The sequence below is a fragment of the Oncorhynchus masou genome, chromosome 28 (assembly GCF_036934945.1).
Source record: "Oncorhynchus masou masou isolate Uvic2021 chromosome 28, UVic_Omas_1.1, whole genome shotgun sequence".
In the NCBI taxonomy this organism is placed as follows: domain Eukaryota; kingdom Metazoa; phylum Chordata; class Actinopteri; order Salmoniformes; family Salmonidae; genus Oncorhynchus; species Oncorhynchus masou.
The window spans coordinates 13576961-13649049 of record NC_088239.1 but is presented as its reverse complement, the minus strand read 5'-3'; the positions used below and the strand labels follow the sequence as shown (position 1 = coordinate 13649049).

The window sequence follows — 72089 nt, the reverse complement described above, 5'->3', positions numbered from 1 at the left end:
ACAGGCTACATGGACGTCTGTAATTGAATTAACCCACGTTAAGTGGGTATCTGGACAAGAGAGGATTCAAGCACAGACTCCTACACTCCCCAATAGTCAGATACCCTGGGAAAGTGAGGAGGCCCTTTGTTAATATCAGAGTGTTATTAACCTGTTATTATTGTTAATATTAACCTGAGTCTATTCTGTCAGCGGTCTTCCTCGGTCCTCCACTAGCCCCCCTCCATACCCACATCACCTAACCTCTAACTAAAATCACAATCTAAAATAAAGACTCCAGTCACACCTGAATGACCACACTCCCTTCATGCCTCTAATCATACCACACCCATTCAGCAATCATTTACATTGATAAACCAGCTTAGCCTGTCTTGTCTGTTATGTTGAATCACTGATTCCTCTTATAAAATGGTTCAAAAAACCACAGAGACTTTGTTGAGACCTAATAGTCCCTAACATGATCACATGATGATTCATACACACTGAGTTTAGAAAACATTAAAGACACCTCTTTCCATGACAGACTGACCAGGCGAAATATAGGAAAAAGCTTATTGTTTGAAGTTTATTGATCAATTATTGATGTCCATATTAAACCCACTTCAATCGGTGCAGATAAAAGAGAGGAGACAGTTTAAAGAAGGACTGTTTAGGCCTTGAGACATTTGAGACATGGATTGTGTATGTGTGCCATTCGGAAGGTGAATGGGCAACACAAAAGACGGAAGTGCCTTTGAACAGGATACGATAGTAGGTGCCAGGTGCACCAGTTTATGTCAAGAACTGCAACGCTGCTGGGTTTTTCATGCTCAACAGTTTCCCGTGTGTATCAAGAACTGTCCACCGCCCAAAGGACATCCAGTCAACTTGACACAACTGTGGGAAGCATTGGAGTCAACAATGTACAGCCTCCCTTTGGAATGCTGTCGACACCTTGTAGAGTCCATGCCCCGATGAATTGAGGCTGTTCTAAGGGCAAAATGGGGGTTTACTGCCCAAATTGGTATAATCAGTGTATAACACTTTGCCTTAGGGTGGAAGTGGCCAAAGATCACTACACGCAACAGGAAAACTCTGCTCTTGAATGAATTTGTCAGTCTTCTGTAATGACCAACATAAAATATGCCTTTTCAACATCCTGTAAAATATGTATTTTTAAAAATACTTAAAATACCTTTTAACATTTTCCATACTTGCAGTATGTGTAGGCATAGGTAGTAATGCAATTTGGATGATGCATTGTAAGTGTGGACTATAATTTTTTCCTCATAGTGTAGGCCTAAAATATGTGTATCTTTTCATTGGCCAATGGTATTGTATTGGTTGCATTTAAGACATGGGTCATTTGTTTTATTCTATGTCCGTGGACGTTGAAAGAAAAGCCGATCTGGACCTCACCGAATCTGAACCAAACATCTACCATCAAGACGTCTATGATTGGTTCAGAGTGGGTCCGGACCAGAACGAAAAGAAATGTCAGTGGAAATCAAGGTCGGTCAAAAAAAACCTCCCACTTCCAAAAGACATCAGCTCGTGCTTACTGGGGAGTAGCCTACCATGTCGGCCCCAATGGGATGTTATGAATGCCCATCCATGTGGTAGGCCACCGTTTGTAAAACAGTCCGTTGCATTGGCTTTAGTATTCCTAATTCCTGTGACGAATCAATTTGGTTTTTAAGCTCTAAATATCAACTACCCAACTTTATCAGGAGTTATCACAAGCCTATTTAGAATGTGTTGACACAGTACGAAATGCAGAAGTAAGGGAGACCGTGGATGGTTGTAACACTTTTAGCATTTTTTACAATTTCTCTGAGATTTTTTGAGCTACTGTCAGGGTTCACCTAGGGGTCATGATACGGGCTGTACCAAATGTTTGATGTATTATAATAATTGATTATGCTTATGCTGTATTAATAGAAGGGGAGGGGTTCTAAGACCCCACCCTCCTTACATGTATAGGGTCCTAGACTACAGATAAACAATATATATATTCATTATAGAGGTTTTGTATTGTTCCACAGTTGTTTTCTAGTCTCTCTGCCTCTTATAAAGAGACACCTCTGAGAAATGTGTGACTGACCTTTTATATTTTGCAGAACTTACTCGGAAACATGCGTGCTATGTTCCTGGTGTCAACTTCTGTCTGCAATTGCATTTATAAAGGTCTTTGAATGATTTAATTAAAGATATTGTCATGAATGCTACTTTCACCAACGAGCCAATGATTGACAAGGAACAAGGAAACGAACCCCATCATTACTACATTCAACATGTGATAGCAACAGTTTCCATCTGTCTACTACAAATAGATATAGGTATTACCACTCAAAATCAAACACACAAGTTGTGACTTTGTCTCAAATACAAGGAGTGAAATGTTACAATTTACCCCACTTCCTGGGTCAGTTGTAACAGGGCTTGGGGTGAAATGTAAGAGTTTACCCCACTTCCTGGGTCAGTTGTAACAGGGCTTGGGGTGAAATGTAAGAGTTTACCCCACTTCCTGGGTCAGTTGTAACAGGGCTTGGGGTGAAATGTAAGAGTTTACCCCACTTCCTGGATCAGTTGTAACAGGGCTTGGGGTGAAATGTAACAGTTTGAAAAAATACACAGATCATGATATGTAGCGAAATATTGAAAGCCTTTATTGAGAACATGAGAACAACATTGCCATGTTTCAACATTTTGTGCATCAGAAATAATAACATTATCATACAAATCATTAAATGTTTTATTTTATTTTTTACGTTCCATTAAATATAAATAAAAAACAACCACCCTCCTACTCTTCATTACATCATCCACAGCTACTGTCGCTGTCATGTTGTCAATATCTGCTAAGAACGTTTTTTTGCTCTATCATACTGGGCACATAATATGTGACATACACAGATGAACTAAAAACACTGCAAACACTCAGAACAAAGAGAGCATCAGCGCCTGTTCTCTCTCTTCAAGTCCCCCTTCTGAGGCTGGCTGCCTGTTGAGAACAAGTGACAGTCTGAACCTCCTACCCACACAGCATCCACCTCTTCTATATTCAACATACCAGAATTCACTATTTTGTCTATGATTAACATGTTAGTCTAGAAAAATCTGTGAAAATAAATTAATGACACAACTTTACCAAAAACAATCAAAGTTTATGTATTAAAATCTTAAATATTGCCAGATTGGTTTTCACATCTATTTTACAAGGTGTTCATTATTGTAAATTGAAAGGTGTCCTTTGGTAGTATTTATTTGTTCCACATTATTCATTGTTGTATGCTAGAACCTACAATATGTACATATACATTTACATTACATTTACGTCATTTAGCAGACGCTCTTATCCAGAGCGACTTACAAATTGGTGAATTCACCTTCTGACATCAGTGGAACAGCCACTTTACAATAGTGCATCTAAATCATTTAAGGGGGGGGTGAGAAGGATTGCTTTATCCTATCCTAGGTATTCCTTGAAGAGGTGGGGTTTCAGGTGTCTCCGGAAGGTGGTGATTGACTCCGCTGTCCTGGCGTCGTGAGGGAGTTTGTTCCACCATTGGGGGGCCAGAGCAGCGAACAGTTTTGACTGGGCTGAGCGGGAACTGTACTTCCTCAGTGGTAGGGAGGCGAGCAGGCCAGAGGTGGATGAACGCAGTGCCCTTGTTTGGGTGTAGGGCCTGATCAGAGCCTGGAGGTACTGCGGTGCCGTTCCCCTCACTTCTCCGTAGGCAAGCACCATGGTCTTGTAGCGGATGCGAGCTTCAACTGGTAGCCAGTGGAGAGAGCGGAGGAGCGGGGTGACGTGAGAGAACTTGGGAAGGTTGAACACCAGACGGGCTGCGGCGTTCTGGATGAGTTGTAGGGGTTTAATGGCACAGGCAGGGAGCCCAGCCAACAGCGAGTTGCAGTAATCCAGACGGGAGATGACAAGTGCCTGGATTAGGACCTGCGCCGCTTCCTGTATACACTGCTCAAAAAAATAAAGGGAACACTTAAACAACACAATGTAACTCCAAGTCAATCACACTTCTGCGAAATCAAACTGTCCACTTAGGAAGCAACACTGATTGACAATAAATGTCACATGCTGTTGTGCAAATGGAATAGACAACAGGCGGAAATTATAGGCATTTAGCAAGACACCCCCAATAAAAGGAGTGGTTCTGTTGGTGGGGACCACAGACCACTTCTCAGTTCCTATGCTTCCTGGTGGATGTTTTGGTCACTTTTGAATGCTGGCGATGCTTTCACTCTAGTGGTAGCATGAGACAGAGTCTACAACCCACACAAGTGGCTCAGGTAGTGCAGCTTATCCAGGATGGCACATCAATGCGAGATGTGGCAAGAAGGTTTGCTGTGTCTGTCAGTGTAGTGTCCAGAGCATGGATGCGCTACAGGCCAGTACATCAGGAGCCGTAGGAGGGCAACAACCCAGCAGCAGGACCGCTACTTCCGCCTTTGTGCAAGGAGGAGCAGGAGGAGCACTGCCAGAGGCCTGAAAAATGACCTCCAGCAGGCCACAAATGTGCATGTGTCTGCTCAAACGGTCAGAAACAGACTCCATGAGGGTGGTATGAGGGCCCGACGTCCACAGGTGGGGGTTGTGCTTACAGCCCAACACCGTGCAGGACGTTTGGCATTTGCCAGAGAACACCAAGATTGGCAAATTCGCCACTGCCCCCTGTGCTCTTCACAGATGAAAGCAGGTTCACACTGAGCACGTGACAGACGTGACAGAGTCTGGAGACGCCGTGGAGAACGTTCTGCTGCCTGCAACATCCTCCAGCATGACCGGTTTGGCGGTGGGTCAGTCATGGTGTGGGGTGACATTTCTTTGGGGGGCCGCACAGCCCTCCATGTGCTCGCCAGAGGTAACCTGACTGCCATTAGGTACCGAGATGAGATCCTCAGACTCCTTGTGAGACCATATGCTGGTGCAGTTGGCCCTGGGTTCCTCCTAATGCAAGACAATGCTAGACCTCATGTGGCTGGAGTGTGTCAGCAGTTCCTGCAGGAGGAAGGCATTGATGCTATGGACTGGCCCACCCAGGGTCCCCAGACCTGAATCCAATTGAGCACATCTGGGACATCATGTCTCGCTCCATCCACCAACGCCACGTTGCACCACAGACTGTCCAGGAGTTGGCGGATGCTTTAGTCCAGGTCTGGGAGGAGACCCCTTACACCTTTTCTTTGACATTTCCGAAATGTAGCACTGTTTTAAGACATGGATTTCATGTTGTAATGTTAACAGGGTACCCAAAAGTAGTTCAAACAAATGTTTTCATTTTATTAGCTAAACAAAACTTGTTTAAACATCAACATTGTTGCGGAACTCAGCCTTGTTTGCATAGAGATGATGAAAAGAACGTAATTTAGGCTGTAATGATCTACAAAATTCTAGTCATTAGGTAATCACACCGTTTATATAGAAACGGACGCTAATATTTTATCGAATCCCATTGTGACACAGTGGGGGACACTATTTGGCTGGGGGGATATTATTTTTCGTATCGTCTGAGATCCCTAAAGATTGGAAAGCTGCCGCGGTCATCCCCCTCTTCAAAGGGGGAGACACTCAAGACCCAAACTGTTAGACCTATATCTATCCTACCCTGCCTTTCTAAAGTCTTCAAAAGCCCAGTTAACAAACAGATCACCAACCATTTCGAATCCCACCATACCTTCTCCGCTATGCAATCTGGTTTCCGAGCTGGTCATGGGTGCACCTCAGCCACGTTCAAGGTCCTAAATGATACCATAACCGCCATCGATAATAAACAGTGCTGTGCAGCCATCTTCATCGACCTGGCCAAGGCTTTCGACTCTGTCAATCACCGCATTCTTATCGGCAGACTCAGCAGCCTTAGTTTCTCAAATGACTGCCTCGCCTGGTTCACCAACTACTTCTCAGATAGAGTTTAGTGTGTCAAATTGAAGGGCCTGTTGTCCGGACCTCTGGCAGTCTCTATGGGGGTGCCACAGGGTTCAATTCTCGGCCGACTCTTTTCTCGGTATATATCAATAATGTCGCTCTTGCTGCTGGTGATTCTCTGATCCACCTCTACGCAGACGACACCATTCTGTATACTTCTGGCCCTTTGGACACTGTGTTAAAATCATTGACCCATAAGAGAAGACATGACCAAAGCAAGGCACCCATATAGAATTAAAACAACATGATTCTTAATGAGAAATATAATCTAATTAACAAATGTTTGCATAACCAATGACATGAAAACTGGCTCCAAAGGTGAAGGTTCATGAATCTTACAAAGATTTGTTCACAGTGGTAATTTTGAAAGAGGGGGATTAGAACCCCAAAATAAAAGTGTTAAGAAAGGTTTAGGGGGTAAAACTTGTTAAGGATAGGGGGCGGTATTTCCCCTTTGGATGAATTGCGTGCCCATAGTGAACTGCATAAAAATCTGTCCTAAATTGCTAATATATGCATATTATTATTATTATTATTGGATAGAAAACACTCTGAAGCTTCTAAAACCGTTTGAATTATGTCTGTGAGTATAACAGAACTCACAGGGCAGGCAATCTTCCAAACTAGTTTTGGATTCCTGAAAGTTGGGGCAACTTTGACGTCATCGCCCCCTCCCTTCCCAACAAGTTATGGATCTGGAAACAATTCCTATGTCTTCCACTAGATGTCCTCATTCAGTAGAACGTTGAATGGTGCATATGCTGTGAACTTTGACCTAATGGGGTGAGTAGTTGTAAGTGTCGCAAAGATTATCGTGTGCGTGAAAGGCGCGCTTGGGAAAGAGTGCTTCTTTTGTTCCAATCAGCCTCAGACAAACATGGATGTCCCGGTTGGAATGCCATTCGTTTTGAACGTTTATAACATCCTGAAGATTGATTCTGCACTTAGTTTGACCAGTTTCGTTGACCTGTAATATGTAATTTGGAAGTTTTGATGCAATTATTCTGGACCAGAAGTCATTTTTTGGGCATTTGAGCTGAAAGTGTTAGCAGATGCTACTACATGGACACTAGAATTGAACATTATGAAACAAAACGATGTATTGTGCAAGTATGACTCCTTCCACTACATTCTGATCGAAGACCATCAAAGGTAAGGGAATATTTATGTTGTAATTTTGTATTTCTTTTGACTCAAACATAGCGGAGAAATATTGTTACGTCTGAGCGCCGTCTCAGATTATTGCATAGTAAACTAATTCCTTAACGTTAAAAAAAAAATGTGACACAGCGATTGCATTAAGAACCAGTGTATCTTTCTAACTATATGTAGAACATGTATCTTTAGTCAAAGTTTATGATGAGTATTTCTGTTATCTGGCGTAGCTTTCTATAATTTCTCCGGACATTTTGGAGAATGTTCTGAACATGGCGTCAATGTAAACCGAGATTTATGGATATAAAATGCATATTATTGAACAAAACATAAATGTACTGTGTAACATGTTATATTACTGTCATCTGATGAAGATTTTCAAAAGGTTGGTGAATGATTTTTCTTTTAATCCTGCGTTTGTGATTGTATCTTTTGTTCGACAAAATGGCTGCATATTGTCTGTGTGTTTGTGGTGGTTTAACATAAATATGTGCTATGTTGTGCTAAAAATCTGACACGCTGGGTAGATGAACAAGGTGTTTATCTTTCATTTGAGGTATTGGACTTGTTAATGTGTGGTTAAATATTTCTAAGAATATTTTTGCATTCCCTGCGTCACCGTTTGAGCTGAACGGGGGGGGTGTAGTTCCCGCATGGGAACCAATAGGCACAACAGGTTTTAATAACTTTTTGGAAACCACTATTCACAGTATGGGGTTTATAAACATGTACAGACATAGAGAACCATCACATCAAGGAGGTGTAACAGTGATGAAAGGCAATTCAATGTACAACAGTGGTCTTCTGTAGCAAGCAATATGTGGTAAATAAGTTTACACTGAATGGTTTCATTAACTTCTTTAAATGTTTTAGAAGTAAGTTGTAACAGGCCTCATTCAGCAGTCTGAATTAACGTATAGGTCAATTCATTCCTCTCTTTGCCTTATAAAGCTCTTTGACATACTGGAACCCCCCTCTGTAGCTAACATCTACAATAACCATTAGACGTAGGAGTCAGAGTTATCATAAACAGTCTCAGGGATTGCTATCTCTGGAAATTCCTTTGGTCTGCAAAAGAGTTCGGTAAATCAGCTCTTTGTGCCTTACTTGTGGAAAAATCTCCAAGCTTCTCTAAACGTTGACATTTTGGGGCCTCTAGATTCATTTTTTTTGTTAGTTTGTCAAGTTTCTAATTATAGTTTATAATCATAGTTTGAACATAGTTGGCCATAGTTTCTAATCATGGTTTCTAGTCTGAGAGGTTTTGAAATAATAAGATGGTCAAATAGAGCATAAGAGGGCATAAGGTACATGAATGAACAGTATGAATGAAAACAAACAGTATGAATGAAAGAAATGGCTACTGCTCAATGGATAAATAGCCATTTTTTTAACATAGATGTCACTGAAAACAATGAATACATATCAGTTGTCATGACGTTGCCCTGTTGGATGAGGTTTCTGACCTCCCCCATAAATACCTTTCCCCCAGAGAAAGTATGGTAGCATCAAAAGGTTGGAGAATGGAACAATATTTCCCTTTCTCAACCAGTTGAAAGTGTTCGTTGGTACTTAAAGAATATGATGTCAGATCAGATGTTGTCTGGGATGTTATATCTGATGATAGGATGACATAAATTGTATCTTGGAAAGTCTACACATTCTAGTTATCAGATTCACATGGAATTGTTGTGCATTTTAATGTTTAAATAGGAAACTATTTGTGAAAAGATTAACTCTTGGAACTCCCCATCCCGGATCCGGGATCGTGACTAAAGCCTCAGGCTCATTAGCATAACGCAACGTTAATGATTTCTGAAAATCGCAAATAAAATGAAAATAATGCGTCTGCTCTCAAGCTTAGCCTTTTCTTAACAACACTGTCATCTCAGATTTTCAAAATATGCTTTTGAACCATAGAAATTGACTAATTTGTGTAAGAGTATGCAAAGCTAGCATAGCATTTTGAGTAGCATTTAGCACGCAACATTTTCACAAAAACCAAATAAATAAAATCATTTACCTTTGAAGAGCTTCTGATGTTTTCAATGAGGAGACTCTCAGTTACATACCAAATGCGCAGTTTTTCCTGAAAGCGTCTGTGTGTAGGAGAAATCGTTCCGTTTTCTACATTGCGTCTGGCTACCGAAACAAACCGAAAATTCAGTCACCTACAACGTCAAACTTTTTCCGAATTAACTACATAATATCGACCGAAACATGGCAAACGTTGTTTGGAATCAATCCTCAAGGTGTTTTTTCACATATCTCTTCATTGATATATCGTTCGTGGAAGCTTGCTTTCCTCTCTGAATCCCATGGAAAAATACTGGCAGCTGACTTTTGCGCACCAATTTCGGCGCAGGACACCGGGCGGACACCTGGTAAATGTGGTCTCTTATGGTCAATCTTCCAATGATCTGCCTACAAATACGTCACAATGCTGCAGACACCTTGGGGAAACGACAGAAAGGGTTGACTCACTCCTCTCGCATTCACAGCCATATAAGGAGACAATGGAAAACAGAGCCTCAAAAATCCTGCTCATTTCCTGGATGCCGTCTCATCTTGGTTTTGCCTGAAGCTCACGTTCTAGGGCACGCACAGAAAATATCTTGGTAGTTCTGGACACGTCAGAGTGTTTTCTTTCGAAAGCTATCAATTATATGCATAGTCGAGCATCTTTTTGTGACAAAATATCTTGTTTAAAACGGGAACGTTTTTCATCCAAAAATGAAATAGCGCCCCCCATAGCATCAAGAGGTTAAATGTAATTTTAGCCTCCAAAATAAGATAATTATTTGGCCACGCCCAAGTGAACAGACTTTGGTTGGAGAGGGATGAAACACTTCCTTCTCTTCTCTAGTACAAAAGCCCCTGTGACCCAATTCACATCAGACTAAGCAAACCCCGGCGTGAGCCAGATCACGTGGAGGTGACAATCACCACGCTGGAATGGTGAATTTCAACTAGACCTGTCAGAGCTGAGTCGAGTCACGAGCTGATTATGGTAACTTGGTTTGAACTTTGAACTATTCTTCACTAAAGAAGAAGTGATACATCCTGATGTCGAGTTATCAGCTGCAACTGTAAACATATGTGGCCTAGGAAAGAACAGACAATCTCCTAAGAACGACAGGGTACTTCCACCACAAAGATTCTTCAAAGGACAATGGCGATCTCTGCTGGGCAAACCAGTCTTCCATCTTCAACCCATCTTTCGAAATGCAGCTCAGAGTAAATGTTTATCTCGAATTTTCCTTTTCCAAATGGGTGGTTGTTAAAATGCATAAGATTCTGTATTTAAGGTGGCATAGCTTCTCGAGGTCCGATAGAGACCAAATTCCTTTGTCCCTCAGTCTTCCCGCTCTTTCATTCAACCCCACCAACCCCCTTCCTTTGTGTAACCAGTCGTCATATCGGGTTAGCCCATTAGGGACTTTTCGTGACATGATTAGTAATCAATGTATGATCTATCTTGTGTATATACATTTAATTCTTTGTGATTATTTAGGTATTTAGTAAATACATGATTAAGACAATTTGTGAATTGCTGATTCAACTTGTTAGCCAGGGTTCGAAGAATTTTACGACATTCAGATGAGCCCGATAGAAGGTAAAGAATAATTAATGACTGATTGATGACTGAAATGTAAGAGATTTTTAGATCTCTTAGAGTTAATTCAGAAGATGAAACTCCTTAAATAAACTTCTCTGTGGTGCCCCAGGTTATAAATGAGTTACAGTGCCTTGCAAAAGTTTTCACCCCCCTTGGCATTTTTCCTATTTTGTTCCATTACAACCTGTAATTTAAATGGATTTTAATTTGGATTTCATGTAATGGACATAGGAGGGCCAGTAGGAGGCACCCTTTCATTAGGAAAAAAAATATTATAAGAAAATTATAATACGGTCCCACGGCAGTGATTGGGGACATTGCCATGTGTTGTCTTTTGGATGGGGTGTTAAACGGGTGTCCTGTCTCTCGGTGGTCACTAAAGATCCCATGGCACTTTTTGTAAGAGTAGGGGTGTTAACCCTGGTGTCCTGGCTAAATTCTCATACCATCATTGACATCTAATCATCCCCAGCTTACAATTAGCTCATTCCTCTCCCCTGTAACTATTCCCCAGTTCATTGCTGTAAATGTTCATGTGTTCTCAGTCAACTTACCTGGTTAAATAAGGGTTAAATCAAAAAAGTAAATTACATTTTCTTTTTAAATACCTTTATTTTATTCTAAATCTTTTTATAAATCATTCACTGTATTATTAAACAATAATACATATTACTACACAATACATGTTTATATGCATACTTCTTTTTTTATTCCTTTGTTAGAGAAAAAGAAGATCTTGGGAAGGGCCTATTGTAACCCAACACCCCCATCAGTCTCCAAATCCCTGTCTTCAAGCTGTGAGTGGCTCAAACAATGTCTCTTCCACGCTGGATCTCCGGGGCCTTCCAGGTTTCGTATGTTTTCTTTTCCGTGATAGATCAACCTTCTCGCCGTTAAGCCCAAGTTTGTCTTGAGGATAGAAGGGACCATCTTCGTAAATATTAACGAAAGAGAAAAACTCCCGTTTTTTGGCTGAAAAAGAGTTTTGAGGCAGCTCTGTGTGAAAATGTTCACTGTTGAATCGTCCGGTTGGAAATGTAACCCATATGGCTGTCACTCGTATCAATCACACCATTAAAACAATCATGTACATCACAAAGAATGGAATCAATGGTTTTGTCATTGTGGCCCAGACATGAAGGACACAAAACACATAGAATTGGTCTAGGAGACATGTTTTCTGTAAGTTTCTATGGTTTATCTGTGTTACACTTTTCACAGAACAAGTCTAACACTTACCTATACTCAGGCAGACCTACCCTGGAAATTACTTTTTCATTCTACAAGGGGTCATAAGCTCACTACCCAGCAGCTCCATAAGTTCACTACAAAAATGACCAACTGTTTCACATTTTTCAAACACATTTTCTTTCAGTTCAAAAAGGTCAGTACACATCAATCATCAGGCCATTACTTTTTATTGCAAACATTTGCTTTACTTCGAAGAAACAGCTGCACTATCAAGCGTTACATAAGCACACTCTAAATAGCATGAGGACATCCGGACAGGATGTCCTTAAAAGGACATAAACACAGGACACAGGGACAGCTCATCACGTTTTAACACATACCCATGCTCTATTCTCTCTGCCTGGGTTCAGTATGTGAGACATTCAGTTAGCTAGCTAGACTGTTCTTACTTTGAAATTTCCCTAGGTTGTGTGTGCGTGCTTGCTTGATTGTTTCTGACATATGTACATATTTAATTATGTGCTTTTATTAAATATGTATAACTGACACACTGTTGTGTTTATAGAAAAAGAGATGTACTTGTATCTGTGGTCAGTGTGAACTCTAAGTACATATGGAAATTAATTTGCAAACACATCATTTTTTTATTGTGGCATGGTGTCAGTGTGATTCAAACATATGATCTTCTGGTCTCTATCCATGGAATTTGTCCACTGAGCCACCAGGATGGAGCTATCTTGCCATGTTTGTATCTAAACTCATACAAAGCTGTTCATTTTAGTCTATTCAAACAGACCCTATTTCAAAAGAAACAAACACTAATTAAGATCAGGAGTGGCCACTTAACAAGATAGAGGATATACAGAGTTTTGTTGATGCTGAGAACGGAATGTATATGTTTTTAAATAACATTCTTTGAATGTTGTTCAAATCAAATTAAATGTTATTGGTCACATACACATATTTAGCAGATATACATTTGGGTGTAGCGTAATGCTTGTGTTCCTAGTTCCAACAGTGCAGTAGTATCTAACAATTCACAACAGTACACACACATTTAAAGTAGAAGAATGGAATCAAAAACTTCTTCAGGCTAGGGGCATTTTTTCTCAATTTCCGCCTGATTGACGTGCCCAAAGTAGACTGCCTGTTGCTCAGGCCCTGAAGCCAGGATATGCATATAATTGGTACCATTGGAAAGGAAACACTTTGAAGTTTGTAGAAATGTTAAAATAATGTAGGAGACTATAACACAATAGATATGGTAGGAGAAAATCCAAAGAAAAACCAACCAGAATTTTGCAATGCCTATGGCTTCCACTGGGTGTCAGCACTCAATGTTCAAGGTTTCAGGCTTGTTTCTTCCAAAACGAGTAAGAATAATGAGTTTTACTACAGGGACACAGTCTTGGAATTTCGTGTATGGGCACGCGATGAAGAGGAGACGCACCTGCTAATATCGCTTTCCTATTGAACATACTTCTTCCCGTATGAAATATTAGAGTTTGATTACATTTTGGGATATCTGAGGAGTCAATAGAAATGTATTTTGACTTGTTTTAACAAAGTTTAGCGGTAGATTTTTGGATTCCTTTCTCTGCTGTTGAACGAGTGGATTGCTCAAATTGATGACGCAATCTAAACTGATTTTTGGGATTTTATCTAACAAAACGACACTATATGTTATAGCTGGGACCCTTTGGATGACAAATCAGAGGAAGATTTTCAAAAAGTAAGTGAATTTTTATCCGCTATTTGTGAATTTATGAAACCTGTGCCAGTGGAAAAACATTTTGATGTTGGGCGCCGTCCTCAAACAATCGCATGGCATGCTATCGCTGTAATGGCTACTGTAAATTGGACAGTGTAGTTAGATTAACAAGAACTTAAGCTTTCAACCAATAGAAGACAATTGTGTATGTACATAAATGTTTAGTATCCATACTTTTTATGATCATTTATTTGAAATTGCGCTCCCTCCAGTTTCACCAGGAATGTTCCCGCTAGCGGGACGATTAGCCCATTAGCCCGCTAGCGGGACGATTAGCCCGATTAGCTATTTAACAGTCTGATTGCCTTGAGATAGAAGCTGTTTTTCAATCTCTCAGTCCGAGCTTTGATGACACTCTTGCGGATCTTCTTGGCCTTACTCTGATATCGGGTGCTGTAGGTGTCCTGGAGAGCCCTGCGGTTGAGGGAGGTGCAGTTGTAGTCTTTGAACGTTACTAATGTTTTGTGTTTTTTATGGAAAGTTTTCTACATGTTGATTGAAGGCATAACTATGTCTGCTGTGGATGAACCCCCTTCTCCTTTACCTTATTCTTGTTGTCTTTCTATGTCTTCCACTCTTTCTTCTCCATTCTGAAGTGGTTTTCCACTCTGACTGTTTTCATTTGGACCATTTGTATTTGCTGGAGGGGGATAAGTGAGTTTAGGGTGAGTTAGCAGGATTCAGACACACAAACAGCTAGTATGAGTAAATGCATTTAACCATAAGGACATGACAATTCCATGGACGTCTACCTGTAGCAGAGAGTGACTCTCCCTCTTCAGATGCCCATGTTACTTTTGTATTTGGCCAGAAAACCTTGAGTTGGGAGACTTCAAAATATCAGAAACTGAAAGCTGTTCATCAAAAGCCACCAATGTAACCCTCCTCTCTGTTCATCAGGAGGTGGTTGTGTTAAATGGTTCAACAGATCATGATGTCATCATCATCTTAACTTACCTCTCAGCAGGTAACATATCACTGCTGCTATAATCACTGCTGCTATTATTATACCAGTGATTGAACCTGGACTCAGTCCATCTGAAACTGAAGGAGAAAATACAGAGTATCAGTTGTATTGTTTAATGTGATCCTGTGACTTACAGTGAGGGGAAACAGTAAAAGTAAACTTTATACCATCAGATAGTTTATCAGGTGTGATCTGCAGGTAGGTGAGGATCAGGTGTGTGTCTCTGGCAGTAGAGAGTTCACAGCTGTAGGTCCCCTGGTGGACCATGGTTAACTTGTGGAGCTGAAGGCTGCCAGAGTCAGACAAATTCTGAACCTGCTCCTTCCACTTGTCAACAACATACATCTGAGCTGTACCATTGGTGGAGGTGGAGGTAAGGATGGTGACTATCTGGTTGAACGTCCAGGTGAGGTCAAAGGTCAGGAGGTCAGACTGAGAGACACTGCAGGGGATGGACACCTCACTGCTTGGAGATCCTTGGACCGGATCTGAAATTATGTCACGAGAAAGTGCCTTTTTAGCCTAATCTTTGCATTCTGTCTCAAAAGGTTGTGTTGTTTTTGTATAGTTTGCAGCCAGATAAATATATAGATTAATTTGTTCATTGATTTATGGATTGTTTTATTAAGAAGTTGATCACTTGATAACCTTGCTGTTTCAGGGTTGCTGTCCTTTCTATTGTCCCAGAGGTCACGGTACAGATGTTGGTTCGGTCTCTGCTAAACTGTTTTGTGCTGGTGATGTCATAGAGTCCCTGGTCATCCAACTTGATGCTGGTGGAGTTCTGGATGGTTCCAGGGTCAAATGAAAGGTCAGAGGGGGGGTCAGTGGACCAGGTGAGTTTAAGCTCAGGGTAGATACCTGTAGACCTGCAGGTGATGATGTCATCTGATAACTGTATGTCCACCAAGCGGATTGGAGCTGCAACAAAGTAGACATTACACATGGAGCAGCATGAAGTGATCATCATAGACAGACAGAAAAACATTCTGTACCTTCCACTGATATGTTAATGAAGGACTCCATGTTGCCTTTAATAGTGCTGGTGTAACACTTGTATCTGCCCTGGTCCTGGAGTGTGATCCTCTCAGCAGTAGTGAAGCGTTTCCTTTAGGGATCTGGTCATTGAACAGGGCTGTTCTCCTCTGAAACGCTGGCTCTGCTGTTCGAGCTGATCTGTACTGTAGTAGTAGGAGTGGACGGTCAGGACCTTGTCTTCTGGTTTCAGCCAGTGGATGACTTCCTCACTGCCAGGCAGGAAGCTGCAGGGCAGGCCACAATCCTCTGAGAACACACAGGCTACATGGACGTCTGTAATTGAATTAACCCACGTTAAGTGGGTATCTGGACAAGAGAGGATTCAAACACAGACTCCTACACTCCCCAATAGTCAGATACCCTGGGAAAGTGAGGAGGCCCTTTGTTAATATCAGAGTGTTATTAACCTGTTATTATTGTTAATATTAACCTGAGTCTATTCTGTTATTGTGGTCTTCCTCGGTCCTCCACTAGCCCCCCTCCACACCCACAGCACCTAACCTCTAACTAAGATCACAATCTCAAGTAAAGACTCCAGTCAGACCTGAATGACTACACTTCCTTCATGCCTCTAATCATACCACACCCAGTCAGCAATCATTTACATTGATAAGACAATTTAGCCTGTCCCGTTTGGTATGTTGAATCACTGATCTTCCATTAGTTGTTCAAACATAACCACAGAGAGACTTCCTTGAGACCTCATTGTCATTCACATGATCACATGATGATGAATCTACACTGAACAAAGATATGAATGCAACATGTAAAGTGTTGGTCCTATGTTTCATAAGCTGAAATAAAAGATCCCAGAAATGTTCCACACACAAACCAAACAATTTGGGGGCAGAAATTTGTTTAAATCCTTGTTAGTGACCATTTCTCCTTTGTCAAGATATTCCATCCATGTGACAGGTGTGGCTTATCAAGAAGCTGATTAAACTGCATGCTCATTTCACAGTTGCACCTTGAGCTGGGGACAATAAAAGGTCACTCTAAAATGTGCAGATTTGTCACACAACACAATTCCACAGATGTGTCAAGTTTGGAAGGAGCATGCAAATGGCATTGGTATGAGCAGGCATAAGCTACGGACAATGAAACAATTACATTTTATCAATGTCAATTTTAATGCACAGAAATACCGTGACGAGATGCTGAGACCCATTGTCGTGTCATTCATCCACTACTATCACCTCATGTTTCAGCATGATAATGCACAGCCCCATGTAGCAAGGATCTGTTCATAATTCCTGAAAGCTGAAAATGTCCCAGTTCTTCCATGGCCTGCATACCCACAAGTCATGCCACCCATTGAGCATGTTTTGGATGCTCTGGAACAGGTATTCCCAAACTGGGGTACGCGCAATGCCGTCGGGGGTACGCCAAATAAAAATGTGTTTCACATTTCTTTTTTTTATAGAAAATTATTCAAATTTTCAAGCAGGTAGCCTCGTCAAATAATTAACATCCAATCGCACGTTACTCTCTTGCGGGAATCTTTCACTCTTGCGCAGACATTTAGAAACGTAACATGACATTTTGAAAAATAAGCCCCCGATATGGCTTAAAAAAACAACAACCTTTATTTAACCAGGTAGGCCAGTTGAGAACACCTTTATTTAACCAGGTAGGCCAGTTGAGAACACCTTTATTTAACCAGGTAGGCCAGTTGAGAACACCTTTATTTAACCAGGTAGGCCAGTTGAGAACAAGTTCTCATATACAACTGCGACCTGGCCAAGATAAAGCAAAGCAGTGCGACAGAAACAACAACACAGAATTACACATATGATAAACGAACATACAGTCAATAACACAATAGAAAAATATATGTACAGTGTGTGCAACTGTAGAAGAGTAGGGAAGTAAGGCAATAAATAGGCCATAAAGGAGAAATAATTACAATTTAGCATTAAAACTGGAGTGGTAGATGTGCAGATGATGATGTTCAAGTAGAGATACTGGGGTGCTAAAGAGCAAGAGGGTAAATAACAATATGGGGATGAGGTAGTAGGGTGTGTTATTTACAGATTGGCTGTGTACAGGTACAGTGATCGGTAAGCTGCTCGGACAGCTGATGCTTAAAGTTAGAGAGGGAGATATAAGACTCCAGCTTCAGTGATTTTTGCAATTAGTTCCAGTCATTGGCAGCAGATAACTGGAAGGAAAGGCGGCCAAAGCAAGTGTTGGCTTTGGGGATGACCAGTGAAATATACCTCCTGGAGCGTGTGCTATGGGTGGGTGTTGCTATGGTGACCAGTGAGCAGAGATAAGACGGGGCTTTATCGAGCAAAGACTTATAGATGACCTGGAGCCAGTGGGTTTGGCGACGAATATGTAGTAAGGGCCAGCGAACGAAAGCATACAGATCGCAGTGGTGGGTAGTATATGAGGCTTTGGTGACAAACCAGATGGCACTGTGATAGACTACATTCATTTTCCTTAGTAGCCACTGCCTGTTCACCCCGCTATCATCCAGAAGGCGAGGTCAGTACAGGTGCATCAAAGCTGGGACTGAGAGACTGAAAAACAGCTTCTATCTCAAGGCCATCAGACTGTTAAACAGCCACCACTAACCTTGAGTGGCTGCTGCCAACACACTGACACTGACTCAACTCCAGCCACTTTAATAATGGGAATTGATGGGAAATGATGTAAATATATCACTAGCCACTTTAAACAATGCTACCTTATATAATGTTACTTACCCTACATTATTCATCTCATATGCATACGTATATACTGTACTCTATATCATCGACTGCATCCTTATGTAATACATGTACCACTAGCCACTTTAACTATGCCATTTTGTTGACATACTCATCTCATATGTATATACTGTACTCGATACCATCTACTGTATCTTGCCTATGCTGCTCTGTACCATCACTCATTCATATATCCTTATGTACATATTCTTTATCCCCTTACACTGTGTATAAGACAGTAGATTAGGAATTGTTAGTTAGATTACTTGTTGGTTATTACTGCATTGTCGGAACTAGAAGCACAAGCATTTCACTACACTCGCATTAACATCTGCTAACCATGTGTATGTGACAAATAAAATTTGATTTGATTTGATTTAGAGTGTTGAAGGCTAGTACAATGCTGGGGGAAAAGGCCCAAAAACTATACAGACAATGACTTCATCAAACAGCACTGTTTCACGACGCGTCAGTGACATGGCAGGAGATGTTTTGAAACAATTACTGCTTCGCAAACAAGCCAGTGAATTATATGTGTTGCAGTTGGATGAGTCAACAGACGGGCCTGGTACAGCTCCTGGTATATGTCCATTACTTTTATGGGGAGGGTCAATTAAGGAAGACATCCTCTCCTGCAAACCAGGACACGAGAGGATATTTCTAAAGTACTGGACAGCTTTGTCACATAAAATGGACTTTGGTGGTCAAGATGTGTTGGTATCTGTACTGATGGCGCAAAAGCCAAGACAGGGAGACATAGTGGAGTGGTAACGTGCGTGCAAGCAGTTGCTCCCGACGCCAGTTGGGTACACTGCAGCGTCCAGCGAAAGGCCTTTGTTTCAAAGGAATGGCTGACAGCTTGAAAGACATTTTGGACATTACATTGAAAATGTTTAACTTTGTTAAAGCAAGTTCCCTGAACTCTCATGTATTTTCTGCACTATGCAATGATATGGCCAGCGACCATGTAATGCTTTTACAACATACAGTAGTGTGCTGCTTATCAAGGGGCAAAGCATTGACACTTTGTTTTTTCATTGAGAGACGAGCTTAAACTTTTCTTTACTGACCATCATTTTTATTTTCACTAACCACTTGCATTATGACAAATTTCTCACACGACTGGACCTATCTGGGTGATCTGGTTTTGATCTGTTTTTTTTTCTCGCCTGAATGATCTGAATCTAGCATTAGAGGGACTCTCCGCAACTACATTCAATGTGCAGGACAAAATTGAGGCTATGATTAAGAAGTTGGAGCTCTTTTTGTCTGCATTAGCAAGGACAACACATTTACACAGAAATTTTTTTACGATTTTTTGCGTGTAAATGCACTCAAGCTTACGGACAACGTCAAATGTGATATAGCGAAGCACCTGAGTGAGCTGGGGTCGCAACTACCGAAACAGTAAACACAAACAACTGGATTCGTTATCCCTTTAATGCCCAGCCTCCACTCCACTTCCCGATATCTGAACAAGAGAGCCTTATCAAAATTGCAAAAAGCTGTTCTGTGAAAATGGAATTTAATCAGAAGCCACTGCCAGATTTCTGGAAAGGGCTGCACTCAGAGTTTCTTGCCTTGGCAAATCAACACTGATGCACTTTGCAACCACGTACCCATATGAGAGTGGATTCTCTGCCCTCACTAGCATGAAAACTAATAAATACAGCCACAGACTGTGTGTGGAAAATGACTTTAAAACTGAGACTCTCTCCAATACAACCCAACACTGCAGTTGTGTGCATCCTTTCAAGCACACCCTTCTCATTAACCTGTGGTAAGTTATTCACAATTGTTGATGAACAAATAAGGTTTTATATGTAAGATGGTTAAAGAAAGAGCAAAATTATTGATTATTATTATATTATTATTTGTGCCCTGGTCCTATAAGTGCTCTGTCACTTTCCATGAGCTCACTTGACAAAAGCGCACACTCATTCTTATGTTTAATAAATGTATCGTATAGTATGTGTGTGTGGCAGGTTTACAATGATGGCAAAAAACAACATTTGAGAGTGCACTGACCCTGGTGCAGCTGGAGGTTGAATGTTTGAAGGGGTAAGGGACAATAAAAAGTTTGGGAACCACTTCTCTGGATCAACGTGTTCCAGTTCCCACCAATATCCAGCAACTTCGCACAGCCATCGAAGAGGAGTGGGACAACATTTCACAAGACACAATCAACACCCTGATCAAGTCTATGTGAAGGAGATTTGTTGTGCTACGTTAGGCAAATGGTGGTCACACCAGATGCTGACTGGTTTTCTGATCCACCCCCTTACCTTTTTTTAAGTATCTGTGACCAACATATGCATATCTGTATTCCCAGTCATGTAAAATCCATAGATTAGAGACTAATGAATTTATTTCAATTGATTGATTTCTTTATATGAACTGTAACTCAGTAAAATCTTTGAAATTGTTGCATGTTGCAATTTGGAAAATATTCAGACCCTTCAACATTTTTCACATTTTGTTGTTACAGCCTTATTCTAAAATGTAGTAAATAGTTTTCCTCTTCCTCAATCTACACACCCCATAATGACAAATCCCTCAAAATATATATATTTTAATTTGAGCAAATATATATAAAAAAACAAACAAGAAATGCCTTACTAATATTATTATTCAGAACCTTTGCTATGAGACTCGAAATTGAGCTCAGGTACATCCTGTTTCCATGTATCATCTGTGAGATGTTTCTAGAACTTGATTGGAGTCCACCTGTGGTAAATTCAATTGATGGACATGATTTGGAAAGGCACACACCTGTCTATATAAAGTCCCACAGTTGTGACAGTGTACATCAGAGCAAAAGCCAAGCCATGAGGTAGAAGGAATTGATTTATTACATTGAAATAAAATAGACATCAATGACAGGCACATAAACCCCCAGAGTTCGTGGGCCCCCCTGCCTTGTGGGGGCTGCGGGGGTGTCCGGTACTCCAGTGCTCCTGCTCCCTCGCCACACTTTTAAAGCTGATTATGCATGATCTGGAAATGCGTCCGGAGGTTTGGTATGGATGGTGTGATGTAATTTTGGGGCCTCCAGAGGTGTGCAGAGGCCAAATCAAGCTCCGTACCACATCGCTGTGCGTGCTTCGTAAACAGTACCAGTTTAGATAGATGCATGTGGACACATGTGCATGTGTAGCATATGACAACAGCAGGATCATATCAAGGATATCATGACAAATGAATACATATATGAAACTTTAAACGTGATGATGAGTTGATCATTTAAATCAGCTATGCAGTGCTAAGGCAAATTAAAAATGTGCCGCCCTTTGAGTCCCCAGGACCAGGACTGAGAACCACTGCACTTCATTGGGACCCCTTCATCCGTAGACAGGCTTTCACAACACTCTGGATCTGAGGACAGAAAACATCACAAGACACAGACTTCATAATACTCAAATTATACACCACTGAATACTATGTTACTATTATCTTTGTCCTCACTTCTAGTGACTGGAACTACACAAAAGTACCTGGCCTATCCAGAACAGCCTACTCTCTCACTTTGACAGTTGGGGCTGCTATCCTTTCACCCTCCTCCGTGGCTGTTAGCTAGCTACCTACAAATGCATTTTTTGTATTTTTTTTTTTACATTGATAAATACATCAAGATAGCTAGCTAATATGAAGTTAGGTAGCTGGTGATATTTAATTAACTTAGCTAGCTATCTATAGAGTATGTTAAGTTGGTTAGATAGCTAGCTAGCTACGTTAGCAGCTCTTTTGATTTAACCTGCACTGTAGCTAGTTAGCTAATAATACATGTTATTTTTTTTACATTTTCAAAATGTGTTTACTTACTTGAATATGTTCACCCAGCTATGTGGACAATTGGAAACAGGGCAGCATGGTTTGTTTGTCACCAGAGCGTTTTGGAGCATATTACTATTGAACTATTTACCCATTTGTGTTGTTGTCTGTTCACACTGCTATGCTTTATCTTGGCCAGGTCGCAGTTGTAAATGAGAACTAGCCTACCTGGTTAAATAAAGGTGAAATAAAAAATAATAATAACCAGACCTTCATACAAACTTGCTATGCTGAATTCTTGATGCACAATCGAATGTGCTGTTATATGCTGCCATATGCTGCCAGCACGCCCACAAGCAAGCCACTCCGGGTGGCATAAGTGGCACGCGCCAATTTACCGCATGCTAGTGAACACAAGCCATAAGGCTTTATATCTTGGGCTTCTAGAAAGTGACTGAAAAAGTGCCACAGCTCGTGAAAAAGAAAAGTATAAGGGAGATATCGGTGAACATATGCCATGGTCAAGGCTACGACGGTGCCAGTGCAATGAGTGGAGCTTCCTCAGGTGTTCAAAAGCTCATATCAGAGTCAATTTGCACTTGTGTTAATGTTTCTACGACAATCAATGCAAAATGCATAGCGAACAAGAGATTTAAATGCATTTTTATATGATTTGATTATTTCGATCAACACTAGATTGTTTTATGCAAATCAATGTTTGTTAAAGTAGGCCAGATGTTTTTAGAACAAATGCTTACCTTATGCCTAACCTTAAAGTAAGACCAAAAGGGACAGTTTTGTTTCCATTTTAGGGACAGTTTTGTTTCCATTTTAACGATATAGCCAAATGTGACTTTGTGGCTGAGGCAACTTGTGGAAACCCTACCTAACAGTGGTGATATTACGAACCGCATGTTACTGAATACACTCTACAGGTGTTGCTGTGAGTTTGACAGGAAGGGAATACACTCTGTCCATCAGTACACACTTGAAATATGACCAAATCCTTTACAAGTCTGACACTGTAATGGTTTGGGGACGAAAGCTCTAACAGCATATCTTACAGTACATAACCAAGCCTCACATACTGTGTGGGAAAAAAGTATTTAGTCAGCCACCAATTGTGCAAGTTCTCCCACTTAAAAAGATAAGAGAGGCCTGCAATTTTCATCATAGGTACACTTCAACTATGACAGACAAAATGAGAAAATAAAATCCAGAAAATCACATTGTAGGATTTTTACTTAATTTATTTGCAAATTATGGTGGAAAATAAGTACAGTACGTAGGTATTTGCTCTTTATCATAAAGCAACAGGACTGACAGACTTTCTTTTTTCTCCATTCACCCAGTGGGTCAGACGCCGGGCACCAACCACAATAGGAATTTTCTTCAGGTATTCAACCCGAACATCCGTTGTCCTCCCTGAGATTACTCCTTTGATGGGTGTTGAGAGACTTAAAGTGGAACCTTTAATTCAGTGAGTGGTCACAGTTTAGTACAGTTTAGTCACTTATGTTTATTGTTTTAGTTGCAAGCCTGGAGGAGCATACTGATAACATTTGCCAAGGGGTAAATAGCCTGAAGGAGAATACCGCTATCATTTGCCAAGGGGTAAATAGCCTGAAGGAGAATACTGCTAACATTTGCCAAGGGGTAAATAGCCTGTAGGAGCATACTGCTATCATTGGCCAAGGACAAATAGCCGGAAGGAGAATACCGCTATCATTTGCCAAGGGGTAAATAGCCTGAAGGAGAATACCGCTATCATTTGCCAAGGGGTAAATAGCCTGAAGGAGAATACCGCTATCATTTGCCAAGGGGTAAATAGCCGGAAGGAGAATACCACTATCATTTGCCAAGGGGTAAGTAGCCTGTAGGAGCATACTGCTATCATTTGCCAAGGGGTAAATAGCCTGAAGGAGAATACCGCTATCATTTGCCAAGGGGTAAATAGCCTGAAGGAGAATACCGCTATCATTTGCCAAGGGGTAAATAGCCTGAAGGAGAATACCGCTATCATTTGCCAAGGGGTAAATAGCCTGAAGGAGAATACCGCTATCATTTGCCAAGGGGTAAATAGCCTGAAGGAGAATACCGCTATCATTTGCCAAGGGGTAAATAGCCTGAAGGAGAATACCGCTATCATTTGCCAAGGGGTAAATAGCCTGAAGGAGAATACCGCTATCATTTGCCAAGGGGTAAATAACCTGAAGGAGAATACCACTATCATTTGCCAAGGGGTAAGTAGCCTGTAGGAGCATACTGCTATCATTTGCCAAGGGGTAAATAGCCTGAAGGAGAATACCGCTATCATTTGCCAAGGGGTAAATAGCCTGAAGGAGAATACCGCTATCATTTGCCAAGGGGTAAATAGCCTGAAGGAGAATACCGCTATCATTTGCCAAGGGGTAAATAGCCTGAAGGAGAATACCGCTATCATTTGCCAAGGGGTAAATAGCCTGAAGGAGAATACCGCTATCATTTGCCAAGGGGTAAATAGCCTGAAGGAGAATACCGCTATCATTTGCCAAGGGGTAAATAGCCTGAAGGAGAATACCGCTATCATTTGCCAAGGGGTAAATAACCTGAAGGAGAATACCGCTATCATTTGCCAAGGGGTAAGTAGCCTGTAGGAGCATACTGCTATCATTTGCCAAGGGGTAAATAGCCTGAAGGAGAATACCGCTATCATTTGCCAAGGGGTAAATAGCCTGAAGGAGAATACCGCTATCATTTGCCAAGGGGTAAATAGCCTGAAGGAGAATACCGCTATCATTTGCCAAGGGGTAAATAGCCTGAAGGAGAATACCGCTATCATTTGCCAAGGGGTAAATAGCCTGAAGAAGAATACCGCTATCATTTGCCAAGGGGTAAATAGCCTGAAGGAGAATACTGCTAACATTTGCCAAAGGGTAAATAGCCTGTAGGAGCATACTGCTATCATTGGCCAAGGACAAATAGCCGGAAGGAGAATACCGCTATCATTTGCCAAGGGGTAAATAGCCTGAAGGAGAATACCGCTATCATTTGCCAAGGGGTAAATAGCCTGAAGGAGAATACCGCTATCATTTGCCAAGGGGTAAATAGCCGGAAGGAGAATACCGCTATCATTTGCCAAGGGGTAAGTAGCCTGTAGGAGCATACTGCTATCATTTGCCAAGGGGTAAATAGCCTGAAGGAGAATACCGCTATCATTTGCCAAGGTGTAAATAGCCGGAAGGAGAATACCGCTATCATTTGCCAAGGGGTAAGTAGCCTGTAGGAGCATACTGCTATCATTTGCCAAGGGGTAAATAGCCTGAAGGAGAATACCGCTATCATTTGCCAAGGGGTAAATAGCCTGAAGGAGAATACCGCTATCATTTGCCAAGGGGTAAATAGCCTGAAGGAGAATACCGCTATCATTTGCCAAGGGGTAAATAGCCTGAAGGAGAATACCGCTATCATTTGCCAAGGGGTAAATAACCTGAAGGAGAATACCGCTATCATTTGCCAAGGGGTAAGTAGCCTGTAGGAGCATACTGCTATCATTTGCCAAGGGGTAAATAGCCTGAAGGAGAATACCGCTATCATTTGCCAAGGGGTAAATAGCCTGAAGGAGAATACCGCTATCATTTGCCAAGGGGTAAATAGCCTGAAGGAGAATACCGCTATCATTTGCCAAGGGGTAAATAGCCTGAAGGAGAATACCGCTATCATTTGCCAAGGGGTAAATAGCCTGAAGGAGAATACCGCTATCATTTGCCAAGGGGTAAATAGCCTGAAGGAGAATACCGCTATCATTTGCCAAGGGGTAAATAGCCTGAAGGAGAATACCGCTATCATTTGCCAAGGGGTAAATAACCTGAAGGAGAATACCGCTATCATTTGCCAAGGGGTAAGTAGCCTGTAGGAGCATACTGCTATCATTTGCCAAGGGGTAAATAGCCTGAAGGAGAATACCGCTATCATTTGCCAAGGGGTAAATAGCCTGAAGGAGAATACCGCTATCATTTGCCAAGGGGTAAATAGCCTGAAGGAGAATACCGCTATCATTTGCCAAGGGGTAAATAGCCTGAAGGAGAATACCGCTATCATTTGCCAAGGGGTAAATAGCCTGAAGAAGAATACCGCTATCATTTGCCAAGGGGTAAATAGCCTGAAGGAGAATACTGCTAACATTTGCCAAGGGGTAAATAGCCTGTAGGAGCATACTGCTATCATTGGCCAAGGACAAATAGCCGGAAGGAGAATACCGCTATCATTTGCCAAGGGGTAAATAGCCTGAAGGAGAATACCGCTATCATTTGCCAAGGGGTAAATAGCCTGAAGAAGAATACCGCTATCATTTGCCAAGGGGTAAATAGCCTGAAGGAGAATACTGCTAACATTTGCCAAGGGGTAAATAGCCTGTAGGAGCATACTGCTATCATTGGCCAAGGACAAATAGCCGGAAGGAGAATACCGCTATCATTTGCCAAGGGGTAAATAGCCTGAAGGAGAATACCGCTATCATTTGCCAAGGGGTAAATAGCCTGAAGGAGAATACCGCTATCATTTGCCAAGGGGTAAATAGCCTGAAGGAGAATACCGCTATCATTTGCCAAGGGGTAAATAGCCTGAAGGAGAATACCGCTATCATTTGCAAAGGGGTAAATAGCCTGAAGGAGAATACCGCTATCATTTGCCAAGGGGTAAATAGCCTGAAGGAGAATACTGCTAACATTTGCCAAGGGGTAAATAGCCTGTAGGAGCATACTGCTATCATTGGCCAAGGACAAATAGCCGGAAGGAGAATACCGCTACCATTTGCCAAGGGGTAAATAGCCTGAAGGAGAATACCGCTATCATTTGCCAAGGGGTAAATAGCCTGAAGGAGAATACCGCTATCATTTGCCAAGGGGTAAATAGCCGGAAGGAGAATACCGCTATCATTTGCCAAGGGGTAAATAGCCTGAAGGAGAATACCGCTATCATTTGCCAAGGGGTAAATAGCCTGAAGGAGAATACCGCTATCATTTGCCAAGGGGTAAATAGCCTGAAGGAGAATACCGCTATCATTTACCAAGGGGTAAATAGCCTGAAGGAGAATACCGCTATCATTTGCCAAGGGGTAAATAGCCTGAAGGAGAATACCGCTATCATTTGCCAAGGGGTAAATAGCCTGAAGGAGAATACCGCTATCATTTGCCAAGGGGTAAATAGCCTGAAGGAGAATACCGCTATCATTTGCCAAGGGGTAAATAGCCTGAAGGAGAATACCGCTATCATTTGCCAAGGGGTAAATAGCCTGAAGGAGAATACCGCTATCATTTGCCAAGGGGTAAATAGCCTGAAGGAGAATACCGCTATCATTTGCCAAGGGGTAAATAGCCTGAAGGAGAATACCGCTATCATTTGCCAAGGGTAAATAACCTGAAGGAGAATACCGCTATCATTTGCCAAGGGGTAAGTAGCCTGTAGGAGCATACTGCTATCATTTGCCAAGGGGTAAATAGCCTGAAGGAGAATACCGCTATCATTTGCCAAGGGGTAAATAGCCTGAAGGAGAATACCGCTATCATTTGCCAAGGGGTAAATAGCCTGAAGGAGAAATCCGCTATCATTTGCCAAGGGGTAAATAGCCTGAAGGAGAATACCGCTATCATTTGCCAAGGGGTAAATAGCCTGAAGAAGAATACCGCTATCATTTGCCAAGGGGTAAATAGCCTGAAGGAGAATACTGCTAACATTTGCCAAAGGGTAAATAGCCTGTAGGAGCATACTGCTATCATTGGCCAAGGACAAATAGCCGGAAGGAGAATACCGCTATCATTTGCCAAGGGGTAAATAGCCTGAAGGAGAATACCGCTATCATTTGCCAAGGGGTAAATAGCCTGAAGGAGAATACCGCTATCATTTGCCAAGGGGTAAATAGCCGGAAGGAGAATACCGCTATCATTTGCCAAGGGTAAGTAGCCTGTAGGAGCATACTGCTATCATTTGCCAAGGGGTAAATAGCCTGAAGGAGAATACCGCTATCATTTGCCAAGGGGTAAATAGCCAGAAGGAGAATACCGCTATCATTTGCCAAGGGGTAAGTAGCCTGTAGGAGCATACTGCTATCATTTGCCAAGGGGTAAATAGCCTGAAGGAGAATACCGCTATCATTTGCCAAGGGGTAAATAGCCTGAAGGAGAATACCGCTATCATTTGCCAAGGGGTAAATAGCCTGAAGGAGAATACCGCTATCATTTGCCAAGGGGTAAATAGCCTGAAGGAGAATACCGCTATCATTTGCCAAGGGGTAAATAACCTGAAGGAGAATACCGCTATCATTTGCCAAGGGGTAAGTAGCCTGTAGGAGCATACTGCTATCATTTGCCAAGGGGTAAATAGCCTGAAGGAGAATACCGCTATCATTTGCCAAGGGGTAAATAGCCTGAAGGAGAATACCGCTATCATTTGCCAAGGGGTAAATAGCCTGAAGGAGAATACCGCTATCATTTGCCAAGGGGTAAATAGCCTGAAGGAGAATACCGCTATCATTTGCCAAGGGGTAAATAGCCTGAAGGAGAATACCGCTATCATTTGCCAAGGGGTAAATAGCCTGAAGGAGAATACCGCTATCATTTGCCAAGGGGTAAATAGCCTGAAGGAGAATACCGCTATCATTTGCCAAGGGGTAAATAGCCTGAAGGGGAATACCGCTATCATTTGCCAAGGGGTAAATAGCCTGAAGAAGAATACCGCTATCATTTGCCAAGGGGTAAATAGCCTGAAGGAGAATACTGCTAACATTTGCCAAGGGGTAAATAGCCTGTAGGAGCATACTGCTATCATTGGCCAAGGACAAATAGCCTGAAGGAGAATACCGCTATCATTTGCCAAGGGGTAAATAGCCTGAAGGAGAATACCGCTATCATTTGCCAAGGGGTAAATAGCCTGAAGGAGAATACCGCTATCATTTGCCAAGGGGTAAATAGCCTGAAGGAGAATACCGCTATCATTTGCCAAGGGGTAAATAACCTGAAGGAGAATACCGCTATCATTTGCCAAGGGGTAAGTAGCCTGTAGGAGCATACTGCTATCATTTGCCAAGGGGTAAATAGCCTGAAGGAGAATACCGCTATCATTTGCCAAGGGGTAAATAGCCTGAAGGAGAATACCGCTATCATTTGCCAAGGGGTAAATAGCCTGAAGGAGAATACCGCTATCATTTGCCAAGGGGTAAATAGCCTGAAGGAGAATACCGCTATCATTTGCCAAGGGGTAAATAGCCTGAAGGAGAATACCGCTATCATTTGCCAAGGGGTAAATAGCCTGAAGGAGAATACCGCTATCATTTGCCAAGGGGTAAATAGCCTGAAGGAGAATACCGCTATCATTTGCCAAGGGGTAAATAGCCTGAAGGAGAATACCGCTATCATTTGCCAAGGGGTAAATAGCCTGAAGAAGAATACCGCTATCATTTGCCAAGGGGTAAATAGCCTGAAGGAGAATACTGCTAACATTTGCCAAGGGGTAAATAGCCTGTAGGAGCATACTGCTATCATTGGCCAAGGACAAATAGCCGGAAGGAGAATACCGCTATCATTTGCCAAGGGGTAAATAGCCTGAAGGAGAATACCGCTATCATTTGCCAAGGGGTAAATAGCCTGAAGAAGAATACCGCTATCATTTGCCAAGGGGTAAATAGCCTGAAGGAGAATACTGCTAACATTTGCCAAGGGGTAAATAGCCTGTAGGAGCATACTGCTATCATTGGCCAAGGACAAATAGCCGGAAGGAGAATACCGCTATCATTTGCCAAGGGGTAAATAGCCTGAAGGAGAATACCGCTATCATTTGCCAAGGGGTAAATAGCCTGAAGGAGAATACCGCTATCATTTGCCAAGGGGTAAATAGCCTGAAGGAGAATACCGCTATCATTTGCCAAGGGGTAAATAGCCTGAAGAAGAATACCGCTATCATTTGCCAAGGGGTAAATAGCCTGAAGGAGAATACTGCTAACATTTGCCAAGGGGTAAATAGCCTGTAGGAGCATACTGCTATCATTGGCCAAGGACAAATAGCCGGAAGGAGAATACCGCTATCATTTGCCAAGGGGTAAATAGCCTGAAGGAGAATACCGCTATCATTTGCCAAGGGGTAAATAGCCTGAAGAAGAATACCGCTATCATTTGCCAAGGGGTAAATAGCCTGAAGGAGAATACTGCTAACATTTGCCAAGGGGTAAATAGCCTGTAGGAGCATACTGCTATCATTGGCCAAGGACAAATAGCCGGAAGGAGAATACCGCTATCATTTGCCAAGGGGTAAATAGCCTGAAGGAGAATACCGCTATCATTTGCCAAGGGGTAAATAGCCTGAAGGAGAATACCGCTATCATTTGCCAAGGGGTAAATAGCCTGAAGGAGAATACCGCTATCATTTGCCAAGGGGTAAATAGCCTGAAGGAGAATACCTCTATCATTTGCCAAGGGGTAAATAGCCTGAAGGAGAATACCGCTATCATTTGCCAAGGGGTAAATAGCCTGAAGGAGAATACTGCTAACATTTGCCAAGGGGTAAATAGCCTGTAGGAGCATACTGCTATCATTGGCCAAGGACAAATAGCCGGAAGGAGAATACCGCTACCATTTGCCAAGGGGTAAATAGCCTGAAGGAGAATACCGCTATCATTTGCCAAGGGGTAAATAGCCTGAAGGAGAATACCGCTATCATTTGCCAAGGGGTAAATAGCCTGAAGGAGAATACCGCTATCATTTGCCAAGGGGTAAATAGCCTGAAGGAGAATACCGCTATCATTTGCCAAGGGGTAAATAGCCTGAAGGAGAATACCGCTATCATTTGCCAAGGGGTAAATAACCTGAAGGAGAATACCGCTATCATTTGCCAAGGGGTAAGTAGCCTGTAGGAGCATACTGCTATCATTTGCCAAGGGGTAAATAGCCTGAAGGAGAATACCGCTATCATTTGCCAAGGGGTAAATAGCCTGAAGGAGAATACCGCTATCATTTGCCAAGGGGTAAATAGCCTGAAGGAGAAAACCGCTATCATTTGCCAAGGGGTAAATAGCCTGAAGGAGAATACCGCTATCATTTGCCAAGGGGTAAATAGCCTGAAGAAGAATACCGCTATCATTTGCCAAGGGGTAAATAGCCTGAAGGAGAATACTGCTAACATTTGCCAAAGGGTAAATAGCCTGTAGGAGCATACTGCTATCATTGGCCAAGGACAAATAGCCGGAAGGAGAATACCGCTATCATTTGCCAAGGGGTAAATAGCCTGAAGGAGAATACCGCTATCATTTGCCAAGGGGTAAATAGCCTGAAGGAGAATACCGCTATCATTTGCCAAGGGGTAAATAGCCGGAAGGAGAATACCGCTATCATTTGCCAAGGGGTAAGTAGCCTGTAGGAGCATACAGCTATCATTTGCCAAGGGGTAAATAGCCTGAAGGAGAATACCGCTATCATTTGCCAAGGGGTAAATAGCCGGAAGGAGAATACCGCTATCATTTGCCAAGGGGTAAGTAGCCTGTAGGAGCATACTGCTATCATTTGCCAAGGGGTAAATAGCCTGAAGGAGAATACCGCTATCATTTGCCAAGGGGTAAATAGCCTGAAGGAGAATACCGCTATCATTTGCCAAGGGGTAAATAGCCTGAAGGAGAATACCGCTATCATTTGCCAAGGGGTAAATAGCCTGAAGGAGAATACCGCTATCATTTGCCAAGGGGTAAATAACCTGAAGGAGAATACCGCTATCATTTGCCAAGGGGTAAGTAGCCTGTAGGAGCATACTGCTATCATTTGCCAAGGGGTAAATAGCCTGAAGGAGAATACCGCTATCATTTGCCAAGGGGTAAATAGCCTGAAGGAGAATACCGCTATCATTTGCCAAGGGTAAATAGCCTGAAGGAGAATACCGCTATCATTTGCCAAGGGGTAAATAGCCTGAAGGAGAATACCGCTATCATTTGCCAAGGGGTAAATAGCCTGAAGGAGAATACCGCTATCATTTGCCAAGGGGTAAATAGCCTGAAGGAGAATACCGCTATCATTTGCCAAGGGGTAAATAGCCTGAAGGAGAATACCGCTATCATTTGCCAAGGGGTAAATAGCCTGAAGGAGAATACCGCTATCATTTGCCAAGGGGTAAATAGCCTGAAGGAGAATACCGCTATCATTTGCCAAGGGGTAAATAACCTGAAGGAGAATACCGCTATCATTTGCCAAGGGGTAAGTAGCCTGTAGGAGCATACTGCTATCATTTGCCAAGGGGTAAATAGCCTGAAGGAGAATACCGCTATCATTTGCCAAGGGGTAAATAGCCTGAAGGAGAATACCGCTATCATTTGCCAAGGGGTAAATAGCCTGAAGGAGAATACCGCTATCATTTGCCAAGGGGTAAATAGCCTGAAGGAGAATACCGCTATCATTTGCCAAGGGGTAAATAGCCTGAAGAAGAATACCGCTATCATTTGCCAAGGGGTAAATAGCCTGAAGGAGAATACTGCTAACATTTGCCAAGGGGTAAATAGCCTGTAGGAGCATACTGCTATCATTGGCCAAGGACAAATAGCCGGAAGGAGAATACCGCTATCATTTGCCAAGGGGTAAATAGCCTGAAGGAGAATACCGCTATCATTTGCCAAGGGGTAAATAGCCTGAAGGAGAATACCGCTATCATTTGCCAAGGGGTAAATAGCCTGAAGGAGAATACCGCTATCATTTGCCAAGGGGTAAATAGCCTGAAGGAGAATACCGCTATCATTTGCCAAGGGGTAAATAACCTGAAGGAGAATACCGCTATCATTTGCCAAGGGGTAAGTAGCCTGTAGGAGCATACTGCTATCATTTGCCAAGGGGTAAATAGCCTGAAGGAGAATACCGCTATCATTTGCCAAGGGGTAAATAGCCTGAAGGAGAATACCGCTATCATTTGCCAAGGGGTAAATAGCCTGAAGGAGAATACCGCTATCATTTGCCAAGGGGTAAATAGCCTGAAGGAGAATACCGCTATCATTTGCCAAGGGGTAAATAGCCTGAAGGAGAATACTGCTAACATTTGCCAAGGGGTAAATAGCCTGTAGGAGCATACTGCTATCATTGGCCAACGACAAATAGCCGGAAGGAGAATACCGCTACCATTTGCCAAGGGGTAAATAGCCTGAAGGAGAATACCGCTATCATTTGCCAAGGGGTAAATAGCCTGAAGGAGAATACCGCTATCATTTGCCAAGGGGTAAATAGCCTGAAGGAGAATACCGCTATCATTTGCCAAGGGGTAAATAGCCGGAAGGAGAATACCGCTATCATTTGCCAAGGGGTAAATAGCCTGAAGGAGAATACCGCTATCATTTGCCAAAGGGTAAATAGCCTGAAGGAGAATACCGCTATCATTTGCCAAGGGGTAAATAGCCTGAAGGAGAATACCGCTATCATTTGCCAAAGGGTAAATAGCCTGAAGGAGAATACCGCTATCATTTGCCAAGGGGTAAATAGCCTGAAGGAGAATACCGCTATCATTTGCCAAGGGGTAAATAGCCTGAAGGAGAATACCGCTATCATTTGCCAAGGGGTAAATAGCCTGAAGGAGAATACCGCTATCATTTGCCAAGGGGTAAATAGCCTGAAGGAGAATACCGCTATCATTTGCCAAAGGGTAAATAGCCTGAAGGAGAATACCGCTATCATTTGCCAAGGGGTAAATAGCCCGAAGGAGAATACCGCTATCATTTGCCAAGGGGTAAATAGCCTGAAGGAGAATACCGCTATCATTTGCCAAGGGGTAAATAGCCTGAAGGAGAATACCGCTATCATTTGCCAAGGGGTAAATAGCCTGAAGGAGAATACCGCTATCATTTGCCAAGGGGTAAATAGCCTGAAGGAGAATACCGCTATCATTTGCCAAGGGGTAAATAGCCTGAAGGAGAATACCGCTATCATTTGCCAAAGGGTAAATAGCCTGAAGGAGAATACCGCTATCATTTGCCAAGGGGTAAATAGCCCGAAGGAGAATACCGCTATCATTTGCCAAGGGGTAAATAGCCTGAAGGAGAATACCGCTATCATTTGCCAAGGGGTAAATACCTGAAGGCTATCATTTGCCAAGGGGTAAATAGCCTGAAGGAGAATACCGCTATCATTTGCCAAGGGGTAAATAGCCTGAAGGAGAATACCGCTATCATTTGCCAAGGGGTAAATAGCCTGAAGAAGAATACCGCTATCATTTGCCAAGGGGTAAATAGCCTGAAGGAGAATACTGCTAACATTTGCCAAGGGGTAAATAGCCTGTAGGAGCATACTGCTATCATTGGCCAAGGACAAATAGCCGGAAGGAGAATACCGCTATCATTTGCCAAGGGGTAAATAGCCTGAAGGAGAATACCGCTATCATTTGCCAAGGGGTAAATAGCCTGAAGGAGAATACCGCTATCATTTGCCAAGGGGTAAATAGCCTGAAGGAGAATACCGCTATCATTTGCCAAGGGGTAAATAGCCTGAAGGAGAATACCGCTATCATTTGCCAAGGGGTAAATAACCTGAAGGAGAATACCGCTATCATTTGCCAAGGGGTAAGTAGCCTGTAGGAGCATACTGCTATCATTTGCCAAGGGGTAAATAGCCTGAAGGAGAATACCGCTATCATTTGCCAAGGGGTAAATAGCCTGAAGGAGAATACCGCTATCATTTGCCAAGGGGTAAATAGCCTGAAGGAGAATACCGCTATCATTTGCCAAGGGGTAAATAGCCTGAAGGAGAATACCGCTATCATTTGCCAAGGGGTAAATAGCCTGAAGGAGAATACTGCTAACATTTGCCAAGGGGTAAATAGCCTGTAGGAGCATACTGCTATCATTGGCCAACGACAAATAGCCGGAAGGAGAATACCGCTACCATTTGCCAAGGGGTAAATAGCCTGAAGGAGAATACCGCTATCATTTGCCAAGGGGTAAATAGCCTGAAGGAGAATACCGCTATCATTTGCCAAGGGGTAAATAGCCTGAAGGAGAATACCGCTATCATTTGCCAAGGGGTAAATAGCCGGAAGGAGAATACCGCTATCATTTGCCAAGGGAATAGCCTGAAGGAGAATACCGCTATCATTTGCCAAAGGGTAAATAGCCTGAAGGAGAATACCGCTATCATTTGCCAAGGGGTAAATAGCCTGAAGGAGAATACCGCTATCATTTGCCAAGGGGTAAATAGCCTGAAGGAGAATACCGCTATCATTTGCCAAGGGGTAAATAGCCTGAAGGAGAATACCGCTATCATTTGCCAAGGGGTAAATAGCCTGAAGGAGAATACCGCTATCATTTGCCAAAGGGTAAATAGCCTGAAGGAGAATACCGCTATCATTTGCCAAGGGGTAAATAGCCGAAGGAGAATACCGCTATCATTTGCCAAGGGGTAAATAGCCTGAAGGAGAATACCGCTATCATTTGCCAAGGGGTAAATAGCCTGAAGGAGAATACCGCTATCATTTGCCAAGGGGTAAATAACCGGAAGGAGAATACCGCTATCATTTGCCAAGGGGTAAATAGCCTGAAGGAGAATACCGCTATCATTTGCCAAGGGGTAAATAGCCTGAAGGAGAATACTGCTAACATTTGCCAAGGGGTAAATAGCCTGTAGGAGCATACTGCTATCATTGGCCAAGGACAAATAGCCGGAAGGAGAATACCGCTATCATTTGCCAAGGGGTAAATAGCCTGAAGGAGAATACCGCTATCATTTGCCAAGGGGTGAATAGCCTGAAGGAGAATACCGCTATCATTTGCCAAGGGGTAAATAGCCGGAAGGAGAATACCGCTATCATTTGCCAAGGGGTAAGTAGCCTGTAGGAGCATACTGCTATCATTTGCCAAGGGGTAAATAGCCTGAAGGAGAATACCGCTATCATTTGCCAAGGGGTAAATAGCCTGAAGGAGAATACCGCTATCATTTGCCAAGGGGTAATAGCCTGAAGGAGAATACCGCTATCATTTGCCAAGGGGTAAATAGCCTGAAGGAGAATACCGCTATCATTTGCCAAGGGGTAAATAACCTGAAGGAGAATACCGCTATCATTTGCCAAGGGGTAAGTAGCCTGTAGGAGCATACTGCTATCATTTGCCAAGGGGTAAATAGCCTGAAGGAGAATACCGCTATCATTTGCCAAGGGGTAAATAGCCTGAAGGAGAATACCTCTATCATTTGCCAAGGGGTAAATAGCCTGAAGGAGAATACCGCTATCATTTGCCAAGGGGTAAATAGCCTGAAGGAGAATACCGCTATCATTTGCCAAGGGGTAAATAGCCTGAAGGAGAATACCGCTATCATTTGCCAAGGGGTAAATAGCCTGAAGGAGAATACCGCTATCATTTGCCAAGGGGTAAATAACCTGAAGGAGAATACCGCTATCATTTGCCAAGGGGTAAGTAGCCTGTAGGAGCATACTGCTATCATTTGCCAAGGGGTAAATAGCCTGAAGGAGAATACCGCTATCATTTGCCAAGGGGTAAATAGCCTGAAGGAGAATACCGCTATCATTTGCCAAGGGGTAAATAGCCTGAAGGAGAATACCGCTATCATTTGCCAAGGGGTAAATAGCCTGAAGGAGAATACCGCTATCATTTGCCAAGGGGTAAATAGCCTGAAGGAGAATACCGCTATCATTTGCCAAGGGGTAAATAGCCTGTAGGAGAATACCGCTATCATTTGCCAAGGGGTAAGTAGCCTGTAGGAGCATACTGCTATCATTTGCCAAGGGGTAAATAGCCTGAAGGAGAATACCGCTATCATTTGCCAAGGGGTAAATAGCCTGAAGGAGAATACCGCTATCATTTGCCAAGGGGTAAATAGCCTGAAGGAGCATACCACTATCATTTGCCAAGGGGTAAATAGCCTGAAGGAGAATACCGCTATCATTTGCCAAGGGGTAAATAGCCTGAAGGAGAATACCGCTATCATTTTCCAAGGGGTAAATAGCCTGAAGGAGAATACCGCTATCATTTGCCAAGGGGTAAATAGCCTGAAGGAGAATAGCGCTATCATTTGCCAAGTGGTAAATAGCCTGAAGGAGAATACCGCTATCATTTGCCAAGTGGTAAATAGCCTGAAGGAGAATACCGCTATCATTTGCCAAGGGGTAAATAGCCTGAAGGAGAATACCGCTATCATTTGCCAAGGGGTAAATAGACTGAAGGAGAATAGCGCTATCATTTGCCAAGTGGTAAATAGCCTGAAGGAGAATACCGCTATCATTTGCCAAGGGGTAAATATCCTGCTGCAGGCTAAGAAGGCTGGCTGGAAAAGGATAAAGAAAGTTGAGGATGAAAAACCACATTCAGATGTGTCATTTATCTTGTCTGATACAAGGGCTCAAGTTCTGTGTGTTTGTCTCTCACTTTACTCTTATCACATAAGCCGTACAAGCATCCCATTCTAGTAATAAAGTAGACAATATGTTTTTTATTTTAAATATGATACTATTTGTAATACAAAGAAGACATGTCTGTCTGTAATCTGCATCTGGTTGCATGTCATCATCAACAAATCATCAACAAATTGATCCATGATCATATCAGTAGTTTATTGTTAAGAGTCATTATGTTCTTCCTATATTGACTAATTGATTACACCAGAGAGATTTTAGCCACTCTGGTCACTATGGCCGAGGAGTAGGGTTGATCCAAGCATTCTGACCTCACAATGGCAATCAAGCACCCAAGCTAACTGGATAAAGTTAGCTAGCTTGCTAGTTACTTCCAGACAGAAATGAGGGAACACATCACTCTAACCATTTTAGCTGGTTAGGCTGTTCTCATGTTATCCAGAGTGTTGGTGACTGTAACTGTGCTGCTGGCAACAATTTATTTACGCTTTTTTTGCTGATGTTTACTGACACAGTGGCTAGTGATCACTATGGATTAGAGTTTTTTTAAACAGACAGAGTCAAAGTCAGAAACATACAGAGACAGACAGAAGGTAAAGACTGTTAAAACAACTCAGACTGTAATGATGGTTGTTGCTCACCTCCCCCCTCTGCGTGTGTGGCAGTCCATAGCAGAATCACTACTGACACCAGACCCATTAATGTCATAATAACATGAACACGCTGCTTGTCGAATCCACATCCAGTATCCATCTGTCATTCTGCCCCTGAACAAGAAGTTAACCCACTGTTCCCCGGAACATCCCTGCTGGCCAAACCCTCCCCTAACCTGGGACGACACTGGGCAAATTGTGTGCCCCACCGTGGGTCTCCCGGTCGCAGTTGGCTGGAATAGAGCCTTGACTTGAACCAGAATCTCTAGTGGCACAGCTAGTACTGCGATGCAGTGCTTTAAACCACTGTGCCACAGGATGTACAAAGAGTCTGGTGGACCAACATGTCAAACTTGGCCTTCATTAGCATCGGCTTAATCTACCAACCAATCATCTCTCACAACCCCTCACAACCTCTTGCCTCCATTTGCAGCCACGCCTCGCAGTCTTGTGATTCGCTAAAATTAAATGATGACAAATACTTTACTCAGTAGGTCACTCCCATAGAATTCTATGGTCAGCCTGAGGACCAGGTTATGAACAGTGCAGTATCAGATATACTTTGAGACAAAGTTTTATTAATTCAGTCAGCATACTGCCCCATCTGTAAACAGCCCATCTATCTACCTACCTCATCCCCATACTGTATTTATTTATTTATCTTGCTCCTTTGCACCCCAGTATCTCTACTTACACATTCATCTTCTGCACATCTACCATTCCAGTGTTTAATTGCTATATTGTAATTACTTCGCCACCATGGCCTATTTATTTCCTTAACTTACCTCATTTACACTCACTGTATATAGACTTTTTGTTTTCTTTTATTCTACTGTATTATTCACTGTATGTTTTGTTAATTCCATGTGTAACTATGTGTTGTTGTATGTGTCGAATTGCTATGCTTTATCTTGGCCAGGTCCCAGTTGCAAATAAGAACTTGTTCTCAACTAGCCTACCTGGTTAAATAAAGCTGAAATAAAATACATTTAAAAATCGTGTTTATCATTGTGCTTGTGTTGCTTCAGCACAACACTGCCATCGATAGACAAATCTATAAATTGTACATTTTACATTTGAGTAATTTAACAGACACTTTTATCCAAAGCGGCATACCTAAAAAGGTTAACCAATCAAATGTTTTGCATTTACTTTCCTATTTACAGAGGATTTAGTTGTTTTTTGTGGATGTCATGGAAACCACATAACATTTTCATAAATATTGTCAATTTTAATATTTATGTAATTATTTCTGTGTTATTGATATTGTTTTATTTTCTTGTCTAAGAAATACTAAGGAAAACCACTGTTCTTTAATACAGTGATTCTCAACTGGAGGGTCACAACTTTTATTTAAACATTATTTTGAAGGTCAACCACGCTTATTGTTGCTGACGTTACACGTGCAGCGCGTCTGCAGTGGTGAAAATGTATGGCTAGCTAGGTTCAGTCTCGGAGGGTTTTCGCGCTGCACACACTCACTGACCAATACAATAACCTTCTCGCCCCACCCACACGAACATATCCAATGAAATGACATATTTCTCTACACAAACAAACACTGATCCAATAAAAATACTTAAATGTGACTTGTCCAATCAGATATTACAGATCTTCTTCTGACAGCTATCTTGATTGACAGCTAACTATGATGACATGTTCTGCAGGCATTGCACATGTGGATAGTTAACTGTCATTTAACTCAAATAGGCTAGCTGTCAAAGTACAATCATAGAGACGTTTTTAAACCGTGCAGCTCCCTCTTCATCTACTGCTGTCTCCAATGTCAATATCAAGGCAGACAGATCGATCCCTGTCAAGAAGAGAAAATACCTATATAAAATGAGAAGGCATCTGGACACCAAGCATCCATGCCACAAAGATAAGACAGCTGACTTTTAAAAAAAATTGGAAATTATCTGGAGGCCTCACAAGATTAATTGAAGAATGTATCAACCGTACAAGAAAAGGCCCTTTGCGCATCATACCTTGTGACCCAGCGCATTGCTAAGTGCAAAAAAAGCTGACACCAGTGCAGGGGATCTCTGTGATTGATGTGTGCAGTGAAATCTTGGGAGTAAGCCACCAATTAACTTAAAACCATCCCCCTTATCCAATGACATCATGAGGAGGAGAATCCAGGACATGTCTGAGAACATAACGCTCCAGACATTACACATCAGTGCAAATGGCCAATACGCACTGCAGATGGATGAATCCACAGATGTGGCTAACCATGCAATTCTAATGGTCTATGTCAGACATGACTGGGAGAATAACTTCAATGAGCATTTCCTCAACTCATGTTACTGGGTATGTATTACTTCCTTCTTGCACTCACTCACTCACTCACTCACTCACTCACTCACTCACTCACTCACTCACTCACTCACTCACTCACTCACTCACTCACTCACTCACTTTGAAAGTCATCTTTATTGTACCTCAGCACAACCATAACTGTTGTAGGTTTAGGGTTATGTTTAGTTTATTAAAAGGCTGGCGCTTACATCCCCTGTTTACCTCAATCTACTTCTAAGAGGACATTTACTTGTCACTGTGATAGTGGGGACATATTGTACTACAGTTTGTTATTGTACATGTAGACCTATATTATTGTACATGTAGACCTATATTAAAATGGAAACCTGCTGTTGCTGTCCACTTAAAGTTAATTTAACTGTACTTACGTTTCTTGTCTTCTATTCTTTTGCTGAACACAACGTTGTTTCATTTGAATGGTTACAGCAATTTACATTAATATTATGTTACTCAACGTACAACAGGGCATTGGATTCTCATTTACAACACTGTAATAGCAATTTACATACATTTACTGGTAATTATGTAGCCAATCAAATGCTGGAACAAAATGTGTATTTACATTTGGGTTCTGGAATCTGATTTACAGTACTATGATACATATTTACTGTAAGTTACTGGTATCCCATTTACAGTAATTTCCTGGCAATTAAGTTGCCAATAAAGTACTGTAATAATGTTGATTTACAGTGAGTTACTGTTCATTTACGGTACTATAATATATTTACTGTAAGTTACTGGTGCCTCATTTACAGTAATTTACTGGCAATAAAGTGCCAATAAAATACTGTAAGTTCACAGTACTTTGTTGGCAACTTAACTGCCAGTAATTTACTGTAAAATGTACAGTACATTTCTATCATTGTAATTGCATTATTGCCACTTGAGACACAGTGTAGGCTCTATAGCTTCGTGAAATGTTAGCCGTAACCTGAGAAAGTGACGACCAAATAGGCCTACCTATAAACATGTGTCCATTAGCTAAAGCAAAGCCATGCCCTGCACCTTAGAAAGAATATCATCGTTTCGATAGACATGTAGCCGCATAGACATGTTGCAATTTCAGCACTATAGACAGCGACAACCCTACTTGGTGGGGCCCAGAGAAATTGTGGCTAGCAATCACCATGGAATTTAGTTTTTTGTGACAGACAGAGATAGACAGAAGGTAAAGACAGCTAAAATAACACCAACTGTAATGATGGTTGTTGCTCACCTCCACCCTCCATGGGTGTGACAGTCCATAGCAGAATCACTACCGACACCAGACCCCTTAATGTCACGAGAACCTGAACTCTGGCCATCTCCACGGAAACCGGAAACCAGACACCAGGGTTATTGTCATGAATGAAAACTCCTCCCTGCCTTATTGTCCTGTGTAGAATCTAGTACGATCATGCGGCACTGAACGCTGCCTGATGAATGCGGATCCACAAACCAGTTTAAGATGTAATACACATGAAAACCAGTAGATGGGGACCTTGTCCCAGTAACAAGTACTCCTTGTAACAGTCTCTTCTGGACACACATCTTAGTACTGTATGCAATTGGACAATTACCGCAATTTCAACTTTCCTCTTTGTCCTCCCCTGGGTCAATGTTCTCTCCTTAATTCAAGGAATTACTAAAGTTGATATGGCTGACCCCTCTTCTCCTTGACCTTGTTGTTGTCTTTCTCTGTCTTCCTCTCTTTCTTCTTCATTCTGAAGTGGTTTTCCACTCTGATCATTTTCATTTGGACCATTTGTATTTGCTGGAGGGGGATAGGTGAGTTTAGGGTGAGTTAGCAGGATTCAGACACACAAACAGCTAGTATGAGTAAATGCATGGAACCATAAGGACATTAATATTCCATGGATGTCTACCTGCGGCAGAGAGTGACACTTCCTCTTCAGGTGAGATGTTGTTTTGAGACCTTGTGGGATTTTTGGATTTGCACAGAAAACCTTGAGACAGGAGACAGAAAAATTTCAGAAACTGAAAGCTGTTCATCAAAAGCCACCAATGTAACCCTCCTCTCTGTTCATCAGGAGGTGGTTGTGTTAAATGGTTCAACAGATCATGATGTCATCATCATCATAACTTACCTCTCAGCAGGTAACATATCACTGCTGCTATAATCACTGCTGCTATTATTATACCAGTGATTGAACCTGGACTCAGTCCATCTGAAACTGAAGGAGAAAATACAGAGTATCAGTTTTATTGTTTAATGTGATCCTGTGACTTACAGTGAGGGGAAACAGTAAAAGTAAACTTTGTACCATCAGATAGTTTATCAGGTGTGATCTGCAGGTAGGTGAGGATCAGGTGTGTGTCTCTGGCAGTAGAGAGTTCACAGCTGTAGGTCCCCTGGTGGACCATGGTTAACTTGTGGAGCTGAAGGCTGCCAGAGTCAGACAAATTCTGAACCTGCTCCTTCCACTTGTCAACAACATACATCTGAGCTGTACCATTGGTGGAGGTGGAGGTAAGGATGGTGACTATCTGGTTGAACGTCCAGGTGAGGTCAAAGGTCAGGAGGTCAGACTGAGAGACACTGCAGGGGATGGACACCTCACTGCTTGGAGATCCTTGGACCGGATCTGAAATTATGTCACGAGAAAGTGCCTTTTTAGCCTAATCTTTGCATTCTGTCTCAAAAGGTTGTGTTGTTTTTGTATAGTTTGCAGCCAGATAAATATATAGATTAATTTGTTCATTGATTTATGGATTGTTTTATTAAGAAGTTGATCACTTGATAACCTTGCTGTTTCAGGGTTGCTGTCCTTTCTATTGTCCCAGAGGTCACGGTACAGATGTTGGTTCGGTCTCTGCTAAACTGTTTTGTGCTGGTGATGTTATAGAGGCCCCGGTCATCCACCTTGATGCTGGTGGAGTTCTGGATGGTTCCAGGGTCAAATGAAAGGTCAGAGGGGGGGTCAGTTGACCAGGTGAGTTTAGACTCAGGGTAGATACCTGTAGAACTGCAGGTGATGATGTCATCTGATAACTGTATGTCCACCAAGTGGACTGGAGCTGCAACAAAGTAGACATTACACATGGAGCAGCCATGAAGTGATCATCATAGACAGACAGAAAAACATTCTGTACCTTCCACTGCTATGTTAATGAAGGACTCCATGTTGCCTTTAATAGTGCTGGTGTAACACTTGTATCTGCCCTGGTCCTGGAGTGTGATCCCTCTCAGCAGTAGTGAAGCGTTTCCTTTGGGGATCTGGTCATTGAACAGGGCTGTTCTCCCTCTGAAACGCTGGCTCTGCTGTTTGAGCTGATCTGTACTGTAGTAGTAGGAGTGGACGGTCAGGTCCTTGTCTTCTGGTTTCATCCAGTGGATTACTTCCTCACTGCCAGGCAGGAAGCTGCAGGGCAGGACACAATCCTCTGAGAACACACAGGCTACATGGACGTCTGTAAGTGAATAAACACACACATTAAATTAGAAATCATTTACATTGTTAAACCAGCTTAGCTTGTCCTGTGTGTTAAATTGAATCACAGATCTTCCATTAGTTGTTCAAACATAATCACAGGGAGACTTTCTTGAGACCTCACTGTCAATCACATGATCACATGATGATTCATCTGTAGATCACTTTGACTTAGGGTGGAAGTGGACAAAGAGAACTACTCACAACAGGTCAGCTCTTGAAGTAAGTCATTCATGTTACAGAGAAGCTTGTTTTACAGTTAAACTGATGTGAGGTGATTCCAGTGAGTTTTATCAGTAAAACCCTGTCTGTCCTGTGTGATAACAACTTCCCTCCACCCAGGTGCTACTAGCTCAGCACTTACTGTCAAACAGACCTAGGACTACAGATGTAGGATCTACCTTGAGCCTGTTTGCTACAGCAGGAAAATAATCCTGCAGCAGCAGGAAATGTGAATTATTATGTGGATTGTAATTAATGGACATGATACATTAATATATTGATACATTTTTCGTTAGGGCAAATCATGTCTGCCATTTTAAAGTGGAAATCACAATCTTTAGAAGCCTTTAAACTTGAATAGACTAGAACTTTTCTTTTCCTACTGTGCAGGATAATTCACAGCAACAAAAGAGTGATCCAATTAAGATCTTACATCTGTTGGAGATATTTTGGAATGTTATATTTTGAGTCACACAGTGTGGCTCCCGAGTGGTGCAGTGGTCTAAGACACTGCCTATCGCTGCAAGAGGTGTCACTGCAGTACCTGGTTCAAATCCAACTGTGATTGGGAGTCCCATAGGGCTGCGCACAATTGGTCCGGGTTTAGCCGGGGTAGGGCATTGTAAATAAGAATTTGTTCTTAACTGACTTAAATAGAGGTATAATTCAAAGATGGATTAACTAAGACGATGGTTGTCTCTCACCTCTCCCTTCTGTGGATGTGGCAGTCCACAGTAGAATCACCACTGACAACAGACCCTTTAATGTCATGGAAACCAGACCCCAGGCCATCTCCACAGAGATCAGACCACAGGATTATTGTTGTGGAAATGAACTCCTATCCCTCTTAATGGATTGTAAAGAATCCTGTGCTTGTCATTCTAGTTTTGTTGCTGATTATTCCTAAAAAGTGTATCCATCCAGGTTGTGAAGTGAGGAATGTGCTGCTCCTTACACAAGTGCTTTAACTATTTACCGAATGAGTGTAGGGCAAAGATTAGTGCACTGTGAAATATTTACAGAGTGGATATGGACTTTCCTCCCGAGACAAATGACCCCTCCTCCCATTGTGAAGTTGTGACTGAGCTTGATATGCAAGACAGGGCAGCGACTGTGTTAAAGCAAAATGTCCGTACTGCTAGACTTGAATTCTTGTGCCGCTCTGCACACAAGCTAGCTAGCATCAACGTTAAGCCAACTCTCTGAAGTTCAAAGACATTAAAAGTTCCTTCACAGATGCCGCTCCTATGTAGGTATAATTATGTGGGTCTAATTCAGAGAATGCATGTCATAACAAGATGTCCAGCGCTTCAATCCAAGCTTCATGTAACTATCGCTTGCCTGCTCCATAGTAAGCTGCTCTTTCCTCACTGAATGGTGAAGTCATTTAATGTTCTGCTAAATGTAAAAAAAAAAAAAAAAACAGTTTGAGGTTTAATAATGAACAGAAATAAACTATATAAACCATTACTTTTTAGGGTTTGAACCGGTTCAGAACTTTATTTAGCTGGTCGGAATAGTGAAATGGAACAACAACAAAAATAAGGCTACTGTTCGGAGCCAAACGATTAGAAAATACTAAGACTTGCCAACTAATTCCTGGATATAATTCATGTTCTTCAACATTTATTATGGTAAAAACAGAGACAAACTCGAAAAGGCCAATATCAGCAGACTCCAGGTGAAGGAAGTCCCTTGCATACGACAGTTAGTTGATGGTCTGTCCTGGATACTACAGTTAGTTGATGGTCTGTCCTGGATACTACAGTTAGTTGATGGTCTGTCCTGGATACTACAGTTAGTTGATGGTCTGTCCTGGATACTACAGTTAGTTGAGGGTCCTGGATACTACAGTTAGTTGAGGGTCCTGGATACTACAGTTAGTTGATGGTCTGTCCTGGATGCTACAGTTAGTTGAGGGTCTGTCCTGGATACTACAGTTAGTTGAGAGTCTGTCCTGGATACTACAGTTAGTTGATGGTCTGTCCTGGATACTACAGTTAGTTGATGGTCTGTCCTGGATACTACAGTTAGTTGAGGGTCTGTCCTGGATACTACAGTTAGTTGAGGGTCCTGGATACTACAGTTAGTTGATGGTCTGTCCTGGATACTACAGTTAGTTGAGGGTCTGTCCTGGATACTACAGTTAGTTGAGGGCCTGTCCTGGATACTACAGTTAGTTTAGTCCTGGATACTACAGTTAGTTGAGGGCCTGTCCTGGATACTACAGTTAGTTTAGTCCTGGATACGACAGTTAGTTGATGATCTGTGCTGGATACTACAGTTAGTTGAGGGTCCTGGATACTACAGTTAGTTGAGGGTCCTGGATACTACAGTTAGTTCAGGGTCTGTCCTGGATACTACAGTTAGTTGATGGTCTGTCCTGGATACTACAGTTAGTTGATGATCTGTCCTGGATACTACAGTTAGTTGATGGCCTGTCCTGGATACTACAGTTAGTTGAGGGTCCTGGATACTACAGTTAGTTGATGGTCTGTCCTGGATACTACAGTTAGTTGAGGGTCTGTCCTGGATACTACAGTTAGTTGAGGGTATGTCCTGGATACTACAGTTAGGTGATGGTCTGTCCTGGATACTACAGTTAGTTGATGGTCTGTCCTGTATACTACAGTTAGTTGAGGGTCTGTCCTGGATACTACAGTTAGTTGAGGGTCCTGGATACTACAGTTAGTTGAGGGTCTGTCCTGGATACTACAGTTAGTTGAGGGTCTGTCCTGGATACTACAGTTAGTTGAGGGTCTGTCCTGGATACTACAGTTAGTTGATGGTCTGTCCTGGATACTACAGTTAGTTGAGGGTCCTGGATACTACAGTTAGTTGAGGGTCTGTCCTGGATACTACAGTTAGTTGAGAGTCTGTCCAGGATACTACAGTTAGTTGAGGGTCCTGGATACTACAGTTAGTTGATGGTCTGTCCTGGATACTACAGTTAGTTGATGGTCTGTCCTGGATACTACAGTTAGTTAAGGGTCTGTCCTGGATACTACAGTTAGTTGAGGGTCCTGGATACTACAGTTAGTTGAGGGTCTGTCCTGGATACTACAGTTAGTTGATGGTCTGTCCTGGATACTACAGTTAGGTGATGGTCTGTCCTGGATACTACAGTTAGTTGATGGTCTGTCCTGTATACTACAGTTAGTTGAGGGTCTGTCCTGGATACTACAGTTAGTTGATGGTCTGTCCTGGATACTACAGTTAGTTGAGGGTCCTGGATACTACAGTTAGTTGAGGGTCTTTCCTGGATACTACAGTTAGTTGAGGGTCTGTCCAGGATACTACAGTTAGTTGACGGTCCTGGATACTACAGTTAGTTGAGGGTCCTGGATACTACAGTTAGTTGAGGGTCCTGGATACTACAGTTAGTTGATGGTCTTCCTGGATACTACAGTTAGTTGATGGTCTGTCCTGGATACTACAGTTAGTTGAGGGTCCTGCAAACTACAGTTAGTTGATGGTCTTCCTGGATACTACAGTTAGTTGAGGGTCTGTCCTGGATACTACAGTTAGTTGAGAGTCCTGGATACTACAGTTAGTTGATGATCTGTCCTGGATACTACAGTTAGTTGAGGGTCCTGGATACGACAGTTAGTTGAGAGTCTGTCCTGGATACTACAGTTAGTTGATGGTCTGTCCTGGACACTACAGTTAGTTGAGGGTCCTGGATACGACAGTTAGTTGAGAGTCTGTCCTGGATACTACAGTTAGTTGATGATCTTCCTGGACACTACAGTTAGTTGAGAGTCTGTCCTGGACACTACAGTTAGTTGATGGTCTGTCCTGGATACTACAGTTAGTTGAGGGTCCTGGATACTACAGTTAGTTGATGGTCTGTCCTGGATACTACAGTTAGTTGAGGGCCTGTCCTGGATACTACAGTTAGTTGAGGGTCCTGGATACTACAGTTAGTTGATGGTCTGTCCTGGATACTACAGTTAGTTGAGGGTCTGTCCTGGATACTACAGTTAGTTGAGGGTCTGTCCTGGATACTACAGTTAGTTGAGGGTCCTGGATACTACAGTTAGTTGAGGGTCTGTCCTGGATACTACAGTTAGTTGATGGTCTGTCCTGGATACTACAGTTAGTTGAGGGTCCTGGATACTACAGTTAGTTGAGGGTCCGTCCTGGATACTACAGTTAGTTGAGGGTCTGTCCAGGATACTACAGTTAGTTGACGGTCCTGGATACTACAGTTAGTTGAGGGTCTTGGATACTACAGTTAGTTGAGGGTCCTGGATACTACAGTTAGTTGATGGTCTTCCTGGATACTACAGTTAGTTGAGAGTCTGTCCTGGATACTACAGTTAGTTGAGGGTCCTGGAAACTACAGTTAGTTGATGGTCTTCCTGGATACTACAGTTAGTTGAGGGTCTGTCCTGGATACTACAGTTAGTTGAGGGCCTGTCCTGGATACTACAGTTAGTTTAGTCCTGGATACTACAGTTAGTTGAGGGCCTGTCCTGGATACTACAGTTAGTTTAGTCCTGGATACGACAGTTAGTTGATGATCTGTGCTGGATACTACAGTTAGTTGAGGGTCCTGGATACTACAGTTAGTTGAGGGTCCTGGATACTACAGTTAGTTGAGGGTCTGTCCTGGATACTACAGTTAGTTGATGGTCTGTCCTGGATACTACAGTTAGTTGATGATCTGTCCTGGATACTACAGTTAGTTGATGGCCTGTCCTGGATACTACAGTTAGTTGAGGGTCCTGGATACTACAGTTAGTTGATGGTCTGTCCTGGATACTACAGTTAGTTGAGGGTCTGTCCTGGATACTACAGTTAGTTGAGGGTATGTCCTGGATACTACAGTTAGGTGATGGTCTGTCCTGGATACTACAGTTAGTTGATGGTCTGTCCTGTATACTACAGTTAGTTGAGGGTCTGTCCTGGATACTACAGTTAGTTGAGGGTCCTGGATACTACAGTTAGTTGAGGGTCTGTCCTGGATACTACAGTTAGTTGAGGGTCTGTCCTGGATACTACAGTTAGTTGAGGGTCTGTCCTGGATACTACAGTTAGTTGATGGTCTGTCCTGGATACTACAGTTAGTTGAGGGTCCTGGATACTACAGTTAGTTGAGGGTCTGTCCTGGATACTACAGTTAGTTGAGAGTCTGTCCAGGATACTACAGTTAGTTGAGGGTCCTGGATACTACAGTTAGTTGATGGTCTGTCCTGGATACTACAGTTAGTTGATGGTCTGTCCTGGATACTACAGTTAGTTGATGATCTGTCCTGGATACTACAGTTAGTTGATGGCCTGTCCTGGATACTACAGTTAGTTGAGGGTCCTGGATACTACAGTTAGTTGATGGTCTGTCATGGATGCTACAGTTAGTTGAGGGTCTGTCCTGGATACTACAGTTAGTTAAGGGTCTGTCCTGGATACTACAGTTAGTTGAGGGTCCTGGATACTACAGTTAGTTGAGGGTCTGTCCTGGATACTACAGTTAGTTGATGGTCTGTCCTGGATACTACAGTTAGGTGATGGTCTGTCCTGGATACTACAGTTAGTTGATGGTCTGTCCTGTATACTACAGTTAGTTGAGGGTCTGTCCTGGATACTACAGTTAGTTGATGGTCTGTCCTGGATACTACAGTTAGTTGAGGGTCCTGGATACTACAGTTAGTTGAGGGTCTTTCCTGGATACTACAGTTAGTTGAGGGTCTGTCCAGGATACTACAGTTAGTTGACGGTCCTGGATACTACAGTTAGTTGAGGGTCCTGGATACTACAGTTAGTTGAGGGTCCTGGATACTACAGTTAGTTGATGGTCTTCCTGGATACTACAGTTAGTTGATGGTCTGTCCTGGATACTACAGTTAGTTGAGGGTCCTGCAAACTACAGTTAGTTGATGGTCTTCCTGGATACTACAGTTAGTTGAGGGTCTGTCCTGGATACTACAGTTAGTTGAGAGTCCTGGATACTACAGTTAGTTGATGATCTGTCCTGGATACTACAGTTAGTTGAGGGTCCTGGATACGACAGTTAGTTGAGAGTCTGTCCTGGATACTACAGTTAGTTGATGGTCTGTCCTGGACACTACAGTTAGTTGAGGGTCCTGGATACGACAGTTAGTTGAGAGTCTGTCCTGGATACTACAGTTAGTTGATGATCTTCCTGGACACTACAGTTAGTTGAGAGTCTGTCCTGGACACTACAGTTAGTTGATGGTCTGTCCTGGATACTACAGTTAGTTGAGGGTCCTGGATACTACAGTTAGTTGATGGTCTGTCCTGGATACTACAGTTAGTTGAGGGCCTGTCCTGGATACTACAGTTAGTTGAGGGTCCTGGATACTACAGTTAGTTGATGGTCTGTCCTGGATACTACAGTTAGTTGAGGGTCTGTCCTGGATACTACAGTTAGTTGAGGGTCTGTCCTGGATACTACAGTTAGTTGAGGGTCCTGGATACTACAGTTAGTTGAGGGTCCTGGATACTACAGTTAGTTGAGGGTCCGTCCTGGATACTACAGTTAGTTGAGGGTCTGTCCAGGATACTACAGTTAGTTGACGGTCCTGGATACTACAGTTAGTTGAGGGTCTTGGATACTACAGTTAGTTGAGGGTCCTGGATACTACAGTTAGTTGATGGTCTTCCTGGATACTACAGTTAGTTGAGAGTCTGTCCTGGATACTACAGTTAGTTGAGGGTCCTGGAAACTACAGTTAGTTGATGGTCTTCCTGGATACTACAGTTAGTTGAGGGTCTGTCCTGGATACTACAGTTAGTTGAGAGTCCTGGATACTACAGTTAGTTGATGATCTGTCCTGGATACTACAGTTATTTGAGGGTCCTGGATACTACAGTTATTTGAGAGTCTGTCCTGGATACTACAGTTAGTTGATGGTCTGTCCTGGATACTACAGTTAGTTGAGGGTCCTGGATACTACAGTTAGTTGATGGTCTTCCTGGACACTACAGTTAGTTGATGGTCTTCCTGGATACTACAGTTAGTTGAGAGTCTGTCCTGGATACTACAGTTAGTTGAGGGTCCTGGAAACTACAGTTAGTTGATGGTCTTCCTGGATACCACAGTTAGTTGAGGTTCTGTCCTGGATACTACAGTTAGTTGAGAGTCCTGGATACTACAGTTAGTTGATGATCTGTCCTGGATACTACAGTTAGTTGAGGGTCCTGGATACTACAGTTAGTTGAGAGTCTGTCCTGGATACTACAGTTAGTTGATGGTCTGTCCTGGACACTACAGTTAGTTGAGGGTCCTGGATACTACAGTTAGTTGATGGTCTTCCTGGACACTACAGTTAGTTGAGAGTCTGTCCTGGATACTACAGTTAGTTGATGGTCTGTCCTGGATACTACAGTTAGTTGAGAGTCTGTCCTGGATACTACAGTTAGTTGATGGTCTGTCCTGGATGCTACAGTTAGTTGAGAGTCTGTCCTGGATACTACAGTTAGTTGATGGTCTTCCTGGATACTACAGTTAGTTTAGAGTCTGTCCTGGATACTACAGTTAGTTGATGGTCTGTCCTGGATACTACAGTTAGTTGAGAGTCTGTCCTGGATACTACAGTTAGTTGATGGTCTGTCCTGGATACTACAGTTAGTTGAGAGTCTGTCCTGGATACTACAGTTAGTTGAGGGTCCTGGAAACTACAGTTAGTTGAGGGTCTTCCTGGATACTACAGTTAGTTGAGGGTCCGTCCTGGATACTACAGTTAGATGATGATCTGTCCTGGATACTACAGTTAGTTGAGGGTCCAGGATACTACAGTTAGTTGAGAGTCTGTCCTGGATACTACAGTTAGTTGATGGTCTGTCCTGGATACTACAGTTAGTTGATGGTCTGTCCTGGATACTACAGTTAGTTGAGAGTCTGTCCTGGATACTACAGTTAGTTGATGGTCTTCCTGGATACTACAGTTAGTTGAGAGTCTGTCCTGGATACTACAGTTAGTTGAGGGTCCTGGATACTACAGTTAGTTGAGGGTCCTGGATACGACAGTTAGTTGAGGGTCTGTCCTGGATACTACAGTTAGTTGAGGGTCCTGGATACGACAGTTAGTTGAGTGTCTGTCCTGGATACTACAGTTAGTTGAGGGTCTGTCCTGGATACTACAGTTAGTTGAGGGTCCTGGATTCTACAGTTAGTTGAGGGTCTGATCTGGATACTACAGTTAGTTGAGGGTCTGTCCTGGATACTACAGTTAGTTGATGGTCTGTCCTGGATACTACAGTTAGTTGACGGTCCTGGATACTACAGTTAGTTGAGGGTCTGACCTGGATACTACAGTTAGTTGAGGGTCTGTCCAGGATACTATAGTTAGTTGACGGTCCTGGATACTACAGTTAGTTGAAGGTCTTGGATACTACAGTTAGTTGAGGGTCCTGGATGCTACAGTTAGTTGATGGTCTTCCTGGATACTACAGTTAGTTGAGAGTCTGTCCTGGATACTACAGTTAGTTGAGGGTCCTGGAAACTACAGTTAGTTGATGATCTGTCCTGGATACTACAGTTAGTTGAGGGTCCTGGATACTACAGTTAGTTGAGAGTCTGTCCTGGATACTACAGTTAGTTGATGGTCTGTCCTGGACACTACAGTTAGTTGATGGTCTTCCTGGACACTACAGTTAGTTGATGGTCCTGGATACTACAGTTTGTTGATGGTCTTCCTGGACACTACAGTTAGTTGAGAGTCTGTCCTGGATACTACAGTTAGTTGATGGTCTGTCCTGGATACTACAGTTAGTTGAGGGTCTGTCCTGGATACTACAGTTAGTTGAGGGTCTGTCCAGGATACTACAGTTAGTTGACGGTCCTGGATACTACAGTTAGTTGAGGGTCCAGAGCCTGAATGGTATTCATGGGAACTGTCCACAGGTGAATGCAACCATTCTCCTGATCTCTTTTGTCCACATCAACCTGCCAGTAAACAGAAGACACTGGTCTAATACCATTGGTCCTGCTTGAGACTGGTCAGTGACTCCTGGATTCTGGGAGGAGGCTTGCAACCTTGCAGGATCATGTGCTGAACTTGTGTTCATGTTGGAGTAAGATAAAGGTCCCTCTATAGAATCTGAGGTCAGTTTTATATTCTCATTCAGGGTTTAGAATAAGACTTTAGGAAGTGAAATCTGATTGTAGATCTGTGCCTCAGGGCAACTCCTACCCAGAGATGGATCAGGCCAAAGACAGCCGAACATCTCCATCTAGTGGCCATACAGCCTCGGCACCATATGCCTACACCTGATTGCACACATATACATTAGGCCAGTGGTTCCCAAACGTATTCCCATTCTGATAACTGAAAATCCTCACGACCCCAACCATGTAAGAAAAGAAATATGTAATTAACAGAATGTTATTTTTTTTATTTGGGGCTGTGGCAGTCGATTGAGGATCATTGTAACAGTATTTCTAATTGTCTTCTCAACTCACCATCATATTTACATTTAAGTCATTTAGCAGACGCTCTTATCCAGAGCGACTTACAAATTGGATATAATTGTAATGTGGGACTATGACAGTCAATTGCAAAGTAGTGTGACAATGTTTCTTATCTCACCACCACTAATGAGTTAGGTGTGCCTGATGCATGTTGTGTAGGAGATTCTCAAAGTCAGGGGGCGTGGTCGACGTTGAGCATCTCATCTCTGCTTGTCAGGACCCGGTTACGAACCTGGGTCTCCGGAGTGAGAAACAGTCACTTAACCAACTGAGCCACGAATAGTCAGCAGAACCCAGAAGATGAGGCAGACACCGCAGTACTTAAGACGGTGTATTTAATAAAGTAAAAAGGAGAAGTCCTTAAATACAAAAATGGCAAATCCAAAAGGTGGTAGGAATAGCACAAAAAGGCCTCAAGAGACACTCAAAAACAAAAACAGAATTCCTCAAGAGCATCCACTGGAATCGACAAGAAAACACAGAACACTAGGGCTGGGTGCTAACATACAAACACAGAGCACAGAACTGAGGGAAACTAAGGGTTTAAATACAATCAGGGAAAACGAGGTACAGGTGCAAATAATAATGGGGAACAAGGAAAAAAACATAAGGTCAAAAAGCACAATGGGGGCATCTAGTGACCAAAACCCGGAACAACCCTGGCCAAATCCTGACAGAATCCCCCCCCCCTAGGAACGGCTCCTGACGTTCCTACCAGCTCTCTCAGGGTGGAGGGCCCTGAACTGACGAATGAGGTCAGGATCCAGGATGTCTTTGGCAGGAACCCAGGAGCGCTCCTCGGGACCGTAGCCTTCCCAGTCCACCAGATACTGCCAGGACCGCTGCACCCGGCGGGAATCCAGTATCCGATGGACGGTATAAGCCGGCTGGCCTCCAATGACACGAGGCTGAGGGGGAGGTCTGTCTGCCGGGACAAGGGGAGAAAAAACAACAGGTTTTAACAATGAAATGTGAAATGTGGGATTAATTTTAAGGGATCTGGGTAAGTGTAGGCGATAAGAAACTGGGTTAACTCTCCTGGCAACCTTGAAGGGACCGATGTATTTTTGGGACAGCTTGCGAGACTCCACCCGTAGAGGTAAGTTTCTTGTGGAGAGCCAGACTCTCTGGCCGGGGCGCAGGGTAGGCCCGGGACGGCGACGTCTGTTGGCTTGTTGTTGGTACCTCTGTGAGGAACGCATAAGATTAAGACGGGTCTTCCTCCACATAAGCCGACAGCGTCTGACGAACTTCAAGGCTGAAGGCACTCTGACTTCTGCCACCTGGTCCGGGAACAATGGAGGAGCATAGCCAAACTGACACTCGTGCGGGGACATACCAGTGGAGGAGGAGCGCAAGGTGTTGTGCGCGTATTCGACCCAAACAATAAAGGATGACCATGTGGACGGGTTGTCACGAGTCATACATCGGAGGGTGGTTTCCAGCTCTTGATTCATCCTCTCTGTTTGGCCGTTGGACTCCGGATGGTACCCTGAAGATAGACTGTCAGAAGCCCCCATGAGTTGGCAGAAGGCCTTCCAAAACCTTGAGGCGAACTGGGGACCTCTGTCAGAAACCATATCTTGAGGAATGCCGAAGACTCGGAACACATGATTAATTACCAACTCAGCCGTTTCCTTGGCAGAAGGTAACTTAGTCAGAGGGACGAACCTGGCCGCCTTTGAAAACCTGTCGATTATGACTAGGATAGTAGTATTGCCATGGGATGGAGGAAGTCCAGTAATAAAGTCCAATGAGATATGGGACCAGGGTCTGTGGGGAACAGGTAAAGGGTGAAGGAGTCCTTGAGGGCGGAGGTGAGAAGATTTGCCCTGGCAGCACACGGGACAGGCATTGACGAAAGTGGCAACGTCTTCTCTTATGGTAGGCCACCAGAACTTACGCTGGATGAACTCCAAGGTGCGACCTACGCCCGGATGACAGGTGAGGCGAGAGGAGTGCCCCCACAGAAGGACCTGAGTCCTCACTGCCTTGGGGACAAACAACCGATTGGCAGGACCTCCTTTCGGGTCCGGTTCGCTAGCTTGAGCACGTCTCACGGTATCCTCAACTTGCCACGAAATCGGAGCCACAATCTTAGCAGCAGGAAGGACAGGCATGTCCGTGTCATCTCGAATGGCAGGAGCGTAGACTCGGGACAGGGCATCCGGTTTGAGATTCTTCGACCCGGGCCGATAGGTGAGGATAAACTGGAATCGATTGAAGAAAAGAGACCATCTAGCTTGTCTAGAGTTCAACCGCTTCGCCTGCTGGATATACTCCAGATTTTTGTGGTCCGTAAGCACTTGAAACGGGTGAGAAGCCCCCTCGAGCCAGTGTCTCCATTCCTTCAATGCCATCTTAACCGCTAGGAGTTCACGATCCCCCACATCGTAGTTCCTCTCAGTCGGGGTAAGCCGGTGTGAGAAGAAAGCGCACGGATGAAGCTTCTTGTCTTCACCCCTCTGAGACAGGACAGCTCCAACACCAACCTCTGATGCGTCTACCTCCACCACAAATGGTTCATCCGTAGTCGGTAGTATCAGGATGGGAGCAGAGAGAACGCGCTGCTTGAGTCCTTGGAAGGCCGTCTCAGCTTCTCTTCCCCACAAAAACCTTGCATTGCCACCCTTGGTTAAAGCTGAGAGAGGGGCTGCCACCAAGCTGAAGTTCTTGATGAACTTGCGGTAAAAGTTTGTGAAGCCCAGGAAACACTGAACTTCCTTAACGGATTTGGGGGTGGGCCAATCCGCTACCGCCCCTACCTTCCTGGGGTCCATTTGGACTCGACCGGGTTCCACTACAAATCCCAGGAATTGTACTCGGGATGAATGGAATTCACATTTTTCCGGCTTAACGTACAGATGGCTGTCCAGGAGGCGTTTGAGTACTTGTCTGACATGCTTAGTGTGTTCTTGAAGGGAGCTCGAAAAGATGAGGATGTCATCCAAGTAAACGAACACAAATATGTTAAGCATATCCCTAAGCACATCGTTTATGAGCGCTTGGAACACCGCTGGGGCGTTGGTCAGGCCGAAGGGCATCACCAAGTATTCATAGTGACCAGTAGGCGTGTTGAAAGCGGTCTTCCACTCGTCACCAGGTCTGATCCGCACAAGATGGTATGCGTTCCGCAGGTCAAGCTTAGTGAAAACAACTGCTTCCTGGAGCAGCTCGAAGGCTGTGGCCATAAGGGGTAGCGGGTAACGGTTACGGACGGTTATGGCATTGAGTCCCCGGTAGTCGATGCAAGGACGTAATCCACCGTCTTTCTTGGCCACAAAGAAAAACCCTGCTCCCGCCGGGGAGGTGGATGGACGCATGAGGCCTGCTTCCAGAGCGTCCTTGATGTAGGTATCCATAGCAGCTCGTTCGGGTGGAGATAGGGAAAAGATCCGACCCCTGGGGGGGCAAGTGCCCGGAAACAGGTCGATGGGGCAATCGTAAGGTCTATGGGGTGGTAGCATGGTGGCCCTCTGTTTGCTAAACACCAGTTTGAGGTCATGGTAACACTCGGGAACTCGGGTCAGGTCGATGGACTCCAAAGACTCGGGAGTAGAACTCGGGGAACTCTGGAAAATACAAGTAGCTTGGCACGTAGGACCCCACTGCTTGATAGTGCCCACAGCCCAGTCGATGTGAGGGTTATGGCTGTGAAGCCTGGGGTATCCAAGGACGAGAGGGAACTCGGAACAGGAGATCAAATGAAAGTTCATCAATTCCTGGTGTTGTGAAACTGAAAGTCGCAAGGAGGTAGTGACATGAGTGACAAGTCCAGATCCCAAAGGGCTTCCATCCAATGTAGTGACCCTCATGGGTTCACTTAGAAGTTCAGAGGCAACGCCATTCTCCTTCGCCCAGACACCATCCATGAAGTTACCTGCGGCTCCAGAGTCTACCAAGGCTTGAAGGTGAAGCTTGTGTTTGTCCCAGGAGAGGGTGACTGGAATGAGCAGACGGGAGTTGGACGGATGGGAGGAGGTTATGTTTCCCGTTACAGTTCCCCCCGGTCTGTACGGGACAGAGCGTTTCCCTGGAGCCCGGGACACGTGGAACGGAAATGGCCCGGTTTGCCGCAATATAGACAGCGTCGCTCCCTCATCCGGCGGTCTCTCTCAGCCTGGGAGATGCGTCCAATCTGCATGGTCAGGTTCCGATGGAGCCAGCGAGGATAAAGGTGGGGACTCGGAGCTGGGACTGATAGGGGCTAGAGGTCTACGGTTGAGTTTCTCTCTCTCAGACGCTGGTCAATGCGTGAGGCCAACTTGATCAGGGACTCGAGATTGTCCGGTGGTTCCCGAGTGGCCAGTTCATCTTGGATAGTGTCGGAAAGGCCTTTCAGAAAGCACACCGTGAGCGCCTCGTTGTTCCAGCCACTTGCTGCTGCCACCGTGCGGAACTGGATGGCATAGCCCGTCACGCTGCGCCAACCTTGGTGGAGAGTCAGGAGCTGTTTGGCTGAGTCAGAACCACTGCTTGGGCCTTGAAACACTCGTTTGAATTCCTCAGCAAAGGCAGAGTAGCTGGCACAGCAGGAACTATGGGCATCTCACACAGCAGTAGCCCAGGCCAGGGCTTTTTCCGACAGCAGGGTGATGATATAAGCGATCTTAGACCGGTCGGTGGGAAACGACGAGGGTTGTAGCTCAAAGGAGAGAGAACATTGGGTGAGAAACCCTTTACAAGCACTTGGATCACCTGAGAACCGTTGGGGAGGTGGAAGACGAGGTTCAGCCAGGGGGTTAACTGCCATGGGTACGTGAATCTGAGGTACTGGAACGGGAACTGTTGCCGGGGTAAGACGATCAGATATTTGCTTAATGGAAGTCAGCATCTCCGACAGAAGATGAGAATGTCTAGCCATTAAGGCCTCTTGCTGAACCAGGGCGGCTTCGTGGCGTTGGACAGTCTCCTGGTGGTGGGACAGCATGGCAAAAAGGTCCTGGGAACTGGCTGCCTCTGGGTTCATTTTTGGCTCTGTGTTTCTGTCAGGACCCGGTTACGAACCTGGGTCTCCGGAGTGAGAAACAGTCACTTAACCAACTGAGCCACGAATAGTCAGCAGAACCCAGAAGATGAGGCAGACACCGCAGTACTTAAGACGGTGTATTTAATAAAGTAAAAAGGAGAAGTCCTTAAATACAAAAATGGCAAATCCAAAAGGTGGTAGGAATAGCACAAAAAGGCCTCAAGAGACACTCAAAAACAAAAACAGAATTCCTCAAGAGCATCCACTGGAATCGACAAGAAAACACAGAACACTAGGGCTGGGTGCTAACATACAAACACAGAGGACAGAACTGAGGGAAACTAAGGGTTTAAATACAATCAGGGAAAACGAGGTACAGGTGCAAATAATAATGGGGAACAAGGGAAAAAACATAAGGTCAAAAAGCACAATGGGGGCATCTAGTGACCAAAACCCGGAACAACCCTGGCCAAATCCTGACACTGCTGTCATTAAACCTGGATCGATATTTGGTTTTAATGGAGACGAGAGCACTGATGGTTCTTTCAAGACTCCTGGGAACTTGGAAAGTTGAAAAGTTGGAGCTCTAGAAACAGGCCTGAGTTCCCGAGTTGGAATTCAGAGTCAAAACTATTTATTGTCCCAGTTCCCATTTGCCTTGGATGCACTGAAGTCGGAAGTCAGAGATTTCCAAGTTCCCAGTTAGTTAAGGACAGACCCTCAACTAACTGTCGTATCCAGGAAGACCCTCAACTAACTGTAGTATCCAGGACCCTCAACTAACTGTAGTATCCAGGACCCTCAACTAACTGTAGTATCCAGGACAGACCCTCAACTAACTGTAGTATCCAGGACAGACCATCAACTAACTGTAGTATCCAGGACAGACCATCAACTAACTGTAGTATCCAGGACAGACCCTCAACTAACTGTAGTATCCAGGACAGACCATCAATTAACTGTCATATCCAGGACCCTCAACTAACTGTAGTATCCAGGACAGACCATCAACTAACTGTAGTATCCAGGACAGACCATCAACTAACTGTCGTATCCAGGACAGACCATCAACTAACTGTTGTATCCAGGACAGACCATCAACTAACTGTAGTATCCAGGACAGACCATCAACTAACTGTCCTATCCAGGACAGACCCTCAACTAACTGTAGTATCCAGGACAGACCCTCAACTAACTGTAGTATCCAGGACAGACCATCAACTAACTGTCGTATCCAGGACAGACCATCAACTAACTGTAGTATCCAGGACAGACCCTCAACTAACTGTAGTATCCAGGACCCTCAACTAACTGTAGTATCCAGGACCCTCAACTAACTGTCGTATCCAGGACCCTAAACTAACTGTATTATCCAGGACCCTCAACTAACTGTAGTATCCAGGACAGACCATCAACTAACTGTCGTATCCAGGACAGACCATCAACTAACTGTAGTATCCAGGACAGACCCTCAACTAACTGTACTATCCAGGACCCTCAACTAACTGTAGTATCCAGGACCCTCAACTAACTGTCGTATCCAGGACCCTAAACTAACTGTATTATCCAGGACCCTCAACTAACTGTAGTATCCAGGACAGACCATCAACTAACTGTAGTATCCAGGACCCTCAACTAACTGAGAGTCTGTCCTGGATACTACAGTTAGTTGATGGTCTGTCCTGGATACTACAGTTAGTTGAGAGTCTGTCCTGGATACTACAGTTAGTTGATGGTCTTCCTGGATACTACAGTTAGTTGAGAGTCTGTCCTGGATACTACAGTTAGTTGATGGTCTGTCCTGGATACTACAGTTAGTTGATGGTCTGTCCTGGATACTACAGTTAGTTGATGGTCTGTCCTGGATACTACAGTTAGTTGAGGGTCCTGGATACTACAGTTAGTTGAGGGTCCTGGATACTACAGTTAGTTGAGGGTCTGTCCTGGATACTACAGTTAGTTGAGGGTCTGTCCTGGATACTACAGTTAGTTGAGGGTCCTGGATACTACAGTTAGTTGAGGGTCCTGGAAACTACAGTTAGTTGATGGTCTTCCTGTATACTACAGTTAGTTGAGGGTCTGTCCTGGATACTACAGTTAGATGATGATCTGTCCTGGATACTAAAGTTAGTTGAGGGTCCAGGATACTACAGTTAGTTGAGAGTCTGTCCTGGATACTACAGTTTGTTGATGGTCTGTCCTGTATACTACAGTTAGTTGAGGGTCCTGGATACTACAGTTAGTTGATGGTCTTCCTGGATACTACAGTTAGTTGAGAGTCTGTCCTGGATACTACAGTTAGTTGATGGTCTGTCCTGGATACTACAGTTAGTTGAGAGTCCTGGATACGACAGTTAGTTTAGGGTCTGTCCTGGATTCTACAGTTAGTTGAGGGTCTGTCCTGGATACGACAGTTAGTTTAGGGTCTGTCCTGGATAGTACAGTTAGTTGAGAGTCTGTCCTGGATACTACAGTTAGTTGAGAGTCCTGGATACTACAGTTAGTTTAGGGTCTGTCCTGGATACTACAGTTAGTTGAGAGTCTGTCCTGGATACTACAGTTAGTTGAGGGTCCTGGATACTACAGTTAGTTGAGGGACTGTCCTGGATACTACAGTTAGTTGAGAGTCTGTCCTGGATACTACAGTTAGTTGATGGTCTGTCCTGGATACTACAGTTAGTTGAGAGTCTGTCCTGGATACTACAGTTAGTTGATGGTACTACTAACTGTAGTATCCAGGACAGACCCTCAACTAACTGTAGTATCCAGGACAGACCATCAACTAACTGTAGTATCCAGGACAGACCATCAACTAACTGTAGTATCCAGGACAGACCCTCAACTAACTGTAGTATCCAGGACAGACCATCAACTAACTGTCATATCCAGGACCCTCAACTAACTGTAATATCCAGGACAGACCCTCAACTAACTGTAGTATCCAGGACAGACCATCAACTAACTGTCGTATCCAGGACAGACCATCAACTAACTGTAGTATCCAGGACAGACCCTCAACTAACTGTAGTATCCAGGACCCTCAACTAACTGTAGTATCCAGGACCCTCAACTAACTGTAGTATCCAAGACCCTCAACTAACTGTCGTATCCAGGACCCTCGACTAACTGTCGTATCCAGGACCCTAAACTAACTGTATTATCTAGGACCCTCAACTAACTGTAGTATCCAGGACAGACCATCAACTAACTGTAGTATCCAGGACCCTCAACTAACTGTCGTATCCAGGACCCTCAACTAACTGTCGTATCCAGGACCCTAAACTAACTGTATTATCCAGGACCCTCAACTAACTGTAGTATCCAGGACAGACCCTCAACTAACTGTAGTATCCAGGACAGACCATCAACTAACTGTAGTATCCAGGACCCTCAACTAACTGTCGTATCCAGGACCCTCAACTAACTGTCGTATCCAGTAATTCATCAACAACCTTTCAGACACTGGTGCAGTGTTTCCTTGGAGACCAGGCATTATTGACTAGGGCTACTCAATGATCCAAATGTTAAGAGGTGGAAAACAGAGGTTTGGTTTGGGGTTGAGCAGACAACGTGAACGAGAAGCAAACAAAGTATAGTGAAGTTAACATATTTAATAACATTGTTCATAGTATTACGTGGAATGATAAGGCTTGTATGACTCTTTTCTCATTAGGACAGCCTTTAAATTCACAATATAATATAATCAACCAAAGTAAAGAAACCAATCAGAATGTGTTATTTGACTGGTAACTCCAGCCCAGGTGAATCTTCTGTTGGTTTTTAAACGTCTCTGTTGGTTAACATATATTTGCCTGCTGTGAGATGTTTGACTGTCCACTGTGAATAAGGTCCATTTTCACCTCTAGGTCAACCTCTTCTTAATTCTTGAGACACTGCAACAGTATTGCTGCTATGTTAGCACTTCACCTTGGTGTTCATCAAAATATCTCCCCCTTTTTGTCCCCGATTCAGAAGTTGTTTTCCAAATGGACCGTTTTCATTAGCTGCACAGAGAAAGATAGGTGGATAAGTCGGTTTCATTTCATCCCACGGACAGAGTTTTATATCACTGTATATAGACAACAGTCCTACAGTACTTGTGGTGGAGGCAGTCATCTCACATTCAGCTGCTGGTGACATTCTCTGTAGAACCCAATCAAAACCATTAGTCACTATCATTCTAAATTCAGAACATTTTGATTTGTTAAATGGCTCAATAGAGGCTAACTATGGTTGTTACAGTGAGAGGAAAAAAGTATTCGTTCCCCTGCTGATTTTGTACGTTTGCCCACTGACAAAGAAATGATCAGTCTATAATTTTAATGGTTGGTTTATTTGAACAGTGAGTGACAGAATAACAAGCAAAAAAATCCTGAAAAACGCATGTCAAAAATGTTATAAATTGATTTGTATTTTAAGGAGGGAAATAAGTATTTGACCCCCTCTCAATCAGAAAGATTTCTGTCTCCCAGGTGTATTTTATACAGATAACGAGCTGAGATTAGGAGCACACTCTTAAAGGGAGTCCACAGAAGCAATCAATCAATCAGATTCCAAACTCTCCACCATGGCCAAGACCAAAGAGCTCTCCAAGGATGTCAGGGACAAGATTGTAGACCTACACAATGCTGGAATGGGCTACAAGACCATCGCCAAGCAGCTTGGTGAGAAGGTGACAACAGTTGGTGCGATTTTTCGCAAACGGAAGAAACACAAAAGAACTGTCAATCTCCCTCGGCCTGGGGCTCCATGCAAGATCTCACCTCGTGGAGTTGGAATGATCATGAGAACGGTCAGGAATCAGCCCAGAACTACACGAGAGGATCTTGTCAATGATCTCAAGACAGCTGGGACCATAGTCACCAAGAAAACAATTGGTAACACACTATGCCGTGAAGGACTGAAATCCTGCAGCGCCCGCAATGTCCCCCTGCTCAAGAAAGCACATATACATGCCCGTCTGAAGTTTGCCAATGAACATCTGAATGATTCAGAGGACAACTGGGTGAAAGTGTTGTGGTCAGATGAGACCAAAATGGAGTACTTTGGCATCAACTCAACTCGCCGTGTTTGGAGTAGGAGGAATGCTGCCTATGACCCCATGAACACCATCCCCCACCGTCAAACATGGAGGTGGAAAAATTATGCTTTGGGGGTGTTTTTCTGCAAAAGGGAGAGGACAACGTCACCGCATCAAAGGGAAGATGGACGGGGCCATGTACCGTCAAATCTTGGGTGAGAACCTCCTTCCCTCAGCCAGGGCATTGAAAATGGGCCCTGGAAGGGTATTTCAGCATGACAATGACCCAAAACACACGGCCAAGGCAACAAAGGAGTGGCTCAAGAAGAAGCACATTAATAAGGTCCTGGAGTGGCCTAGCCAGTCTCCAGACCTTAATCCCATATAAAATCTGTGGAGGGAGCTGAAGGTTTGAGTTGCCAAACGTCAGCCTCGAAACCTTAATGACTTGGAGAAGATCTGCAAAGAGGAGTGGGACAAAATCCCTCCTGAGATGTGTGCAAACCTGGTGGCCAACGACAAGAAACGTCTGACCTCTGTGATTGCCAACAAGGGTTTTGCCACCAAGTACTAAGTCATGTTTTGCAGAGGGGTCAAATACTTATTTCACTCATTAAAATGTAAATCAATTTATAACATTTTTGACATGTGTTTTTCTGGATTTATTTGTTGTTATTCTGTCTCTCAAATAAACCTTTTAAAACCATTACAATTATAGACTGATAATTTCTTTGTCAGTGGGCAAACATACAAATTCAGCAGGAGATCAAATACTTTTTTCCTTCACTGTATTATCATCATAATACAGTGCCTTGCGAAAGTATTCGGCCCCCTTGAACTTTGCGACCTTTTGCCACATTTCAGGCTTCAAACATAAAGATATAAAACTGTATTTCTTTGTGAAGAATCAACAACAAGTGGGACACAATCATGAAGTGGAACGACATTTATTGGATATTTCAAACTTTTTTAACAAATCAAAAACTGCAAAATTGGGGGTGCTAAATTATTCAGCCCCTTTACTTTCCGTGCAGCAAACTCTCTACAGAAGTTCAGTGTGAGGATCTCTGAATGATCCAATATTGACCTAAATGACTAATGATGATAAATACAATCCACCTGTGTGTAATCAAGTCTCCGTATAAATGCACCTGCACTGTAATAGTCTCAGAGGTCCGTTAAAAGCGCAGAGAGCATCATGAAGAACAAGGAACACACCAGGCAGGTCCGAGATACTGTTGTGAAGAAGTTTAAAGCCGGATTTGGATACAAAAAGATTTCCCAAGCTTTACACATCCCAAGGAGCACTGTGCAAGCGATAATATTGAAATGGAAGGAGTATCAGACCACTGCAAATCTACCAAGACCTGGCCGTCCCTCTAAACTTTCAGCTCATACAAGGAGAAGACTGATCAGAGATGCAGCCAAGAGGCCCATGATCACTCTGGATGAACTGCAGAGATCTACAGCTGAGGTGGGAGACTCTGTCCATAGGACAACAATCATTCGTATATTGCACAAATCTGGCCTTTATGGAAGAGTGGCAAGAAGAAAGCCATTTCTTAAAGATATCCATAAAAAGTGTCGTTTAAAGTTTGCCACAAGCCACCTGGGAGACACACCAAACATGTGGAAGAAGGTGCTCTGGTCAGATGAAACCAAAATGGATCTTTTTGGCAACAATGCAAAACGTTATGTTTGGCGTAAAAGCAACACACCTCATCACCCTGACCACACCATCCCCACTGTCAAACATGGTGGTGGCAGCATCATGGTTTGGGCCTGCTTTTCTTCAGTAGGGACAGGGAAGATGGTTAAAATTGATGGGAAGATGGATGGAGCCAAATACAGGACCATTCTGGAAGAAAACCTGATGGAGTCTGCAAAAGACCTGAGACTGGGACGGAGATTTGCCTTCCAACAAGACAATGATCCAAAACATAAAGCAAAATCTACAATGGAATGGTTCAAAAATAAACATATCCAGGTGTTAGAATGGCCAAGTCAAAGTCCAGACCTGAATCCAATCGAGAATCTGTGGAAAGAACTGAAAACTGCTGTTCACAAATGCTCTCCATCCAACCTCACTGAGCTCGAGCTGTTTTGCAAAGAGGAATGGGAAAATTTTTTAGTGTCTCGATGTGCAAAACTGATAGAGACATACCCCAAGCGACTTACAGCTGTAATCGCAGCAAAAGGTGGCGCTACAAAGTATTAACTTAAGGGGGCTGAATAATTTTTCAGTTTTTGATTTGTTAAAAAAGTTTGAAATATCCAATAAATGTCGTTCCACTTCATGATTGTGTCCCACTTGTTGTTGATTCTTCACAAAAAAATACAGTTTTATATCTTTATGTTTGAAGCCTGAAATGTGGCAAAAGGTCGCAAAGTTCAAGGGGGCTGAATACTTTCGCAAGGCACTGTAGCTTCCCTTCTCCTTTCTGTTTCAGGTAACTTATTGTCCCAGCTACGACAGCTCCTCTCTCTTCAGAGGGATCCTTTTACATACAGGTAAAGAACCTGCACTCATCAAGGTGTGGGTGTGATGCTCCAGTAAATAAACTCACTATCACAGTGTAGCTACTTCCTCCATAGTGTCTAAACCAGTAGTGGTTTTGTCGTCAATGTGTTAGCTAATCAATAATAGCCATTAAGAGACACCATGACCACATCCTGTAGAACACTGACACATCTCTTATCATATTCTTCTTGACTTTTGACTCTGATTACACACCATAGAGAGTTCTAGAATGTAATTTTTGTCTTACCCAGGATCAATATTCTCTCCCTCTGTCTGAGGCACTGGTGTGTCTGCTGTGACTGACCCCTCTTTTGTCTGAGGCACTGGTATGTCTGCTGTGACTGACCCCTCTTCTGTCTGAGGCACTGGTGTGTCTGCTGTGACTGACCCCTCTTCTGTCTGAGGCACTGGTGTGTCTGCTGTGGCTGACCCCTCTTCTGTCTGAGGCACTGGTGTGTCTGCTGTGGCTGACCCCTCTTCTGTCTGAGGCACTGGTGTGTCTGCTGTGACTGACCCCTCTTCTGTCTGAGGCACTGGTATGTATGCTGTGACTGACCCCTCTTCTTCTTGACCTTGTTGTTGTCTTTCTCCGTCTTCCTCTCTTCCTTCTTCATTCTGAAGTGGTTTTCCACTCTGATCGTTTTCATTTGGACCATTTGTATTTGCTGGAGGGGGATAGGTGAGTTTAGGGTGAGTTAGCAGGATTCAGACACACAAACAGCTAGTATGAGTAAATGCATGGAACCATAAGGACATTAATATTCCATGGATGTCTACCTGCGGCAGAGAGTGACACTTCCTCTTCAAGTGAGATGTTGTTTTGAGACCTTGTGGGATTTTTGGATTTGCACAGAAAACCTTGAGTTGGGAGACATAAAAATATCAGAAACTGAAAACTGTTCATCAAAAGCCACCAATGTAACCCTCCTCTCTGTTCATCAGGAGGTGGTTGTGTTAAATGGTTCAACAGATCATGATGTCATCATCATCATAACTTACCTCTCAGCAGGTAACATATCACTGCTGCTATAATCACTGCTGCTATTATTATACCAGTGATTGAACCTGGACTCAGTCCATCTGAAACTGAAGGAGAAAATACAGAGTATCAGTTTTATTGTTTAATGTGATCCTGTGACTTACAGTGAGGGGAAACAGTAAAAGTAAACTTTGTACCATCAGATAGTTTATCAGGTGTGATCTGCAGGTAGGTGAGGATCAGGTGTGTGTCTCTGGCAGTAGAGAGTTCACAGCTGTAGGTCCCCTGGTGGACCATGGTTAACTTGTGGAGCTGAAGGCTGCCAGAGTCAGACAAACTCTGAACCTGCTCCTTCCACTGGTCATCAATATACATCTGAGATGTGCCCTTGGTGTAGGTGGAGGTGAGGATGGTGTCTATCTGGTTGAACCTCCAGGTGAGGTTAAAGGTCAGGAGGTCAGACTGAGAGACACTGCAGAGGATGGACACCTCACTGATTGGAGAACCCTGGGCCGGATCTGAAATGATGTCATGAGAAAGAGCCTTTTTAGCTTGATATTTGTGTATTTTATCTCACAGTGATGTCTTGTTTTTGTACAGTTTGCAGGCAGATAAATATATTGAGGAATGTGTTCGTTGATTTATGGATTGTTTTATTAATAAGTTGATCAATTGATAACCTTGCTGTTTCAGGGTTGCTGTCCTTTCTATTGTCCTAGAGGTCACGGTACAGATGTTGGTTCGGTCTCTGCTAAACTGTTTTGTGCTGGTGATGTTATAGAGGCCCCGGTCATCCACCTTGATGCTGGTGGAGTTCTGGATGGTTCCAGGGTCAAATGAAAGGTCAGAGGGGGGGTCAGTTGACCAGGTGAGTTTAGACTCAGGGTAGATACCTGTAGAACTGCAGGTGATGATGTCATCTGATAACTGTATGTCCACCAAGTGGACTGGAGCTGCAACAAAGTAGACATTACACATGGAGCAGCCATGAAGTGATCATCATAGACAGACAGAAAAACATTCTGTACCTTCCACTGCTATGTTAATGAAGGACTCCATGTTGCCTTTAATAGTGCTGGTGTAACACTTGTATCTGCCCTGGTCCTGGAGTGTGATCCCTCTCAGCAGTAGTGAAGCGTTTCCTTTGGGGATCTGGTCATTGAACAGGGCTGTTCTCCCTCTGAAACTCTGGCTCTGCTGTTTGAGCTGATCTGTACTGTAGTAGTAGGAGTGGATGGTCAGGTCCTTGTCTTCTAGTTTCATCCAGTGGATTACTTCCTCACTGCCAGGCAGGAAGCTGCAGGGCAGGACACAATCCTCTGAGAACACACAGGTTACAGGGACTTCTGGAAGAGAATAAACACAGAACACAGATTCATCAACACTGACTACACAAAACATTAAAGACACCGGCTCTTTCCATGTCATAGACTTACCAGGTGAGTACAGGTGAAAGCTTATTGATCCTTTACTGATGTCACTTGTTAATAAAATGCAAATTAATTACTTAAAACCATACAATGTGATTTTCTGGATTTTTGTTGTAGATTCCGTTTCTCACAGTTGAAGTGTACCTATGATAAAAATTACAGACCTCTACATGCTTTGTAAGTAGGAAAACCTGCAAAATCGTCAGCGTATCAAATACTTGTTCTCCCCACTATATGCAAGTACCTTTGAACAGGATATGATAGTCGGTGCCAAGCGCACCGGTTTGTGTCGAGAATTGCAGAGCTGCTGGGTTTTCACAACCAACAGTTTCCTGTGTGTTTTAAAAATGGTCCACCACCCAAAGGACATCCAGCCAACTTGACACAACTGTGGGAAGCATTGGAGTCAACAATGTACAGCCTCCCTTTGGAATGCTGTCGACACCTTGTAGAGTCCATGCCCCGATGAATTGAGGCTGTTCTAAGGGCAAAATGGGGGTTTACTGCCCAAATTGGTATAATCAGTGTATAACACTTTGCCTTAGGGTGGAAGTGGCCAAAGATCACTACACGCAACAGGAAAACTCTGCTCTTGAATGAATTTGTCATTCTTCGGTAATGACCAACATGTTTATGATCTACAGTAATTAATGTGTCTGAGAAGCTTGTTTTACAGTTATATGGTATCATATGATATGGAGTCTGGAGTCTGCACTGTAATATTTTGAGACAAACAGAAGGTAAAGACAGATGAACTAAGACAGAATGATGATGGTTGTTACTCACCTCCCCCATCTGTGGATGTGACCGTCCACAGCAGAATCACCAGACAACAGACCCCAGACAACAGACCCCTTAATGTCATGGAAACCAGTCCCCAGGCCATCTCCACAGAGACCAGACCAGTTTATCGTTGTGGATACGAATTCCTCTCTGTCAAAATCTAGTAGCTGTGTTGTCGCTCTTAGCCAAATCCAGTTAGTCACAGAGTAAAGTGCCCATTCCGGTTTTGTGTTGGTATGTGAATGTTATTCCTTAGCAGTAAGCCTAGTTTCACTCTTCAAGAGCAGTGCCATTGGTAGACCATGTTAAATTAAAGGGATAGTTCTCTCAAATTACATAATGACACATTGGTTTCCTTACCCTGTAAGTAGTCTATGGACAAGGTATGACAGCAATTCATGCTTTGGTTTAGTTTCTGGCACTGTTTCCACATGCTAGTATTTTCGTGTATCAAGTGTATTTGTGTATTTATTGTCACGTGCACCAGTACAGTGCAATGCCTTTCTTGTCAGCTGTAAGGGTGCATGCTGGTGGCAGGGAAGCCAGGCGCAAGAGATCGAACGTGGTATAAAAAACGGAGCAGTTTAATAAGTGCTCAAAAACTCAGAAAAACAAAATATACAAAATAACAAAAGTGTGTACAAAACCCATCGCACACCAGAACATATCTTGCACAATGCTTACAAACAAACAATCACCGACAAGGACAATGAGGGGAAACAGAGCGTTAAATACACAACATGTAATGAATGGGATTGGAACCAGGTGTGATACAAGACTTGCCAAAACCAAAGGAAAATGAAAAGAGGATCAGCGATGGCTAGAAGGTCGGCAACTTCAACCGCCGAACGCCGCCCGAACAAGGAGAGGGACCAACTTCGACCGCCGCCCGAACAAGGAGAGGGACCAACTTCGACCGCCGAACGCCGCCCGAACAAGGAGAGGGACCAACTTCGAACGCCGCCCGAACAAGGAGAGGGACCAACTTTGACCGCCGAACGCCGTCCGAACAAGGAGAGGGACCAACTTCGACCACCGAACGCCGCCCGAACAAGGAGAGGGACCAACTTCGGTGGATGTCGTGACCCCAGCTCTTTTCCCAGTAACAGTATAAATATCAATATACAGTAAGTAATCAATGTCAATATATTGATCAACTTTTCGGATGTTGAGTGGGCTTGGCTTTAGTGAAGCTTTAGACATTTTTCTTCGCAACATTTGTATCAGTCTATAGACAAAGCCTGTGGGCTTGTTTCTTGATCGAGCGGGCCCTGGATAGGGTCTCGAGTGAGAGCGGGAGAAGTTTGACTTTTAACTTCCTTGCTAAGGGTGTTAATTCCTGCAGACCTGGTGTCTGGCAATTCCCCGTCTAGTCCTTGTGACTTATCTTTGAACCTTTTCTCACATTTTTCTCGCTTTAGTTCTTCACGGAGTGGAACTTCTAGAGAACATGGGTCTATGTTTTGATCATCCTTTAACGTTTTGTTACCCTTGTGCTCTGACCCTTTGTGTGGGTTGGGTGCAGGAACGTAGTGAACAGGTCGATTCTAACTGGAGTGAATGCTCCTGGTCAAACTTCAAAACTGAGACGTCAGGGCTCTTAGAGTTGTGTGCTTTTGATGCTTCAAAAGCTGTGCTTGCAAGCTGTCTGAGTTGTAAGATAGGCAAACCAACGTGGGTTGTAGGTCCCAAGTAGGTAATGAAATTGGGATACATGTTCGACAGAAACATTTCTTTGAATGGTAACAGCTCTTCCATTCCTGTTTCAGTGAGTAGGCCGCAGTACGATGAACGAAGCCTATGATAGTAATCTCGTGTGTGTTCATTCTGAGCTTATTTGACATTGTTAGCCAGTGAGCTGATGTGTGTGCAAGTCGCAGAACCACTGAATTCTAATTTCAAAGCTGTGGCAAGTTTAGCGTTGTTGTCACGCCCTGACCTGAGAGAGCCTTTTATTGTCTATTTTGGTTTGGTCAGGGTGTGATTTGGGTGGGCATTCTATGTTTTGTTTTCTAGGTTTGTGCTTCTATGTTTTGGTCGGTTATGGTTCTCAATCAGGGACAGCTGTCTATTGTTGTCTCTGATTGGGAATCAAACTTAGGCAGCCTTCTTTCCCTGTTGTTTTGTGGGTAGTTGACTTTGTTAGAGGCATTATAGCCGAAGTTAAGCATCACGGTCGTTTCTTGTTTTGTTGGCTACATTTTCTATAAATAAAAGGAATATGTACGCTCACAACGCTGCACTTTGGTCCGCTTCTTACGACGCTTGTGACAGTTGTTGTTTAGCATGTGCTGCTGTTGTAGACAATTAACCTCGTCACATCTATTTGACGATCGTTTCAACAGGTAACCCTGTCAGAATCCATAGCGTTCGGGTAGCCAGCTAGGAACGTCTCAGTATCATTTGGCTGACCTGGAATGGGGTCAAAGGTGGGGACATTTTTGACAAGTTTGTCAAGGCGCTCCGTGTCAAGTGGGTTGGCTTCATCATGTGGGGAAATTGAGGCCGAAAGTCCAAGAGGATAAGACTGAGGGACACATGAGGGAGGCAAAGTCTGAAACCTTCTATCGTCTTTACTCCTTTGAGTACCGAGCTCCAGTTGCTTGGTTGGGTAGTCACGCTGTAGCGCATGACCGTTCTGAAATTCCTTCAGATGGTACCTAAGGGTGATATTCTGCTGCCTAGCAGAGTCAACTTGAGCGCTTAGAGAACTGATTTTGGACATGTGAGTGTCGCACTTGCTCCGTTCGGTATCATACTTATCTGTCATGGTTTGCAGATAGAGGTCTTCAGTATGGAGCGAGAGATTCAGTGATGAGATTT

The 72089-nt window shown here is 43.4% G+C and overlaps 2 protein-coding genes and 1 pseudogene across 5 annotated transcripts; 1 reads left to right on the top strand and 2 right to left on the bottom strand.

Moving 5' to 3' along the window:
* Positions 1–12099: 12099 nt before the first annotated feature.
* On the bottom strand, positions 12100–15717 carry LOC135517188 (uncharacterized). 2 transcript variants are annotated; one of them, XR_010452009.1, is made up of 7 exons: positions 15625–15717; positions 15278–15550; positions 14797–15117; positions 14620–14706; positions 14415–14478; positions 14207–14302; positions 12100–14076 (listed from the first exon to the last, which is right to left on the bottom strand). XR_010452009.1 is itself a non-coding variant. In XM_064941270.1 (6 exons), exons 1-5 carry the CDS (start codon positions 15653–15655, stop codon positions 14441–14443), a joined length of 750 nt encoding a protein of 249 aa, XP_064797342.1. In that variant the 5' UTR covers positions 15656–15717; the 3' UTR covers positions 12100–14302; positions 14415–14440. The 2 variants fall into 2 exon arrangements, 1 of the variants encoding a protein (XP_064797342.1); XM_064941270.1 differs by having other exon boundaries at positions 12100–14302.
* A 73-nt stretch (positions 15718–15790) lies between these two features.
* LOC135517187 (V-set domain-containing T-cell activation inhibitor 1-like) lies at positions 15791–45124 on the bottom strand. Of its 3 annotated transcripts, none has more exons than XR_010452007.1 (8): positions 44833–45124; positions 43569–43886; positions 43221–43493; positions 42740–43060; positions 42563–42649; positions 42341–42421; positions 41692–42228; positions 15791–15940 (listed from the first exon to the last, which is right to left on the bottom strand). XR_010452007.1 is itself a non-coding variant. In XM_064941269.1 (7 exons), the coding sequence occupies exons 1-7, from the start codon at positions 44918–44920 to the stop codon at positions 42089–42091; spliced, it is 1308 nt and encodes a 435-aa protein (XP_064797341.1). In that variant the 5' UTR covers positions 44921–45124; the 3' UTR covers positions 37558–42088. The 3 variants fall into 3 exon arrangements, 1 of the variants encoding a protein (XP_064797341.1); XR_010452008.1 differs by lacking the exon at positions 15791–15940 and adding an exon at positions 21647–21756; XM_064941269.1 differs by lacking the exon at positions 15791–15940 and having other exon boundaries at positions 37558–42228.
* Positions 45125–68397: 23273 nt separating this feature from the next.
* Positions 68398–72089, top strand: part of LOC135517191 (gamma-aminobutyric acid receptor subunit rho-2-like) — a 38796-nt pseudogene continuing 35104 nt past the window's right edge.

Bases quoted from the DNA above. Each gene is read 5' to 3' on its own strand.
- LOC135517188 (XM_064941270.1), bottom strand. From the start codon at position 15,655: ATGGAGTCCTTCATTAACATATCAGTGGAAG. The intron at 14,707-14,796 runs GTATAAAGTTTA...TTTCTCCTTCAG, and splicing joins ACCTGATAAACTATCTGATG to TTTCAGATGGACTGAGTCCA. The intron at 14,479-14,619 runs GTAAGTTAAGAT...TCCCAACTCAAG, and splicing joins GATATGTTACCTGCTGAGAG to GTTTTCTGGCCAAATACAAA.
- LOC135517187 (XM_064941269.1), bottom strand. From the start codon at position 44,920: ATGGCCTGGGGTCTGGTTTCCATGACATTAAAGGGTCTGTTGTCAGTG. The intron at 42,650-42,739 runs GTACAAAGTTTA...TTTCTCCTTCAG, and splicing joins ACCTGATAAACTATCTGATG to TTTCAGATGGACTGAGTCCA. The intron at 42,229-42,340 runs GTAGACATCCAT...ATCCCCCTCCAG, and splicing joins AGTGTCACTCTCTGCCGCAG to CAAATACAAATGGTCCAAAT.